A 72,089-nucleotide genomic window follows, 5' to 3' on the forward strand; every position below is an offset into this window, starting at 1 on the left:
AAGAGGTGATAAAGGTCAATTCATCTTCATCCCCAACATCTATAAAGTTCTGGGACTGTGGCCAGAGGGGAAGATGGTGGAGATTTGTCTGAGACAGTGACTAGACTGCTGCCATCCACAGGTATTCCACCTGGGCTTTGTACCAAAGAGCACCGTTGTGTTTCTGCAGGTGCATTGACAATGCGGTTGTGCCTACACTAGTGCTCATGGGGGCAATCTGACCACACTCCTTCATGTCTAACGAAGCAATGGTTTCTTGCCACTAGTCAGATAAATTACCACATTGATGTGAGTCTCATAGAGTTTGAGAATCTACTCTGAGGACACTGATTCTGAGAAGAGGACAATCCTAAGTTAATCACCTCTGCAATGCTGGGTGAGTGGAAGGGAAATCACTATAGATGAGGAGCAGAGGAATGGGCTGAAGTAGAGTTTAGCTTCTGGAGAGGACTGATAACTACCAGAGCTATAATTACAACCAGGGCAGATCCAAGGCTGGGGGTCTCCTATTATGCTTAGACCCCTTCCCACATCACCGAACACAACAAAGGAATAAGTAATACTGATGTCATGTTTTTCTCTTCTGATCACCACCTAACAAATCTACATCAGGTTTATTAAAGTCATTTTTATCGCTTACCAATAAAACATTGTCCAATGCGATTGTTGTGGTTCCAATAGCACAAAGATATTTAATTGTAAAATATAGCAGGATTTACAGCAAGCCATTATTAAGCATTCAAAATGTTACAATAAAGCAATAAAAGATATTATAATCAAACAGGAAAGTATAAACATAAACTGAATACATTACATGTTAAGTAGTGCCTCACCGAGGCCCATGATAAGATGTCATGTTGTCTGTAGTCAGGCTAAGAGAAAGAGAGAGTCTTAACGGGTAAAGCAGCTTGATATTATCCAGTTTCAGTATAGAAAAAAACTACTGATGATGTCATGGCATGTTTCCATTGGTTCAGGCTTCAGGACAGTCTAGTATAATGCAGTTCATAGGTCAGTTCAAATGATGCCCTCCAAGGGTGGGGGTCAGCTCTCTAACAGATGCATACTAATCTTCCCGCCGAAAGCTAGTTCAAACTGGTCTATTTACATTACACACACAATACCATTCTGATCATCAATTCCCTATAATCCATAACTTGCATACTCAAGGTGCGATCTCTTAGCTGATTGAAATGGATATCTGAGGATAAATAGGGGATTAGAATGATACCAAACATGATATGTTTCCTGTCCCCTCAACCCTAGATCTCAATAAAGTGCTTTTAACATTATTATATTTAATTATTAACTCTATTACATTTGGGCATAAACGACTATGTGTTGGAACTATTTTAAGGTGAACTATTTACAAGTGAATGTGTAAGTGTATGTGTGCGTTATTTATCGTGCGATTGCGTCATAACATGTGGCGTATTAATCGCAATCGCACTGTAAAATTATATTAATCAATTTGGTTTACTTCATCCAATTATTTGACTTTGACAGGTTTTTGTCTGACATCCACAATACTAGAGACAGAGGAAGTGTCTGTCTATGCAGCACTGTGAGTGTTACTGTCCACGTTACACCATACTTGCCAAATCTCGGAAACAAGTTTCCGGGAGAGGGGGCGTGACTGGAGGGCGGGAGGGGGCGCTACGAGGCCAAACGTGTCATTTTGGTCCCGCCCCCCACGAAAACGTAATTTACGTTGCAGGGGGCGGGGCCAAAATGACACGATTGGCCTCCTCCCGCCATCCAAAATGGCCTCAATCACCGAGAATTGCGTCATTTGACGCGATTTTCTGTGAAATCCAGGATGCGGGAGAAATGCCAACGAGCCCTGGAGCCCGGGAGACTGAACCGAATTTCGGGAGTCTCCCGGACATTCCGGGAGAGTTGGCAAGTATGCGTTACACCACTGTCTCGTACCTCATCTATGTCTGTTGGCAACACAACAATAAACCCTACAACTTATACTTGGTGACTATGTGCACTCCTTGACTCAGAACTGTACTTTGTTCCCCACATCAATCTGTATCTGTGTCCTGTTACGTACATGTAAGAAACATCTTCAGAATATGTCTGTATCTCACACAGACACTGCAAACACTTTACTTCATGTTCTCATTATCACCTGCATAGACTAATGCAATTCCCTCCTTACTGGTCTTCTACTGACCAGATTTATATATTATTTATATGTTTACTAGTTTTGGTAACAAGCCCACATGTATAAAGGAATGTGTAGCGCTCTGCCATCTGCTGTGTGAGATATGAGGTTACACACAGATATTTGTGGTGTATGGGACACCAGTAAGTATATTACAGAGATGACTGAAACCTGATTTCCTGCTGATAGCAGAAGACAAACCCCCGACCCATTTCCTGTGTATTAATGTTCTCACTCAGGTTGTATCATACAGTGTAAATATATATATAATGTAACCGGTGGGTGTAATCAGATACAGCTCTGTCTCGCTATGTAGAAATGACAATCTGTAATGTTACTTTCATTAGTGTAATAGTCTGCAGGAAGTTATTACTAATAACATATCAGAGTGTTTATTACATGTACAGCTCACATTATATACTCTGCAACATACATCACACACGGCTCAGACATTACCATTTACATACAATGTCTTCATATGTTCCCAGTGATATGACTGAGGATTTGTGACATCTGCTCCATAGTGTACTGTTTTGTCAGTTTCTAATTCCTGACATGTAACATGTATGTAATACACATGTGATCCTCATATATGATCACCTGCACATGAAGGAAATGAATACAAGAAACATAACGTCACCACTAGAGATGAGGAAACACTGTCACACTGTTCTGCACAATAATCTCCTCTTTCTGAATTTGGGTGGAAACTTTTGCACATTTGTTTGTTGGAATTTGTCTCCAAGTGTCCCCAGTCCTCCCCCAACCTCACCACACAGCAGAGGGAGATGACTGTTATCATCCCAGCTATATTCATAGACTAGAAATTCATAGACTAGAAACTTGCACATATAATGTTCTACATTAATAAAACAAGTTATATATCCGGATGTGGTTTATTGGTCTCTGAGCTTTTTGTTCTTGGTGAGATATCGTCTCTCCTCCCTTGTTGGGGTCATGGAATGGTGGCCCACCCAATGTACTCTATTCACTCCATGGACCCTGTAAACCAGCTTTTATGTCAGCTGAATAAAATGGAATGACAGCTTTCACTTAACTATTAAAATGTAAAAAACTATTGGTTTTGGTAAGGTTACAGTACTGGCAGCAGTGCTAGGCATGAATACAAACGTTAATGCATAATACAAACAGTATATTATCTATCTATCTAAAAAATGTAATGAGTAAAACTTAGTAGATAGCTTTTCAAACTGAAGCTCTCATTCCTCTCCAATGCTACATTAGGCAGAGGTTTGGAGGTTATCCTTTGGGACCATTATGATTAGTTCTTGACTATTTTGGATGCTTCTCCATTTGTTAGAAAAATCACAGGAATAGTGAGGTATGTTGTAGTTGCAAACAATATGGAGTTTGTTGAAGAATTGAAAAGCAGACAGGAAATAAACACAATCTCTGAAGTGATACTGGTATGATAAGGCACTAGGTTACACAGGAATCATGCAGTAGTATAACAGTTTGAGGCAATGCAAAATATGAAGCAGAACACAGAAGATATTTCTGGTGAAAGGTTACCCAGTCTTCGGCAACGCAAGTTGTAATTAATGTCTCTTGTAGCAAGGCTGGTGCAAATGTTCATAGAGTCCAATAATAATTGCAAAGCTCTACTGGAGGACAAAGAATAATTACCAGCTATCCTTGTCTTGGGATCCTTAGTTGATGCAGACCAGAAGACAGGAGATATGTCCAAATTGAGCAAAGCCAGAAACAGTAAAACTGAATGGTGCAGTCCAGAAACCAGGATACAATTAATGTAGAGATAAGAATCGATAAAGGAACAGGAACAAACAGGTCAGGATACAAGAGCCAAGAACATGCAGTCACTCACACTGAGTGCATGGCCAGTGAGGGACTAAATAGTGACATGTTCCAATAAACTCACAGGGGAAGGCACACTTACCCTGCAGCTCAGAACTAAGTGACAGCAGAAATCAGTTCTTTTAGAGACACACATGTGTAGATGTAGTGCATGGTAGATCTGAGAGCTCACAGGATGTAAGGCAGATTTAGCTCTAACACTATTGCTAACAAACTATTGAATTGGTCCTTCCCCTCCCATATTTATCTTACTGTGTAAATGAACATCCTGCATCAATCTCTTCCCATACTGGACCTTGTGTTCCATTTACTAACCACATCTTACATATAAAACACATTGTTTTCTCTCTACAACAGGAACATGCAGCGATTTTATCTGTTCAGATTAATAACCATACAACAAGGAAGATAATAACACGTTACCATGTGTGATGTGTAATACAGAGTCAGGAGACAAAGATAACTGCTGGGAACAGCGATGGGAAATAACCGGGTGACATTTTATTGAATACGGACTTTTCTGTTACATATTGTTTCCATGTTACATTGCTGAATATAAAATGAACATACTGCGATTTACATTGATAATGTCACAATACATTTATCTGAGAATCAAGCTCTAGTAAGATAACTGGGACATAATGTACAATATCCTTTCCTCTATTGCTTTATGTGTTTACATGATGCAGAAACTAATCACTGTGTGTTTATGGTCAGGACAGTGTGAGACGGATTATCTTTATAATGCAGCCAGTTATATTACAGGAAACTACTTTGTATTTATCAGATCTAATGTGTGCGCTGTCCTCAAGTAGATGCTGCTTAATTCTCCATTCATAACTCTGTCACTTTATGGATTCCAATCACACCAGTTCTGGTTCTTCCCAAATCCACTGACGTCATCATAACCATAACCAGCGGAGAGAAGATTATTGTCAGTTTCAGAACCGTTATTCTGGTCATTCAGGTCAAGGAATCCTAGAATAACACAAAGCAGTAAATATAGTGACTACTCGTACATATCACACACGTGTCTTATATGCAATCTGAGCTGTGTTTATTCTATCCCAGCAGCTGTATAACCCCTGAGGAAGCCGTGTTTATACCCATGAAGCTAGATACAGACTTTGTACTTCAATAAAAAAAGGAAACAGAGACATTAATACAAACCGTTACAAGATGGAGTCACACTAGTTCTCTCTCTCTCATCCATACTGACTCCTCCATCAGCCGTCACACCCTGAGGATCAACAGCCGCATCATCATATCCATGGTCTACACCCTCGTCTTGTCCTAATATAATACAACCATAGTGAGATATCAATAATGAGACTATGCTGATATGGACTAATGAGCCAGTAACCACAGACATCATGTACATCACATGTAGACTTATACTATAACATTCCACTACTGGTCTACAGAGACGGACTGTGGGGATAGATGGTTTTATATGGTCTAGGTAGACCTAGGTCTATGTAGACAAATCACCATTTACACATATGTTATAATATGATATCTGTACGGATTGTCCTCTTTACTGTGTATATAATTGTGACCAATTCATTTCCTTTAGTACAGTATTACTTTGTTGTGTCTTTATTGTCTCAGTAATATACAGTGATGTATAAACCACATGTCTCATCTTCACTTGTATACATCACCCAGTACAACTGAATTGTACAATGATCTTATTATCTATCAGCGTTACATGTGACATACATGACTGTACACTAAGCACTGTGACTGAGTGCACTGCTCACTATATAACCCCACGTTACTGTCACATATTACATGTGACATACATGACTGTACACTAAGCACTGTGACTGAGTGCACTGCTCACTATATAACCCCACGTTACTGTCACATATTACATGTGACATACATGACTGTACACTAAGCACTGTGACTGAGTGCACTGATCACTATATAACCCCACGTTACTGTCACATATTACAGGTGACATACATGACTGTACACTAAGCACTGTGACTGAGTGCACTGCTCACTATATAACCCCACGTTACTGTCACATATTACATGTGACATACATGACTGTACACTAAGCACTGTGACTGTGTGCACTGCTCACTATATAACCCCACGTTACTGTCACATATTACATGTGACATACATGACTGTACACTAAGCACTGTGACTGAGTGCACTGATCACTATATAACCCCACGTTACTGTCACATATTACATGTGACATACATGACTGTACACTAAGCACTATGACTGAGTACACTGCTCACTATATAACCCCACGTTACTGTCACATATTACATGGGACATACATGACTGTACACTAAGCACTGTGACTGAGTGCAGTGATCACTATATAAACCCACGTTACTGTCACATATTACATATGACATACATGACTGTACACTAAGCACTGTGACTGTGTGCACTGCTCACTATATAACCCCACGTTACTGTCACATATTACATGTGACATACATGACTGTACACTAAGCACTGTGACTGAGTGCACTGATCACTATATAAACCCACGTTACTGTCACATATTACATGTGACATACATGACTGTACACTAAGCACTGTGACTGAGTGCACTGCTTACTATATAAACCCACGTTACTGACACATATTAGATGTGACATACATGACTGTACACTAAGCACTGTGACTGTGTGCACTGCTCACTATCTAACCCCACGTTACTGTCACATATTACATGTGACATACATGACTGTACACTAAGCACTGTGACTGTGTGCACTGCTCACTATATAACCCCATGTTACTGTCACATATTACATGTGACATACATGACTGTACACTAAGCACTATGACTGTGTACACTGCTCACTATATAAACCCACGTTACTGACACATATTAGATGTGACATACATGACTGTACACTAAGCACTGTGACTGTGTGCACTGCTCACTATATAACCCCATGTTACTGTCACATATTACATGTGACATACATGACTGTACACTAAGCACTATGACTGTGTACACTGCTCACTATATAAACCCACGTTACTGTCACATATTACACGTGACATACATGACTGTACACTAAGCACTATGACTGAGTGCAGTGATCACTATATAAACCCACGTTACTGTCACATATTACATATGACATACATGACTGTACACTAAGCACTGTGACTGAGTGCGCTGCTCACTATATAAACCCAAGTTACTGTCACATATTACATGTGACATACATGACTGTACACTAAGCACTGTGACTGAGTGCGCTGCACACTATATAAACCCACGTTACTGTCACATATTACATGTGACATACATGACTGTACACTAAGCACTGTGACTGAGTGCACTGCTCACTATATAACCCCACGTTACTGTCACATATTACATGTGACATACATGACTGTACACTAAGCACTGTGACTGTGTGCACTGATCACTATATAACCCCATGTTACTGTCACATATTACATGTGAAATACATGACTGTACACTAAGCACTGTGACTGTGTGCACTGCTCACTATATAAACCCACGTTACTGTCACATATTACATGTGACATACATGACTGTACACTAAGCACTGTGACTGTGTGCACTGCTCACTATATAAACCCACGTTACTGTCACATATTACATATGACATACATGACTGTACACTAAGCACTATGACTGAGTGCACTGATCACTATATAACCCCACGTTACTGTCACATATTACATGTGACATACATGACTGTACACTAAGCACTGTGACTGAGTGCACTGCTCACTATATAAACCCACGTTACTGCCACATATTACATATGACATACATGACTGTACACTAAGCACTATGACTGAGTGCACTGATCACTATATAACCCATGTTACTGTCACATATTACATGTGACATACATGACTGTACACTAAGCACTATGACTGAGTGCACTGATCACTATATAACCCATGTTACTGTCACATATTACATGTGACATACATGACTGTACACTAAGCACTGTGACTGAGTGCACTGCTCACTATATAACCCCACGTTACTGTCACATATTACATGTGACATACATGACTGTACACTAAGCACTGTGACTGTGTGCACTGCTCACTATATAAACCCACGTTACTGTCACATATTACATGTGACATACATGACTGCACACTAAGCACTGTGACTGAGTGCACTGATCACTATATAACCCCACGTTACTGTCACATATTACATGTGACATACATGACTGTACACTAAGCACTGTGACTGAGTGCACTGATCACTATATAACCCCACGTTACTGTCACATATTACATGTGACATACATGACTGTACACTAAGCACTGTGACTGAGTGCACTGCTCACTATATAAACCCACGTTACTGTCACATATTACATGTGACATACATGACTGTACACTAAGCACTGTGACTGAGTGCACTGATCACTATATAAGCCCACGTTACTGTCACATATTACATGTGACATACATGACTGTACACTAAGCACTATGACTGAGTGCACTGATCACTATATAAACCCACGTTACTGTCACATATTACATGTGACATACATGACTGTACACTAAGCACTGTGACTGAGTGCACTGATCACTATATAACCCCACGTTACTGTCACATATTACATGTGACATACATGACTGTACACTGAGCACTGTGACTGAGTGCACTGATCACTATATAACCCATGTTACTGTCACATATTACATGTGACATACATGACTGTACACTAAGCACTGTGACTGAGTGCACTGCTCACTAACCCCACGTTACTGTCACATATTACATGTGACATACATGACTGTACACTAAGCACTGTGACTGAGTGCACTGCTCACTATATAACCCCACGTTACTGTCACATATTACATGTGACATACATGACTGTACACTAAGCACTGTGACTGAGTGCACTGCTCACTATATAACCCCACGTTACTGTCACATATTACATGTGACATACATGACTGTACACTAAGCACTATGACTGAGTACACTGCTCACTATATAACCCCACGTTACTGTCACATATTACATGGGACATACATGACTGTACACTAAGCACTGTGACTGAGTGCAGTGATCACTATATAAACCCACGTTACTGTCACATATTACATATGACATACATGACTGTACACTAAGCACTGTGACTGTGTGCACTGCTCACTATATAACCCCACGTTACTGTCACATATTACATGTGACATACATGACTGTACACTAAGCACTGTGACTGAGTGCACTGATCACTATATAAACCCACGTTACTGTCACATATTACATGTGACATACATGACTGTACACTAAGCACTGTGACTGAGTGCACTGCTCACTATATAAACCCACGTTACTGACACATATTAGATGTGACATACATGACTGTACACTAAGCACTGTGACTGTGTGCAGTGCTCACTATCTAACCCCACGTTACTGTCACATATTACATGTGACATACATGACTGTACACTAAGCACTGTGACTGTGTGCACTGCTCACTATATAACCCCATGTTACTGTCACATTTTACATGTGACATACATGACTGTACACTAAGCACTATGACTGTGTACACTGCTCACTATATAAACCCACGTTACTGTCACATATTACACGTGACATACATGACTGTACACTAAGCACTATGACTGAGTGCAGTGATCACTATATAAACCCACGTTACTGTCACATATTACATATGACATACATGACTGTACACTAAGCACTGTGAATGAGTGCGCTGCTCACTATATAAACCCAAGTTACTGTCACATATTACATGTGACATACATGACTGTACACTAAGCACTGTGACTGAGTGCGCTGCTCACTATATAAACCCACGTTACTGTCACATATTACATGTGACATACATGACTGTACACTAAGCACTGTGACTGAGTGCACTGCTCACTATATAAACCCACGTTACTGTCACATATTACATGTGACATACATGACTGTACACTAAGCACTGTGACTGTGTGCACTGCTCACTATATAAACCCACGTTACTGTCACATATTACATGTGACATACATGACTGTCCACTAAGCACTGTGACTGAGTTTACTGCTCACTATATAAACCCACGTTACTGTCACATATTACATGTGACATACATGACTGTACACTAAGCACTGTGACTGAGTGCACTGATCACTATATAACCCCACGTTACTGTCACATATTACATGTGACATACATGACTGTACACTAAGCACTGTGACTGAGTGCACTGATCACTATATAACCCCACGTTACTGTCACATATTACATGTGACATACATGACTGTACACTAAGCACTATGACTGAGTGCTGGTCACTATATAACCCCACGTTACTGTCACATATTACATGTGACATACATGACTGTACACTAAGCACTGTGACTGAGTGCACTGCTCACTATATAAACCCACGTTACTGTCACATATTACATATGACATACATGACTGTACACTAAGCACTATGACTGAGTGCACTGATCACTATATAACCCATGTTACTGTCACATATTACATGTGACATACATGACTGTACACTAAGCACTATGACTGAGTGCACTGATCACTATATAACCCATGTTACTGTCACATATTACATGTGACATACATGACTGTACACTAAGCACTGTGACTGAGTGCACTGCTCACTATATAACCCCACGTTACTGTCACATATTACATGTGACATACATGACTGTACACTAAGCACTGTGACTGTGTGCACTGCTCACTATATAAACCCACGTTACTGTCACATATTACATGTGACATACATGACTGTACACTAAGCACTGTGACTGTGTGCACTGATCACTATATAACCCCACGTTACTGTCACATATTACATGTGACATACATGACTGTACACTAAGCACTGTGACTGAGTGCACTGATCACTATATAACCCCACGTTACTGTCACATATTACATGTGACATACATGACTGTACACTAAGCACTGTGACTGAGTGCACTGCTCACTATATAAACCCACGTTACTGTCACATATTACATGTGACATACATGACTGTACACTAAGCACTGTGACTGAGTGCACTGATCACTATATAAGCCCACGTTACTGTCACATATTACATGTGACATACATGACTGTACACTAAGCACTATGACTGAGTGCACTGATCACTATATAACCCCACGTTACTGTCACATATTACATGTGACATACATGACTGTACACTGAGCACTGTGACTGAGTGCACTGATCACTATATAACCCATGTTACTGTCACATATTACATGTGACATACATGACTGTACACTAAGCACTGTGACTGAGTGCACTGCTCACTAACCCCACGTTACTGTCACATATTACATGTGACATACATGACTGTACACTAAGCACTGTGACTGAGTGCACTGCTCACTATATAACCCCACGTTACTGTCACATATTACATGTGACATACATGACTGTACACTAAGCACTATGACTGAGTACACTGCTCACTATATAACCCCACGTTACTGTCACATATTACATGGGACATACATGACTGTACACTAAGCACTGTGACTGAGTGCAGTGATCACTATATAACCCCACGTTACTGTCACATATTACATGTGACATACATGACTGTACACTAAGCACTATGACTGAGTACACTGCTCACTATATAACCCCACGTTACTGTCACATATTACATGGGACATACATGACTGTACACTAAGCACTGTGACTGAGTGCAGTGATCACTATATAAACCCACGTTACTGTCACATATTACATATGACATACATGACTGTACACTAAGCACTGTGACTGTGTGCACTGCTCACTATATAACCCCACGTTACTGTCACATATTACATGTGACATACATGACTGTACACTAAGCACTGTGACTGAGTGCACTGATCACTATATAAACCCACGTTACTGTCACATATTACATGTGACATACATGACTGTACACTAAGCACTGTGACTGAGTGCACTGCTCACTATATAAACCCACGTTACTGACACATATTAGATGTGACATACATGACTGTACACTAAGCACTGTGACTGTGTGCACTGCTCACTATCTAACCCCACGTTACTGTCACATATTACATGTGACATACATGACTGTACACTAAGCACTGTGACTGTGTGCACTGCTCACTATATAACCCCATGTTACTGTCACATATTACATGTGACATACATGACTGTACACTAAGCACTATGACTGTGTACACTGCTCACTATATAAACCCACGTTACTGACACATATTAGATGTGACATACATGACTGTACACTAAGCACTGTGACTGAGTGCACTGATCACTATATAATCCCACGTTACTGTCACACATTACATGTGACATACATGACTGTAAACTAAGCACTATGACTGTGTGCTGGTCACTATATAACCCCACGTTACTGTCACATATTACATGTGACATACATGACTGTACACTAAGCACTGTGACTGAGTGCACTGCTCACTATATAAACCCACGTTACTGTCACATATTACATATGACATACATGACTGTACACTAAGCACTGACTGTGTGCAGTGATCACTATCTAACCCCACGTTACTGTCACATATTACATATGACATACATGACTGTACACTAAGCACTATGACTGAGTGCACTGATCACTATATAACCCATGTTACTGTCACATATTACATGTGACATACATGACTGTACACTAAGCACTATGACTGAGTGCACTGATCACTATATAACCCATGTTACTGTCACATATTACATGTGACATACATGACTGTACACTAAGCACTGTGACTGAGTGCACTGCTCACTATATAACCCCACGTTACTGTCACATATTACATGTGACATACATGACTGTACACTAAGCACTGTGACTGTGTGCACTGCTCACTATATAAACCCACGTTACTGTCACATATTACATGTGACATACATGACTGCACACTAAGCACTGTGACTGAGTGCACTGATCACTATATAACCCCACGTTACTGTCACATATTACATGTGACATACATGACTGTACACGAAGCACTGTGACTGAGTGCACTGATCACTATATAACCCCACGTTACTGTCACATATTACATGTGACATACATGACTGTACACTAAGCACTGTGACTGAGTGCACTGCTCACTATATAAACCCACGTTACTGTCACATATTACATGTGACATACATGACTGTACACTAAGCACTGTGACTGAGTGCACTGATCACTATATAAGCCCACGTTACTGTCACATATTACATGTGACATACATGACTGTACACTAAGCACTATGACTGAGTGCACTGATCACTATATAACCCCACGTTACTGTCACATATTACATGTGACATACATGACTGTACACTGAGCACTGTGACTGAGTGCACTGATCACTATATAACCCATGTTACTGTCACATATTACATGTGACATACATGACTGTACACTAAGCACTGTGACTGAGTGCACTGCTCACTAACCCCACGTTACTGTCACATATTACATGTGACATACATGACTGTACACTAAGCACTGTGACTGTGTGCACTGCTCACTATATAAACCCACGTTACTGTCACATATTACATGTGACATACATGACTGCACACTAAGCACTGTGACTGAGTGCACTGATCACTATATAACCCCACGTTACTGTCACATATTACATGTGACATACATGACTGTACACTAAGCACTGTGACTGAGTGCACTGATCACTATATAACCCCACGTTACTGTCACATATTACATGTGACATACATGACTGTACACTAAGCACTGTGACTGAGTGCACTGCTCACTATATAAACCCACGTTACTGTCACATATTACATGTGACATACATGACTGTACACTAAGCACTGTGACTGAGTGCACTGATCACTATATAAGCCCACGTTACTGTCACATATTACATGTGACATACATGACTGTACACTAAGCACTGTGACTGTGTGCACTGCTCACTATATAACCCCACGTTACTGTCACATATTACATGTGACATACATGACTGTACACTAAGCACTGTGACTGAGTGCACTGATCACTATATAAACCCACGTTACTGTCACATATTACATGTGACATACATGACTGTACACTAAGCACTGTGACTGAGTGCACTGCTCACTATATAAACCCACGTTACTGACACATATTAGATGTGACATACATGACTGTACACTAAGCACTGTGACTGTGTGCACTGCTCACTATCTAACCCCACGTTACTGTCACATATTACATGTGACATACATGACTGTACACTAAGCACTGTGACTGTGTGCACTGCTCACTATATAACCCCATGTTACTGTCACATATTACATGTGACATACATGACTGTACACTAAGCACTATGACTGTGTACACTGCTCACTATATAAACCCACGTTACTGACACATATTAGATGTGACATACATGACTGTACACTAAGCACTGTGACTGAGTGCACTGATCACTATATAACCCCACGTTACTGTCACACATTACATGTGACATACATGACTGTACACTAAGCACTATGACTGAGTGCTGGTCACTATATAACCCCACGTTACTGTCACATATTACATGTGACATACATGACTGTACACTAAGCACTGTGACTGAGTGCACTGCTCACTATATAAACCCACGTTACTGTCACATATTACATATGACATACATGACTGTACACTAAGCACTGACTGTGTGCAGTGATCACTATCTAACCCCACGTTACTGTCACATATTACATATGACATACATGACTGTACACTAAGCACTATGACTGAGTGCACTGATCACTATATAACCCATGTTACTGTCACATATTACATGTGACATACATGACTGTACACTAAGCACTATGACTGAGTGCACTGATCACTATATAACCCATGTTACTGTCACATATTACATGTGACATACATGACTGTACACTAAGCACTGTGACTGAGTGCACTGCTCACTATATAACCCCACGTTACTGTCACATATTACATGTGACATACATGACTGTACACTAAGCACTGTGACTGTGTGCACTGCTCACTATATAAACCCACGTTACTGTCACATATTACATGTGACATACATGACTGCACACTAAGCACTGTGACTGAGTGCAGTGATCACTATATAAACCCACGTTACTGTCACATATTACATATGACATACATGACTGTACACTAAGCACTGTGACTGTGTGCACTGCTCACTATATAACCCCACGTTACTGTCACATATTACATGTGACATACATGACTGTACACTAAGCACTGTGACTGAGTGCACTGATCACTATATAAACCCACGTTACTGTCACATATTACATGTGACATACATGACTGTACACTAAGCACTGTGACTGAGTGCACTGCTCACTATATAAACCCACGTTACTGACACATATTAGATGTGACATACATGACTGTACACTAAGCACTGTGACTGTGTGCACTGCTCACTATCTAACCCCACGTTACTGTCACATATTACATGTGACATACATGACTGTACACTAAGCACTGTGACTGTGTGCACTGCTCACTATATAACCCCATGTTACTGTCACATATTACATGTGACATACATGACTGTACACTAAGCACTATGACTGTGTACACTGCTCACTATATAAACCCACGTTACTGACACATATTAGATGTGACATACATGACTGTACACTAAGCACTGTGACTGAGTGCACTGATCACTATATAACCCCACGTTACTGTCACACATTACATGTGACATACATGACTGTAAACTAAGCACTATGACTGTGTGCTGGTCACTATATAACCCCACGTTACTGTCACATATTACATGTGACATACATGACTGTACACTAAGCACTGTGACTGAGTGCACTGCTCACTATATAAACCCACGTTACTGTCACATATTACATATGACATACATGACTGTACACTAAGCACTGACTGTGTGCAGTGATCACTATCTAACCCCACGTTACTGTCACATATTACATATGACATACATGACTGTACACTAAGCACTATGACTGAGTGCACTGATCACTATATAACCCATGTTACTGTCACATATTACATGTGACATACATGACTGTACACTAAGCACTATGACTGAGTGCACTGATCACTATATAACCCATGTTACTGTCACATATTACATGTGACATACATGACTGTACACTAAGCACTGTGACTGAGTGCACTGCTCACTATATAACCCCACGTTACTGTCACATATTACATGTGACATACATGACTGTACACTAAGCACTGTGACTGTGTGCACTGCTCACTATATAAACCCACGTTACTGTCACATATTACATGTGACATACATGACTGCACACTAAGCACTGTGACTGAGTGCACTGATCACTATATAACCCCACGTTACTGTCACATATTACATGTGACATACATGACTGTACACTAAGCACTGTGACTGAGTGCACTGATCACTATATAACCCCACGTTACTGTCACATATTACATGTGACATACATGACTGTACACTAAGCACTGTGACTGAGTGCACTGCTCACTATATAAACCCACGTTACTGTCACATATTACATGTGACATACATGACTGTACACTAAGCACTGTGACTGAGTGCACTGATCACTATATAAGCCCACGTTACTGTCACATATTACATGTGACATACATGACTGTACACTAAGCACTATGACTGAGTGCACTGATCACTATATAACCCCACGTTACTGTCACATATTACATGTGACATACATGACTGTACACTGAGCACTGTGACTGAGTGCACTGATCACTATATAACCCATGTTACTGTCACATATTACATGTGACATACATGACTGTACACTAAGCACTGTGACTGAGTGCACTGCTCACTAACCCCACGTTACTGTCACATATTACATGTGACATACATGACTGTACACTAAGCACTGTGACTGTGTGCACTGCTCACTATATAAACCCACGTTACTGTCACATATTACATGTGACATACATGACTGCACACTAAGCACTGTGACTGAGTGCACTGATCACTATATAACCCCACGTTACTGTCACATATTACATGTGACATACATGACTGTACACTAAGCACTGTGACTGAGTGCACTGATCACTATATAACCCCACGTTACTGTCACATATTACATGTGACATACATGACTGTACACTAAGCACTGTGACTGAGTGCACTGCTCACTATATAAACCCACGTTACTGTCACATATTACATGTGACATACATGACTGTACACTAAGCACTGTGACTGAGTGCACTGATCACTATATAAGCCCACGTTACTGTCACATATTACATGTGACATACATAACTGTACACTAAGCACTATGACTGAGTGCACTGATCACTATATAACCCCACGTTACTGTCACATATTACATGTGACATACATGACTGTACACTGAGCACTGTGACTGAGTGCACTGATCACTATATAACCGATGTTACTGTCACATATTACATGTGACATACATGACTGTACACTAAGCACTGTGACTGAGTGCACTGCTCACTAACCCCACGTTACTGTCACATATTACATGTGACATACATGACTGTACACTAAGCACTGTGACTGAGTGCACTGCTCACTATATAACCCCACGTTACTGTCACATATTACATGTGACATACATGACTGTACACTAAGCACTATGACTGAGTACACTGCTCACTATATAACCCCACGTTACTGTCACATATTACATGGGACATACATGACTGTATACTAAGCACTGTGACTGAGTGCAGTGATCACTATATAACCCCACGTTACTGTCACATATTACATGTGACATACATGACTGTACACTAAGCACTATGACTGAGTACACTGCTCACTATATAACCCCACGTTACTGTCACATATTACATGGGACATACATGACTGTACACTAAGCACTGTGACTGAGTGCAGTGATCACTATATAAACCCACGTTACTGTCACATATTACATATGACATACATGACTGTACACTAAGCACTGTGACTGTGTGCACTGCTCACTATATAACCCCACGTTACTGTCACATATTACATGTGACATACATGACTGTACACTAAGCACTGTGACTGAGTGCACTGATCACTATATAAACCCACGTTACTGTCACATATTACATGTGACATACATGACTGTACACTAAGCACTGTGACTGAGTGCACTGCTCACTATATAAACCCACGTTACTGACACATATTAGATGTGACATACATGACTGTACACTAAGCACTGTGACTGTGTGCACTGCTCACTATCTAACCCCACGTTACTGTCACATATTACATGTGACATACATGACTGTACACTAAGCACTGTGACTGTGTGCACTGCTCACTATATAACCCCATGTTACTGTCACATATTACATGTGACATACATGACTGTACACTAAGCACTATGACTGTGTACACTGCTCACTATATAAACCCACGTTACTGACACATATTAGATGTGACATACATGACTGTACACTAAGCACTGTGACTGAGTGCACTGATCACTATATAACCCCACGTTACTGTCACACATTACATGTGACATACATGACTGTACACTAAGCACTATGACTGAGTGCTGGTCACTATATAACCCCACGTTACTGTCACATATTACATGTGACATACATGACTGTACACTAAGCACTGTGACTGAGTGCACTGCTCACTATATAAACCCACGTTACTGTCACATATTACATATGACATACATGACTGTACACTAAGCACTGACTGTGTGCAGTGATCACTATCTAACCCCACGTTACTGTCACATATTACATATGACATACATGACTGTACACTAAGCACTATGACTGAGTGCACTGATCACTATATAACCCATGTTACTGTCACATATTACATGTGACATACATGACTGTACACTAAGCACTATGACTGAGTGCACTGATCACTATATAACCCATGTTACTGTCACATATTACATGTGACATACATGACTGTACACTAAGCACTGTGACTGAGTGCACTGCTCACTATATAACCCCACGTTACTGTCACATATTACATGTGACATACATGACTGTACACTAAGCACTGTGACTGTGTGCACTGCTCACTATATAAACCCACGTTACTGTCACATATTACATGTGACATACATGACTGCACACTAAGCACTGTGACTGAGTGCACTGATCACTATATAACCCCACGTTACTGTCACATATTACATGTGACATACATGACTGTACACTAAGCACTGTGACTGAGTGCACTGATCACTATATAACCCCACGTTACTGTCACATATTACATGTGACATACATGACTGTACACTAAGCACTGTGACTGAGTGCACTGCTCACTATATAAACCCACGTTACTGTCACATATTACATGTGACATACATGACTGTACACTAAGCACTGTGACTGAGTGCACTGATCACTATATAAGCCCACGTTACTGTCACATATTACATGTGACATACATGACTGTACACTAAGCACTATGACTGAGTGCATTGATCACTATATAACCCCACGTTACTGTCACATATTACATGTGACATACATGACTGTACACTGAGCACTGTGACTGAGTGCACTGATCACTATATAACCCATGTTACTGTCACATATTACATGTGACATACATGACTGTACACTAAGCACTGTGACTGAGTGCACTGCTCACTAACCCCACGTTACTGTCACATATTACATGTGACATACATGACTGTACACTAAGCACTGTGACTGAGTGCACTGCTCACTATATAACCCCACGTTACTGTCACATATTACATGTGACATACATGACTGTACACTAAGCACTGTGACTGAGTGCACTGCTCACTATATAACCCCACGTTACTGTCACATATTACATGTGACATACATGACTGTACACTAAGCACTATGACTGAGTACACTGCTCACTATATAACCCCACGTTACTGTCACATATTACATGGGACATACATGACTGTACACTAAGCACTGTGACTGAGTGCAGTGATCACTATATAAACCCACGTTACTGTCACATATTACATATGACATACATGACTGTACACTAAGCACTGTGACTGTGTGCACTGCTCACTATATAACCCCACGTTACTGTCACATATTACATGTGACATACATGACTGTACACTAAGCACTGTGACTGAGTGCACTGATCACTATATAAACCCACGTTACTGTCACATATTACATGTGACATACATGACTGTACACTAAGCACTGTGACTGAGTGCACTGCTCACTATATAAACCCACGTTACTGACACATATTAGATGTGACATACATGACTGTACACTAAGCACTGTGACTGTGTGCACTGCTCACTATCTAACCCCACGTTACTGTCACATATTACATGTGACATACATGACTGTACACTAAGCACTGTGACTGTGTGCACTGCTCACTATATAACCCCATGTTACTGTCACATATTACATGTGACATACATGACTGTACACTAAGCACTATGACTGTGTACACTGCTCACTATATAAACCCACGTTACTGACACATATTAGATGTGACATACATGACTGTACATTAAGCACTGTGACTGTGTGCACTGCTCACTATATAACCCCATGTTACTGTCACATATTACATGTGACATACATGACTGTACACTAAGCACTATGACTGTGTACACTGCTCACTATATAAACCCACGTTACTGTCACATATTACACGTGACATACATGACTGTACACTAAGCACTATGACTGAGTGCAGTGATCACTATATAAACCCACGTTACTGTCACATATTACATATGACATACATGACTGTACACTAAGCACTGTGACTGAGTGCGCTGCTCACTATATAAACCCAAGTTACTGTCACATATTACATGTGACATACATGACTGTACACTAAGCACTGTGACTGAGTGCGCTGCTCACTATATAAACCCACGTTACTGTCACATATTACATGTGACATACATGACTGTACACTAAGCACTGTGACTGAGTGCACTGCTCACTATATAACCCCACGTTACTGTCACATATTACATGTGACATACATGACTGTACACTAAGCACTGTGACTGTGTGCACTGATCACTATATAACCCCATGTTACTGTCACATATTACATGTGAAATACATGACTGTACACTAAGCACTGTGACTGTGTGCACTGCTCACTATATAAACCCACGTTACTGTCACATATTACATGTGACATACATGACTGTACACTAAGCACTGTGACTGTGTGCACTGCTCACTATATAAACCCACGTTACTGTCACATATTACATATGACATACATGACTGTACACTAAGCACTGTGACTGAGTGCACTGCTCACTATATAAACCCACGTTACTGTCACATATTACATGTGACATACATGACTGTACACTAAGCACTGTGACTGAGTGCACTGATCACTATATAACCCCACGTTACTGTCACATATTACATGTGACATACATGACTGTACACTAAGCACTGTGACTGAGTGCACTGATCACTATATAACCCCACGTTACTGTCACATATTACATGTGACATACATGACTGTACACTAAGCACTATGACTGAGTGCTGGTCACTATATAACCCCACGTTACTGTCACATATTACATGTGACATACATGACTGTACACTAAGCACTGTGACTGAGTGCACTGCTCACTATATAAACCCACGTTACTGTCACATATTACATATGACATACATGACTGTACACTAAGCACTATGACTGAGTGCACTGATCACTATATAACCCATGTTACTGTCACATATTACATGTGACATACATGACTGTACACTAAGCACTATGACTGAGTGCACTGATCACTATATAACCCATGTTACTGTCACATATTACATGTGACATACATGACTGTACACTAAGCACTGTGACTGAGTGCACTGCTCACTATATAACCCCACGTTACTGTCACATATTACATGTGACATACATGACTGTACACTAAGCACTGTGACTGTGTGCACTGCTCACTATATAAACCCACGTTACTGTCACATATTACATGTGACATACATGACTGCACACTAAGCACTGTGACTGAGTGCACTGATCACTATATAACCCCACGTTACTGTCACATATTACATGTGACATACATGACTGTACACTAAGCACTGTGACTGAGTGCACTGATCACTATATAACCCCACGTTACTGTCACATATTACATGTGACATACATGACTGTACACTAAGCACTGTGACTGAGTGCACTGCTCACTATATAAACCCACGTTACTGTCACATATTACATGTGACATACATGACTGTACACTAAGCACTGTGACTGAGTGCACTGATCACTATATAAGCCCACGTTACTGTCACATATTACATGTGACATACATGACTGTACACTAAGCACTATGACTGAGTGCACTGATCACTATATAACCCCACGTTACTGTCACATATTACATGTGACATACATGACTGTACACTGAGCACTGTGACTGAGTGCACTGATCACTATATAACCCATGTTACTGTCACATATTACATGTGACATACATGACTGTACACTAAGCACTGTGACTGAGTGCACTGCTCACTAACCCCACGTTACTGTCACATATTACATGTGACATACATGACTGTACACTAAGCACTGTGACTGAGTGCACTGCTCACTATATAACCCCACGTTACTGTCACATATTACATGTGACATACATGACTGTACACTAAGCACTGTGACTGTGTGCACTGCTCACTATATAACCCCACGTTACTGTCACATATTACATGTGACATACATGACTGTACACTAAGCACTGTGACTGTGTGCACTGCTCACTATATAACCCCACGTTACTGTCACATATTACATGTGACATACATGACTGTACACTAAGCACTATGACTGAGTGCAGTGATCACTATATAACCCCACGTTACTGTCACATATTACATGTGACATACATGACTGTACACTAAGCACTGTGTGCACTGCTCACTATATAACCCCACGTTACTGTCACATATTACATGTGACATACATGACTGTACACTAAGCACTGTGACTGAGTGCACTGATCACTATATAACCCCACGTTACTGTCACATATTACATGTGACATACATGACTGTACACTAAGCACTGTGACTGTGTGCACTGATCACTATATAACCCCATGTTACTGTCACATATTACATGTGACATACATGACTGTACACTAAGCACTATGACTGAGTGCAGTGATCACTATATAACCCCACGTTACTGTCACATATTACATGTGACATACATGACTGTACACTAAGCACTGTGACTGTGTGCACTGCTCACTATATAACCCCACGTTACTGTCACATATTACATGTGACATACATGACTGTACACTAAGCACTGTGACTGAGTGCACTGATCACTATATAACCCCACGTTACTGTCACATATTACATGGGACATACATGACTGTACACTATGCACTGTGACTGTATGCACTGATCACTATATAACCCCACGTTACTGTCACATATTACATGTGACATACATGACTGTACACTAAGCACTGTGACTGAGTGCACTGATCACTATATAAGCCCACGTTACTGTCACATATTACATGTGACATACATGACTGTACACTAAGCACTGTGACTGAGTGCACTGATCACTATATAAGCCCACGTTACTGTCACATATTACATGTGACATACATGACTGTACACTAAGCACTGTGACTGTGTGCACTGATCACTATATAACCCCACGTACTGTCACATATTACATGTGACATACATGACTGTACACTAAGCACTGTGACTGAGTGCAGTGATCACTATATAACCCCACGTTACTGTCACATATTACATGTGACATACATGACTGTACACTAAGCACTGTGACTGAGTGCACTGATCACTATATAAGCCCACGTTACTGTCACATATTACAGGTGAACATACAATATTTCTCACATCACAATAATGACTTATAACCAGTGACTCAGTGATATGAATGAACAGTGACCTTTGCTCCCGTCGGTTGTTGTTTCATCATTGTTGAGGTTCTCATAGGATAATCCAGTGTCATCATATTCTGTCATCTTGTTCTCCAGAGAGGAACCTAGGATAACGTCACAGTGACATGTCTGCAGTGATGACAACGTATCTTACTGGAGCGTATATTACATTATATGGAGATAAATACAAAGATCTGTTATTCTCCCCTTTATAAATCAAATGGAAATCTACTGCAGCTTATACATTATGGGCTAATTGTATTGTGTTAGTAAGTAAGTCGTTATATAATATAACTGTACAAACACATCTGTTAGTTATAATACATTTCTAGACACAATGTAACCACTTATGTTTATCTTACAATGTGGTCTTGTCATGTATGTTACCTATCTCTGGTCATGTATGTTACCTGGCTCTGATCATGTATGTTACCTATCTCTGGTCATGCATGTTACCTGGCTCTGGTCATGCATGTTACCTATCTCTGGTCATGCATGTTACCTGGCTCTGGTCATGCATGTTACCTGGCTCTGGTCATGTATGTTACCTATCTCTGGTCATGTATGTTACCTGGCTCTGGTCATGCATGTTACCTGGCTCTGGTCATGTATGTTACCTGGCTCTGGTCATGTATGTTACCTGGCTCTGGTCATGCATGTTACCTGGCTCTGGTCATGTATGTTACCTGGCTCTGGTCATGTATGTTACCTATCTCTGGTCATGTATGTTACCTGGCTCTGGTCATGCATGTTACCTGGCTCTGGTCATGCATGTTACCTGGCTCTTGTCATGTATGTTACCTGGCTCTGGTCATGTATGTTACCTATCTCTGGTCATGCATGTTACCTGGCTCTGGTCATGTATGTTACCTGGCTCTAGTCATGTATGTTACCTGGCTGTGATCAAGTATATTACCTGGCTCTGGTCATGTATGTTACCTGGCTCTGGTCATGTATGTTACCTGGCTCTGGTAATGTATGTTACCTGGCTCTGGTCATGCATGTTATGTGGCTCTGGTCATGCATGTTACCTGGCTCTGGAGTCATATGAAGTCTCTCCTCACTTGTGTAGTATTCCAGTTTCTCATCAAGGCCATCAGGGTAAAACACTGCATAAAACAATATTAAATTATACATGGAGGGATCCAATCACTGCTTCATTTCCTCATTTGTTGTATTTCTTTTGGTTAATTTGATAGGTATGTACCGTACACACAATCTAAGCTCACACTCAGTAACTAACGTGTGTCATACAGGTCATGTCAGAACACTGTGTTACTGTCACATGATGGTATGTACCGTACACACACAATCTAAGCTCACACTCAGTAACTAACGTGTGTCATACAGGTCATGTCAGAACACTGTGTTACTGTCACATGAAGGTATGTACCGTACACACACAATCTAAGCTCACACTCAGTAACTAACGTGTGTCATACAGGTCATGTCAGAACACTGTGTTACTGTCACATGAAGGTATGTATCGTACACACACAATCTAAGCTCACACTCAGTAACTAACGTGTGTCATACAGGTCATGTCAGAACACTGTGTTACTGTCACATGAAGGTATGTACCGTACACACACAATCTAAGCTCACACCCAGTAACTAACGTGTGTCATACAGGTCATGTCAGAACACTATGTTACTGTCACATGAAGGTATGTATCGTACACACACAATCTAAGCTCACACCCAGTAACTAACGTGTGTCATACAGGTCATGTCAGAACACTGTGTTACTGTCACATGAAGGTATGTACCGTACACACACAATCTAAACTCACACCCAGTAACTAACGTGTGTCATACAGGTCAATCACAGCAGAACATACCTGATTCTTGGGACACGCTCTGATACTTCTTCATCATTCTTAGATCAATCTCTTCATACACAGGTTCCTGGGATGACACTGAATACATGTTCCTGAGGGCTGAAACATACATGTAATTTAACGGCAAATAAACCTTTAATCAAACGTCACCATATAAGGAAAATGTGGCAGAATGTTTCATTTTATTACAGGTTAATGACATGTCTACAGACATGTGTCCTAAATGTCCCAAAATGTCTGTTGTAGAAATCCCAATCTCAGTTATCTTTTACCATCTAAGCTCAGACAGTTCATTCTTTACACCTAGAAAGAAAACTGTCACCAATAAATCAGGTGCTAAACTCACCTGTAACGTTACGTTATTGTAGGTAGAAAACACCCCCATGGGCTTTATAGAGCACCTACATATTACACAGAGTATTACAGGTAATATGTGACCCCAGCAGAGCTTACAATCTATTTTCCCTACCACATATACACACAGGATGATTCTGTCAGAAGCCAATTAACCAACCAGTATGTGTCTGGGGAATGGGGGGAACTGGAGCACCTGGAAAAACCTCACGTGTACACGGGGAGAACATACAATCTACACAGATAGGACCTGGTTGGAGGTGACCCCATGGCTGCAGTGACACAGAAGAGACTTCCCTTTGGTATATAGTGGGAGAATTATATACTTTTATCTCATGGACATTATACTGGAAAACAGCCACAATTAGGGAAATATTCTCTGTTCTATGATTCTTCTCCAAATTACGTTTAAGTAAATAGTATTACCCTAAATACCGATCCAATGTGTAATGAGCTACTTTATATAAATATAGGGTACCACGTATATGTACATTATATAAATATAGGGGTACCACGTATCTGTACTTTATATAAATATAGGGGTACAACGTATATGTACTTTATATAAATATAGGGGTACCACATATATGTACTTTATATAAATATAGGGGTACCACGTATATATGTACTTTATATAAATATAGGGGTACCACGTATATGTACTTTATATAAATATAGGGATACCACTTATGTATGTACTTTATATAAATATAGGGGTACCACGTATATATGTACTTTATATAAATATAGGGGTACCAAGTATATGTACTTTATATAAATATAGGGATACCACGTGTATAAGATTTTCTCTTTTCTTTCTTTAAATAATAAATGAGATGAGCAGGCTTCCAAAATATAATATTTCTATAGTTTATTAAAAAGATATTATACATAGATACAGCCATGCTGGACGAAGCAGACATACTCCCAGGGTCTCAAATGCATATTGACAATCTATATTTGATTAAGTCATATATTTATAGAGATGATACTCCTTATGTCTTTAAAACACACCTTCCCAGCTTACATCACTGCTGGCAATCTAATGTCTCTATAATTAAAGTGACATGTTCTTTGGAAGGGTCATCTTGACCTTATATGGAGCCAATATTTCTTTGGTCATATCCGGCTATTGTGAAATACTGGAAACTTACTAAAAACATGTCTCTTGTTATGTAATTTCTGTTTTGTGCAATATGTGTTTTTCTGTTCTCTTAAAGCACAGAAACAAAATTCAAGTTCATTGGTTCATTCTATAGGGTTTTTGTTTTAAATAATTACTTCGACACACGTATGTGTACTTTATAAAAATATAGGGCTACCACGTATATGTACTATATATAAATATAGGGGTACCACGGACATGTACTTTATACAAGGTGTGACATTTAGGTCCAGAGACAAATGTGCACTTTTTATACTTACTTTTACCCTCACATTACGCTGCCACATTGTACCCATGTGCACAGGTCCTTAGGGGGCAAGAAGTGTGGGGGGGCTAGTAGGACAAATGTTGGCGGGAGTACAATACAGTTCTATGATTCTTCCGTTAGTTCCCTTTACACTCAGTGGTGGACGTGGGCTGGTATACGTGGTACGCCATACCTCCACTTGTCCAACTTATTCTAATACATGAGCAGAATGTGCAGTATCAGGGGTGTAAGGTTTGGTTATATAATAGCACCAATACCATACTCACCTCTCTTATATCTCTTCATACGTTTTATCAGAACCCCGACAACAATGATTCCCATCCCAACCAAGGTCACCGAGACGATGAAGACCACAAGGAAAACCGTTGGGATATATGACGGGGGTTGAACTGTTCGGAGCCGCCCTAAATCATATTACACAGAATATAGTGTCAGAGGGACATTCCAATAATAAGTAACTGACAGCACGACTATTACTAAGATACCAGTTACTAATACCACTCACAGATATATACGTACACGTGGCTCACAGATATATACATAAACGTGGCTCACGGATATATACGTAAATGTGGCTCACGGATATATAGAAGCAGATAAAGAAATAGATAGTATGACATTCAGAATATCTCATGTAAATGATCAGCCACGAGACCTGAGATGGTTATTTGTAAAACATCCAACATACAATCACTCAGGTTAGATGTGACATCTGATTGGTCGGCAGCTCTTACTAACGGGAAGGGAACAGGGCACCGTCATTGTGTTGGGGGATATAAGTCACTGCGAAATCGGAAGCATTTATAGAGCATTACCTGAAGTGGTGACTGTTGTTGGAGGTGGATAATTTTCTGTAGGACCAATAAAAATAAATAAAACCAATCAGTAAATACAAATAACATTTCTTACCCATCACATGCTCTGTAATAGGACACAGAAGCCGTGAGGACTATACAGCATTTACTCATTATATCTCTTTATAACACTAAAGTGTTCATATCCCTGTATAATACCCAGTTATACTGACACGTGTACATAACTCCTAATCATGTGTCACATCACTGTATTACATGTTGTAGCGTGTACAGTCCACATGGTGCCAGGGATACATATGGAGATGGCTGTATGACCATGGTGTAATGATACGTAATGATGGTGCCTATCCAGCCTCTTCTGATTGGCTGATTGTGTACTGACCCCTCCAGCTGATAAATGATCTCAGGTTGCGTCCAGCTGTTTATATCACTTATTAGTCATTTCTAATTGGACGACTGCGGGAAAGAAGACTCACAATTCATGTTTCATCCCTTAAACAAGGGATGTGTTTATTGGATCACAGTCTATATAATATGACTTTAGCATTTACCACTAACACTGTCAGACCACAACTGTGCTCTATCGTTAGGTGTAAATGTACACACTTGTACACCGGATGTCACCTGGCACAAATACTACAGTTTTATAGTTATACATAAGATCTATCTAACACAATATACACATGTAAGTACCATTCTGTGTATGTCTCTCTCTATGTAGATTCAGTGCACAAATGCGTCATCTCTAATAAGTAAATATGATTAGTGGACTCTCTAAGTTAGCATTATATAATGACATACCACATACAGTAAGTTACCCATGCACACGACTCCGGCATCCTCCTTGTGGAGACAATCGCTCATGTTCCAGCGCAGAGCCCAGCAGTCTTGCAGCACTCGCTCATGACCTCGGCAATTCACCTCGCTCAGCCAGATGGGACCGGTCCCGCTTTCATTCAGGGCCCCTCCAGTGGCATTCATAGCGGGGCCACACCCCACCTGTTTACATACCACTTCTGCATCCTTCATGTCCCAATCATCATCACAGACTGTCCCCCAACCTCCCTGATAATAAAGCTCCACTCTGCCCGAGCAGTTATTGGCTCCCTCTTTGAGACGGACTCGGTCTCTGTCTGGTGAGGAAAAAAAGGGGAGAGAATATATACGTCACTTGTCTGTAATGTTCTGTACAACTAATGGTCAGACTGCAGATTATCCAGTATCAGACCTCACTATGTGACATGTTTGTACTTACTGACATTACCTGTCAGACTACTTATTAATCCCTATATATGATTGACTAACACATAGCTGTCATATAGTAGTTTTATGTGCGGATTGTGAGTCTGACATATCTTATTATAAGTAAATAGATGCGGCCACAACAATGATACGTCCTGAGGACGGAATAAAGTCCATTTAATGGACTTCGGTCTTCGGTCTCAAGTACCACCTTTATGCTGATGACACTCAACTCTACCTTTCCTCTCCTGATCTCTCTCCCTCCCTTCTCTCCAGGGTATCCGCATGCCTCTCTGCCATCTCCTCCTGGATGTCCTCTAGATTTCTTAAACTCAATCTTGCTAAAACTGAACTCATTGTCTTTCCTCCCTCTCGTACCTCCTTCACCTCTGACCTCTCTATCAATGTTGACAACTCATCTATCTCCCCTGTTCCCCAACTCCGCTGCCTAGGTGTCATCCTCGACTCCTCTCTCTCCTTTGCCCCTCACATTCACTCTCTCGCTAAATCCTGCCGTTTCCAGCTTCGCAACATTGCCCGCATTCGGCCCTTCCTCTCCCAGGATGCCACCAAATCTGTCGTCCACTCTCTGATCATCTCCCGCTTGGACTACTGCAACCTTCTCCTTATCGGCCTCCCCCTCTTTCATCTCGCTCCTATTAGATCTGTACTTAACGCCGCTGCTAGGCTTATTTTCCTCTCTCGCCATTCCACCTCTGTCTCCCCACTCTACCAAGCCCTTCACTGGCTCCCCTTCCCATACAGAATCCTTTTCAAGCTCCTCACTCTGACTTACAAGGCCCTCGCCAACTCCACTGCTCCCTACATCTCTAACCTCATCTCTATTCACACTCCCTCCCGCCCACTGCAATCGTCCAATGATCATCGCCTCTCTTCCCCTCTGATTACCTCCTCTCACGCACGTATCCAAGACTTCTCCCGCGCCGCTCTCCTCCATTGGAACAAGCTCCCCCGCTCCATCAGAACTTCCCCTAATCTGTCCTCTTTCAAACGAACATTAAAAACCCACCTTTTCCTTAAAGCCTTCCAGTCTCATGCCTAAACTCCCACCGGTCGGCTACCTCTCTTTCTCATCCCTTCTTCCCTTCTCCCCCTTCCTCGACTCCGTCTCCGTTTCTCCCGTCTCTCCGTCTCATCCATGTGTCTGTCTGTCTTCCCCTCCCTTTAGATTGTTCGCTCCTTTGAGCGGGGCTCTCCTACCTTCTGTTTCCATCACTTTTAACTGCGCTCTCCAGCTACTCAGCTCACCTCCTCTCTGTCCCTCTGCCCTCTGTCTCCTCTCGCTTCTCTCCGCTCCCCTCAGTGACTCTCAACCTGTCATCCGTGCCCACCCTCTTGGGCCATAGTTACCTGCCTATACTCACTTTTCCCCTCCCTCCCTCTCTTTCATGCTGTGCCTGAGCCCCCAGAGTTATAGTGCTTACTGTTACTTGTACTGTGCCATTGTTTGTCCCTGTACGGCGCTACGGATACTTTGTGGCACCCTATAAATAAAAATTAATAATAATAATAATAATAATAATAATTTCATGATGATGCCGGTAATTTACTGTTTTATAATAAGATATAAATAAATCATAAAAAAACAGTGCCCCCATCACAATATGAAATGTCACTAGTTCCTAGTAATGTGATAGGACGGCATTGTTATTATTACAGTGATATCACAATCTCCTAGTTATGTGATAGGTTGGCATTGTTATGATTACAGTGATGTCACTAGATCCTAGTGATGTGATAGGTCGGCATTGTTATGATCACAGTGATGTCACTAGATCCTAGTGATGTGATAGGTCGGCATCGATATTGGTTCAGGTCACCACGTTGCTGCCTCCACAGATATAAAGTAAAATACCTGTATGACCTAATGATAATGATGATGTATAATTCCTAGACACATAATATGTGTTGTTGCAGCTTCTACTCACTGAATTATATGAATATGTTATTTCCATGTCAGTAGATAGTAACCATGAAGCACCGTCTCTGTAGGACATGATTATCCAGCGACGGTGGGATAATAGTATTATAGATGGAGTATAATAAAATCCTCACCTGAACAGGGCTCTGACGTTGGGCAGTTACCAGGAAGTTGTGTCTTCGGTTTCCTTTCCTCACCTATTTATGAGATGATAAAGTACAGTTATCAATTGTCAGCTGCAGGAACCACGTTCTTCAGATCTCTGCATCTCAGTGAGAAGTATGTGGGGAAACCAGCAGTAAATCATTGTTCTTCTGTCTCCTGGTGACAGTTGTGAGGAGAGGAAATCACATCCAATCACTGTCATCTGATAATTAGTATCAGAATGTGAGATGTTAGGACACAGAGAGAAGGGCCATAAATCTGTGTTTTATTATAATCATCACCTATAATATAATACTGGTACATCTGTGTCAGCGCTTATTGCATTAAATTTGGGCTCCCTGATTCATCTTCGAACGCAATGTGAACGCAACTTGCACACACGTAACTTACACACATATAACTTACACACGTGTAACTTACACACATATAACTTACACACGTGTAACTTACACACATATAACTTACACACATGTCACTTACACATGTCACTTGCACACACGTCACTTACACACACGTCACTTACACACATGTCACTTACACACACGTCACTTACACACATGTCACTTACACACATGTAACTTACACACATGTCACTTGCAGACATGTAACTTACACACGTCACTTGCAGACATGTAACTTACACACATGTCACTTGCACACATGTAACTTACACACGTACCCCCGTATTCAAAGCCAAGTGGATCTCAAGAAATGTTTCCATGTGTACCTGGGTATAAGTACGATCTGACTGTACGTTACTAGCCGTATGTAGACAGATAGAGCACAGCGCATTACATTTGTTTTTTCATGACACATATGTTAGGATGCTCTTATTACGTACTGTACCTAAAATGAGTTTTCTAGAGCTGCTCTTACTTGCAAACACATGTTCTGGCATACATACGTGTAGTCATCACTATCATATAATACTTACACCTGGAGCAAGTGATACGGCTAAGTAACACGTATGTAAGAGATTCCTGGTCACACACGATACGTCACGCACATGGACTTGTGTATGAAGATGAATCAAGATGTATATGTCTAGCTTCCATCTCTAGATGAACATTGTATGTTGTTATGTGTTCAGCAGAACTCCGTCCAATTGAATTGCTTTGAGAATCCAAGACCATGGCATGTGCTGTGTATTTACTGGGGCACCAACCTCAGTTTTACTCTCTTCATACGTGTTGTGTGCAGGTCAGTAAAAGTGATAATATTTGTTTATATGTCTTGTCTTTGGGTAAAGACATTTACACACATCAGGCAGCCGTGATATCTTGGAGATCCCTTCTGCTCCCCACTTTCCTCTATATATCACCTGCCATCTGCTTTATTCCTCACATCCAGACTCTCTCCCAGTCCTGTCGACTCCACCTTATAAACATTGCCAGAATACGCCCGTTTCTCACTCAACTTTCTTCCAAAACTTTTATCCATTCTCTCATCATCTCCCGTCTTGACTATTGCCACCTCCTGCTATCTGGCATTCCTGACACCCATATATCCACACTTCAATCCATCCTAAATGCTGCTGCAAGACTGATCTTCCTCTCTCACCGCTCCACATCTGCTGCGCAACTCTACAATTCCCTACACTGGCTCCCTGTGTCCTACAGAATCAAAATCAAATTACTCTCCTTTACCTACAAAGCCCTCAACAGAAAAGGACTCATTCCCCTGTTATGTGTAGGGATGTGCACCGGCGACTTTTGAGGTCTCGTGTTTTGTGTTTTGGATCCGGATTTTCTCGATCTTTTGGGTTCGGATTTGTTTCGCAAAACACCTGCCGAAAGGTTTTGGTTCGGATTTAAGGTTTTGGATTCGGATTTTTTTTGAAAAAAACCTAAAAAGTGTAAAAATCAAGTTTTTGGGCTTATTTTCACTCCTATGCTATTATTAACCTCAATAACATTCAATAACAATAATTTCCACTAATTTAAAGGCTATTCTGAAAACCTAACACCTCACAATATTTTTTTTTTTTAGTACAAAACGTTGCAACGAGGTATCTTTCTGGACTGCGTAGAGGAGTGTTCCCCACAATATAAATAAAAACCCATCAACTGGTCTGAATTACACCCAAAAATAGTATCTGGACTGCGTAGAGGACTGGCCACTGGCCACCACAATATAATATATAGAAAACCTTCAACAGGTCTGCATTACACCCAAAAATAGTATCTGGACTGCGTAGAGTAGTGGGCACTGGGCACCACAATAAAAAATATATAGAAAACCTTCAACAGGTCTGAATTACACCCAAAAATAGTATCTGGACTGCGTAGAGTAGTGGGCACTGGGCACCACAATAAAAAATATATAGAAAACCTTCAACAGGTCTGAATTACACCCAAAAATAGTATCTGGACTGCGTAGAGGACTGGCCACTGGCCACCACAATATAATATATAGAAAACCTTCAACAGGTCTGCATTACACCCAAAAATAGTATCTGGACTGCGTAGAGGACTGGCCACTGGCCACCACAATAAAATATATAAAAAACCTTCAACAGGTCTGCATTACACTGCACATACGGCTGCTCCTCCATCCTCTCCATCATATACATGTTGGAGTTTCAGCGTGTGAAAACCTCTTGTTTTTGATAATGTCAGTGCATTTTGAATATTTTTCAATTTGCCCCACAACACTGAATGTACTTTATCTATGATACGCATCTATCTTTCTTGACTGCGTAGTGTGGTGGCCCCGGTACACAATTTGGTACCGAGGCCTTACGGCGGCGCAAAAAAATTTGGGTGTATGGTCATACATTCAGGGGCGTAGCTAGCCAAACGGCGGTGCAAAAATTTTGGGAGGTGTGGTCATGCATTTGGGGGCGTGGCAAACGTGCCATTGGGCGTGGCTAACATAAAAACCACTAGGCTCTCAATTCGCCGGAGTGTCACATATGTTCAAGCACTCCTGACTTTCAGGACATCTACCACCACAGTGTAGATTACAAACAATGCAGTGTGTAAACAAACAGTTCAGTCTTGGCCTACACCTTACATTGGGCACAACATTCACCAAAAATTGCCATTGTCCCTACTAGAATCACAACATTTCACACACTGTGCTGCTCTCTCCTACCTGTTCTTCTCACTTTCTCCACCTGTGGCTGCTGGTTTCTTTAGTTGTGGCTTGTCCGGATCCAGAAATGTTGGAGGACCTATTTTGAAAAAAAAAATGGCTACATTTAGAAAATTACAGCCAGCCCCGGCGTTAAATCAATAGCACCCACGATTAATAATTAGGCCTTCCTCCAGCCCCAACATTAAAATAATACTATTCACATTTAATAAATAAACCTATTTCACTTCCTGCAAACAGCCCCAGCAATACCTATTTCCCGCAACCATCACTGCCATTAAATAATTCATAGTCACATTTAATAAATAGACCTCATTCTCCCTAAACTCACCCCAAGATTCAATAGCCCCCAAACCACCCCATCTTAAATTAATAGTCCCTACTATTAAATTGCCTCACCATCACCCTACAAACAAAATAGCGCCTATTAATTAGCCGCCACCTACCTCACACACACTACATTGCAACAAGCCCCCTGTGCCATCACACACACAATACTGTGCCCCTTCATCACAACTACACTGTACCCCCTTATGCTCACACTGCGACCTCCATGCTGCTTTTCCCCCTTCTTTTTTACTTTGTGCCTCTCTCCCACTTTTTTTATTCCTCTGTTCCTCTCTCCCACTTTTTTTCCTCCTCTGTTCCTCTCTCCCACTTTTTTTTCCTCCTCTGTTCCTCTCTCCCACTTTTTTTTCCTCCTCTGTTCCTCTCTCCCACTTTTTTTTCCTCCTCTGTTCCTCTCTCCCCAATTTTTTTTTATTCCTCTGTGGCTCTCTCCTTTTTTTCCTCCTCTGTTCCTCTCTCCCACTTTTTTTCCCTCCTCTGTTCCTCTCTCCCACTTTTTTTCCCTCCTCTGTTCCTCTCTCCCCAATTTTTTTTTATTCCCCTGTGGCTCTCTCCTTTTTTTCCTCCTCTGTTCCTCTCTCCCACTTTTTTTCCCTCCTCTGTTCCTCTCTCCCACTTTTTTTCCCTCCTCTGTTCCTCTCTCCCCAATTTTTTTTTATTCCCCTGTGGCTCTCTCCTTTTTTTCCTCCTCTGTTCCTCTCTCCCACTTTTTTTTTTATTACTCTGTGGCTCTCTCCTTTTTTTCCTCCTCTGTTTCTCTGTCCCCTTTCTTTATAGTACTGTCCCTCCCTGTTTTCCTCCCCTTGCCTCTCCGTTTCTTTACTTACCTTTTGTCAACTTCTTTCTTTTCTTTTCTGCTCTTCTGTCTCCTCTTCTGTCTTCTTTCTTCATGCTGGCTGCGGCGCTCCTCACTGACTGACAGGCGTGACTTGATGACGTCACGCCCGGCAGTCAGTGTGAATGGAGGAGAGGAGGGACACGGCGCCGCGCGATCACGTGAGTATTTATTTATTTATTTATTTTTTTTTATTTATTCTTTCTGCAAATATTCGTGCAATGGACAGTTACTTTTTCATTGAAAGACTCAAGCTTTCAAGTGTAGTGTTTATAAAATATAAACAACAATACAGTAGTTCTAGAGCACGTCAATCCCTCTTGTTTTAAATTATGACAGGGCATTTTACTTTTGGTTTAATTTCCTGAATTTGTTTAAATTTGGTTTTACTTTTTGAACATGGCAAACGACTGTTGATTGGTCATATAATGCAAACAAAAAGTTCCAAGATGGAATTGTCCTTGAGCCCTCCCACCCACCCTTATGTTGTTGAAATAGGACATTCACACTTTAACAAACCAATCATTTCAGCGACAGGGCCTACCAAACAACTTTGGCTGAAATGATTGGTTTGTTTGGGCCCCCACACCAATAAAACAATTCATCTCTCCCTGTACAAACTAAACAGGCTCTACTGAGGAAAGATGTCGTCCTCATCCTCAACCTCTGATTCCTCTCCCCCTACAGTGTGTACTTCCTCCTCCTCATACATTATCAATTCATCCCCGCTGGACTCCACAACCACAGGTCCCTCTGTACTGTCTGGAGGGCAGTGCTGTACTTCATTGAGGAATTCATTATTCATTTTTATAAACATCATTTTTTCAACATTGTGAGGAAGCAACCTCCTTCGCCGCTCACTGACCAGGTTCCCAGCTGCACTAAAAACTCTTTCCGAGTACACACTGGAGGGGGGACAACGCAGTTAAAAAATAGAGCCAGTTTGTACAGGGGCTTCCAAACTGCCTTTTGGAGTTCTACCACGTCACTACCTCCAGTTAATTTAGATTGTAAATATAAATACTTTGAAGATAAAAAAAGCAGGCTGCACAGACTGTGGAGCTAGAAAGTGTAATTAAATGGACCACGTTACTTTGGTGGCTATCTATGCCCCCCCCCCCCGCCCCACACTTGTAGTTGAATATAAATAAAGCAGCCTGCATAGACTGTAGAACTAGAAATTCAAATATACAAAGAAATGGACAAAGACAGTTTGGTATCTGTCTGCATCAGATCCCCTCTCCACTAGGAGTAAAACAGAAAACTATTCAGCCGTTATATAATCTAGAATATAAATAGAAATTGAGAAAGGCAATTTGGTATCTGTCTGCATCATAATCATCAACATCCTCCTCAGCGCCAGCTACATCAATATCCTCCTCCCGGTGTACAACATTCACACCTTCATTAGCCAAATCTGTAACTGGACTGTGGGTGATCCTTCCAGCATATGCAGAGGGTGTGCTGCAAATGCTGGATGGAGTCACCTCTTCCCGTACAGTGATGGGAAGGTCAGGGTTCACAACCAACAACACCCTTGGACTCGCCTTGGGGATTTGTGATGTCATCTGTTTAGAAGGCAGAGTTCTTTGCTGTTTTGTTGTTGTTGCTGACAGCATAACTCTCTTAAATTTTTTGTAGGGGGGGGGAGGAGGGCTTAGATCCTTGGGTGAAGCTGGACCACTAGTCATGAACACGGGCCAGGGCCTAAGCCGTTCCTTGCCACTACGTGTCGTAAATGGCATATTGCCAACTTTACGTTTCTCCTCAGCTGATTTTAAGTTTCTCTTTTTGCTATTTTTTGAGAACTTGGGCTTTTTGGATTTTACATGCCCTGTACTAGGAGATTGGGCATCGGGCTTGCCAGACGACGTTGATGGCATTTCATCGTCTATGTCATGACTAGTGGCAGCAGCTTCAGCATTAGAAGGAAGTAGGTCTTGATCTTTCCCTACTTTATCCTCCAAATTTTGGTTTTCCATTATATGTAGCACAAGAGAGCGTACCCCTAAGCCACACACACTCGGCAAAGCCTTTAAAAATTATACAGGAGAGTACCACTGGACTTATACTGCTGAATCAGTGAACTTTGTAATAGCAGTACCACTGGACTTATACTGCTGAATCAGTGAACTTTGTAATAGCAGTACCACTGGACTTATACTGCTGAATCAGTGAACTTTGTAATAGCAGTACCACTGGACTTATACTGCTGAATCAGTGAACTTGGTAATATTGCAGTACCAATGGGCTTATACTGCAGGTTTGGTTTTGCAAATTTTGTTGTAATTAATTTTTTTTTTAATTATTTTTTTGTATTTTTTTTTATAACTTTTTTTTAATTTTGTAAACACTTGGGAATAATGGGGAAATAACTATGCCCTTAGAAGCACAGAGCAGAGGACACAGCACCACTGGACTGAACAGGACACAGCACAGGGCCCAGCAGCACCACTGAACTCAAAATTGACAGAGCACAGCACACAGCACCACTGGACTGATACTGCAGAATGTGTGAACTTTGTAATATTGCAGTACCACTGGACTTTTACTGCTGAATGTGTGAACTTGGTAATATTGCAGTACCAATGGACTTATACTGCTGGATTGTTTTTGCAAATTTGGTTATAATTATATATTTTTTTTTTTAATTTTTAATTTTTATTTTTTTTATTACTTTTTTTTCATTTTTTAAAAACTTGGGAATAATGGGGAAATAACTATGCCCTTAGAAGCACAGAGCACAGGACACAGCACAGGACCCAGCAGCACTACTGAATTCAGCAGGACAGAGCACAGGACACAGCACCACTGGACTGATACTGCAGAATGTGTGAACTTTGTAATATTGCAGTACCACTGGACTTTTACTGCTGAATGTGTGAACTTGGTAATATTGCAGTACCAATGGGCTTATACTGCAGGATTGGTTGTGCAAATTTTGTTGTAGTTAAAAAATGAATAAATTCGTTTTTTGTATTTTTTTAAACACTTAGGAATATTGGGGAAATAACTATGCCCTTAGAAGCACAGAGCACAGGACACAGCACCACTGGACTGAACAGGACACAGCACAGGACCCAGCAGCACCACTGAACTCAGAAGGACAGAGCACAGGACACAGCACCACTGGACTGAGCACAGCACAGCACAGCACAGAACTGAACTGAACTGAACTGAACAGAACTGAACAGAACAGCATGAGATATAGCAGGACAGAGGACCACCTAACACACCCTCCCTCTACCCTGATCAATGCCCGAGTGAAGATGGCGGCGACTAGCAGGGAATTTATAGGATCCGAGTATCGCGAGATCCGACAACGGGATTATGAGTCAGAGCCTCAGTTTCAGATTTGAATTTGGTGCCAATACCCGGATCTGTCTCGGATCCAACTCGGATCGGCAACGTTCGGGTGGGCTCGGATTTCATAAATCCGAGTGCGCTCATCTCTAGTTATGTGTCACTGTGAGTACTGCAATGAGCACTGGAGAAAAGAAAGAAAGCCAGAGAATAGTCTTAGGAGGTCAGACAGAAGATTGTGGCCAGACATGGACAATCTGAGGGCTACAAATCAATCTTCAGACACATTGATGTACCCGTTTCCACTATACATAATGTTATCAGGAAGTTTAAGGTCCGTCGCCCTGTAGCCAACCTCCCTGGGTGGGACCACAAGAGATAACTTGATGAAAGGATTGTTGGACTGGTGGAGAACACCTCGATCAGCAGCCCAGCAGATTCACGCCATCCTTCAGACACGGGTACAACAGTTTCTACTTGCACCACCTGTCAGCAATTCAATGAAAGGGGGATATATGGTAAGAGGCCTAGTAGGGCCCCACCGCTGGGTGAGAGACATAGGGAAGCCTGACTGGAGTTTACCAAAACACAGCTTATCCAACTCCTACTGGGAGAATGTCCGGTGGAGATTAGAGGTTTGGTGAAGCGCATCATCCCTATGGTTACAGAAAGCAAAATATCACATTCCCTACAGTCATCCAAGGAGAAGGTTCAGTGATGTCGCCTTAAAAGAATATACAGTGCAAAGGTGCCAATATTACATTCATGACTGCACTTATAGCTTTTATCTACAAATGTTTAACGTATATACAGACACATATTATATATATATATATATATATATATATATATATATATATACACACAAGTTACCCCTGCATGATACTCATGCATTCTAGTCAAATCAAGCTACTTATGGTGTTAAAAAGGTTCTTGTCATGCATTTGGGCCATAGCCCAGGCCTCCTCAGGGGAAGAGCGTTACTTCACGACGTAAGCGCCCTTTTTTAACGTGGTTTTGTCCACATGTCACCACCTCATCATTTTTCTCCATCACCTCATCCTTCATTTTCATCGCCACATCTATCCAGATGTCTATCCAGACACAGGGATCTCTCTCAGCGGTCCTGAGTATCACACTCCTCTCACTCTGTCACCCCCGGCAACCACCAACCACTCCCCACTGTCACCCCCGGCAACCACCAACCACTCCCAACTGTCACTTCTCCTTCAAGAAATATATCTATATTTTTTTAAAATCTTTATAAACACTTTTAACAATTAACAAATTAAATTAACAAATTAAAAACATCTTAGTATACCAAATTTCAGCCCTTTCTGAATTTTTTTTCCACACACACTAAGAATTTAGTAGGTCAGTGTATAACTCCGCCCAGCAGGTGGCGCTGCAGCTTGGTTTTATTTTTTTCACACACACACACACACACACACACACACAGACAGACTAACACACGCCACTAAGCATTTATATTATAGATATTCATTCTATTCTATAATCATGTAAATCAGACTTGGTAGCTTTTATAAATTGGGTAAGTGTGTAATCAAAGCACTTAAACAGAATAAGTAAAATTACAGCTCAGTACTGTCACTTTTCCATTGTATCAAATAATTTACTAGAAAACATACTTAGATCATATTTCCTGGTGGTGTTACCTACAGGCTGTTATCTGAGGATCTAACACAGGGATTGATGATCTGAGGATCAAGGAGGTGATCCCAGTAAAGCTTGTGATCCACTGGTTACTTCAGTATCCAATACAGATATATATATTCTTTATCAGAAACAGTTCTATTAATTTTAGTACATCCATATTCATTAACATTATATTATATAAACCAAGTAATTAATCAGCATGATGAGATGCAGATCAGGAAACATGGTGTAAATAAACATTCAGTTACTCACACACAATCCTGGCTAGGTCTCTATCATCGCAGGAGTTGATATTCCATGGAGATGAAGGACACTGCCATAAGAAGTTGGCACCTTTGTGACAATTAATATGGTCCACCCAAAAAGGTTTATTTCCTTTGCCAAATGTCTCCTGTGCAGTAAGTAAGTGACCCTTAGATCCACAGCTCAGATGTCTGCAGATAACAGAGATTGAGTCTTCTGGCATAACGTTATTACATACAGATCCCCAACTTCCATTATAATAGACTTCCAGGCGTCCTTCACAGTCATGTGACCCACTAACCAGACGAAGGTCCAGGAACTCTGCAAGAACAAATGTATTAATCAGCTCTGTCAGAGTTGTTCACTTACCTGTAATTACTGATTTATATTGCAACTATTTTTAAGCTAGTAACATAACAGGAATCATCTGGCCAAAATAATTAGAACAATTTATAGGTAGGAAACGTTTTACTACAATTTAGTCTTAGATTGAGATAGCAAAAAGCATCCAGATGCAGTCAGTCCAAAGATAAGCAAACACGTTAGCAATGCTCAAATGTAAAATGTATTCCTCGTCTCAGCCTGATCTAACCACCTACCCGATGCCTTACTCAGGGCAGGTAATCCCTAACACTTGTACTATTGTGTGGTCAGAAGTAAGTTATTGATGGTTTTGTTGTACACACAGAGATGATCACCAGGTGTTTCTTCCTATATTTTGTGATGCCAATTGTCAGAAACTTGGATAACTCCTCTATAACCAACTATATGTAGCTTTCACTTATAGCTTCCCTATCCACATAGAGAGCGATATGCTCACCGGTACTCGGTTTTCCCCAGGACTTAACACGTGATAGTAGGAGCTTAAACCAATCATGATATTGGTGCAGGATAACATTGGAGACTGAAATGGCAGACAGGAGGGCACTGAGTTTAGGACTTACCAAGGTGATCAGCAGGTCTTGCAGAGCTACTAAACATGTAGTTCCTCCAGAGGTAGAATAGTGTAAACCAGGAAGGGACAGCAGGCAGCTAGACGAATGTCCAAGCAGTGTCAAGACAGGCAGCTAACAGACAGTGTCAGAACCCAGGCCGAGGTCAGCGCAGGCAGCTAGATGAATGTTGAAGCAGTGTCAGGACAGACAGCATGCAGACAGTGTCAGAACCCAGGCCGAGGTCAGCACAGACAGCAAACAGTGTCATAACCCAGGCCGAGGTCAGCACAGACAGCTAGACAAAATGTCCAAGCAGTGTCAGGACAGACCGCATGCAGACAGTGTCAGAACCCAGACCGAGGTCAGCGCAGACAGCTAACAGTGTCATAATCAAGGCCGAGGTCAGCGCAGGCAGCTAGACGAATGTCCAAGTAGTGTCAGGACATACAGCAGGCAGACAATGTCAGAACCCAGGCTGATGTCAGTCCAGGCAGCTAACAGACTAGGTCAGTATCCAGGCACTCGTTAGGGCAGGCAACAAACAGACAGGGTTAATATCCAAGGAAAGGTCACACCAAGAGCAGTCATAACAAGAAAGCAGGCTTAGCAACTGCACAGCATGGCTGAAGCTATTAATGGCATGAGATATAGGACTCCCTGTACTATAAGGACCAGGGAGAAAATTGTAAGGCTCCTGCTGAACCTATCACCTGGCTGCTTGATGGTTGCCATAGCAACTCAGTTGTAAAAAGGAAAGTTGGGATTCATAGCGGACACCGATCCTGACACATTTACTATGTACCTGAACATATTACACCACTGTCCTCTTTGTGTCCACAATTGTGCTGACCCCACTGTCTGAATGTGCAGTTCCAAAGAACAGTTTCATTCCCTGTACATTGTACATTGTCCATCCAGATCTTCCCAGTTCCTCTCCCATAATGGGCCTGGGTTGTGGCAGTAACAGCATAGCCACAATTTAGCTGTTTACAAACCACATTGGCATCTGCTTGGTCCCATAAGTCATCACAGATAGTCCCCCACTGTCCCTGGTGATAGACCTCCACTCTACCAGCACAGCGACCAGGACCATTCACCAACCGTAGACGTTTGCTCTCTGTATTAGGAGACACAACATGGATATATTAGTATATCTGATACCTTATGTCAAATAACATTACACATTCACAGTAAATAAAGTATTTTACCCAATCACTGAAATTCAAAGGAAATTCTATCTAGTTATTTTATAGAATTAACTATTGTGGGATGTATAGTAGAAATAAACATTAATACAGAAAAGAGTATATCACAGGGACGTCAGATAGACCAGCAGGTGAAGGTAAAAGTAGAGTTGGATTTAAATCTACTATTCGGAGCTATCGCGTTATTTGGGACCTTACAACTAAACAATGATAATGGTGAAGGAGAGAGAGGGAATTAATTCCCTAATATCATCCAAGGTGAATCTTAATCAGATGATGACTCCTGAGATTCAAGAATATGAGTAACACACATAACCATTTCAGGTGCCTGTAGAGGCCTTCAGGTGACCACCTGCATCTCCAACTGGAGAAATGTGGCAGCGTGGTCCAAGTACTGGCAGAACACTGAATGGCACTTATCTAGATCTTACTCACCTTTGGACCACACGTTGTCACAGATGTAACAATTCATACAATAAATGGCGATGTGGACACTTCATCACACATAAGTCCATCCCGCACATGTTAAATGGCCTCTCTGACTCCTATTCCTCTCTGGCCCATTGGATATGAGCAGAGAGAAGCTACCAGGAGCAGTGTCAGCTCACCATGCCTGGTCTTACACAGTATTATCTGCTTGTATGGCACAATGTAAGAATGTTCTATGTGTCATGTATGTGCAGTCCAGTATATCTGAATGTGATCCTACCTACTGATGTGTTACATACTAACACTCAGACACACCAGGCACCAAGCATGGCTATCAGCAGATATGTAGTTCCACATGCACCAAAGTGGACATGATTATAATCACAATACCAATACATGTCAGATTATAAATGATCTCTTTATAATACATGAATCTTCTATACCTGAGCAGATTACTCCGACATCCTTTCCCTCTATAGAATATGTCACTGTAGAGGGTGGAACAGTAGATGAGAAGTTCTCCAGTTGGGTCTTGTGTCTCCAGTTGGGTAGTTGGAACAAATATCTCTTGGATGTCACATGTCCACCGATCACCGGTGGTGTTCCAATAGGAAATGCCTCAACTGCGTCCCCACAATGCAATTCTCTGCAGACAGCTTCAGCCTCCTTTATGTCCCATTGATCGGCTACCACTCTGCTCCATGTGTCATTTGTGAGGACCTCTAGTCTCCCTGCACAATGACTTTCTCCATCCATCAGACGCACAAACTCCTTCTGTCCTGTAGGTGTGTAACAGACAGTAGGATTAAGTTGTACAGCAGGACAAAATGTTATCTTTATGTGCACCTGATACATGTTTACATGGAACCTGCTGCTGCAGTGAGAGAGAACAGAGGGATCTGTTTACTTCCTATAGAGGAGCTGGTTTGGATAGTGACACAATGAGGATAAACACCAATCACCTTCTGAGGACATTTGGCTCCCTCATTACCACCATGGGGTTGGCTATCAGTAGGATGATGTATGGAACTGTTGTACTAATGCCCCAATGTGTAGGAGAACTGTACAGTCAGACTTACCTGTACAAATCACACCTGCAGTGTCCCAATGTGGACACTTATTGTTTCCAAGTGTAGTGACATCACATTCCCACAGGTGATACTCAGATCCTTTACAGTGATACCTATCTGTCCAAGGTTCATTTGTTGCCCCATAATATCCTCCAGCTGGAAGTGAGGCAGCTGTACCACAGTGTAATTGTCTACACAGGACATTAGCTGCTTGTAGATTCCAGTGGGAATTACACAGTGACTTCCATTGTCCTCGGTGTAAGAGCTCCACTCTGCCTGAGCAGTGATCACTATCGTTCACTAGTCTGTAGCCATTGAATGTACCTGTCAGACAGGAGAAGAATAAAACATGGTAATAACATGTTACAGTGGTGCAGACAATGTGTGAGACATTTAGAATTTTCTGAATTTCGCCATAAATGTTACTTTAACTGTGTCATACAACGTGAGAAATAGAACACAATGAATCAAATAACACACAAAATGATCCAACATTAAATTTCTGCTCCAACTCATGGATGTTGTTGGTTTTCTTACATGACATCCACTCCAGGAGCTGCCACAACATTTCGATTGGATTAAGGTCTGGGCTTCCAAAAAACAAAAATATCTTCATTATTTGCAGGCTGACTTGTGTGCTCAGGGTCGTTGATTTGGTGCAAGATCCCGTTTCTGTTGATCTTCAGTTCATGGATGAATACAAGACAGTCTCATGAAGAATTCTCTGGTACAATCTAGAACTCATAGTTCCATCGATGATGGCCAGCTGTCCTGGAGCTGTGGCAGCAAAACAACCACAAACCATGACACTACCACCACCGTGGCTCACGGTTGGGATGGGATAACTATGTTGGAATGCAGTGATTGGTTTTATTCAAAGTGTTTCTCATTTAAGCCAAAAAGTTGTATTTTAGACTCAACCATCCATAGAACATTCTTTCAGTAGTTACATTTCTCTCTAACAAACGTTACTAGGGCAGCCATTTTATCTTGGAGAGCAATGTCTTTTAGCCTTTCTATCATCCCATGCACACTATTCCTGCTCAGTGATTGGCTGATGGTGGACTCATGAACACTGACATCAGCCAGTGTAAGAGAGGCCTGGAGATCCTTTCACGTTACACTGGGGTACTTTGTGATATCCTGGAATATTATTTGCCTTACTCTTAGAGTTTCTATGTTGGACGACCACTTCCAGGGAGAGGAGGAATGGTATTGAATTGTCTCCATTTGTGCATCACCCTGACAGTAGATTGGTAAAGCCAAAAGTCTTTAGAAATCATTTTGTGACCTTTCCTTCCCTGATGAACATCAATAAGACTTTTTCTGAAGTCCTCAGTAATCCCCTTGGATGGAGGCATGGCATGCATTCACAAGCCTGTCTGGTGAAGACCAGTCTGTGGTAGTGAAGTCCTCAGTAATCCCCTTGGATGGAGGCATGGCATGCATTCACAAGCCTGTCTGGTGTAGACCAGTCTGGGGTAGTGATGTCCTCAGTAATCCCCTTGGATGGAGGCATGGCATGCATTCACAAGCCTGTCTGGTGAAGACCAGTCTGGGGTAATGAAGTCCTCCGTAATCCCCTTGGATGGAGGCATGGCATGCATTCACAAGCCTGTCTGGTGACGACCAGTCTGTGGTAATGAAGTCCTCAGTAATCCCCTTGGATGGAGGCATGGCATGCATTCACAAGCCTGTCTGGTGAAGACCAGTCTGGGGTAATGATGTCCTCAGTAATCCCCTTGGATGGAGGCATGGCAGGCATTCACAAGCCTGTCTGGTGACGACCAGTCTGTGGTAGTGATGTCCTCAGTAATCCCCTTGGATGGAGGCATGGCATGCATTCACAAGCCTGTCTGGTGACGACCAGTCTGTGGTAATGAAGTCCTCAGTAATCCCCTTGGATGGAGGCATGGCATGCATTCACAAGCCTGTCTGGTGACGACCAGTCTGTGGTAATGAAGTCCTCAGTAATCCCCTTGGATGGAGGCATGGCATGCATTCACAAGCCTGTCTGGTGAAGACCAGTCTGTGGTAGTGAAGTCCTCAGTAATCCCCTTGGATGGAGGCATGGCATGCATTCACAAGTCTGTCTGGTGAAGACCAGTCTGTGGTAGTGAAGATTCAGTTTTATGATTTGTAAATAGGGCAGGACAACCTGGACTCACACCTAATTGTCATCCCATTGATTGACACTCTTGATTCAAGTTATCCCTGATAATCCTAGCGGTTCACAAAATGTTTCCAACAAATATATTTACTTTTGAATTATTTTGATCAATAAATGAATGGAAAAATATATAATTTTGTATGTTATTTGATTTATTAGATTGTTTATATTTCTATGACTCAGTTGAGGATCTGAACACATTTAAGGTTTTATGAAATATCTCATTAAGTAAATGTAAATACAGCATCATGACATTTGTTCTATTCATATCCGTAAGGCAGTATTTAAAAAAAGGAATTAAAATAATACATTTACAAATTATATATATTATCTATAGTAGTAAATGAAGCAGCATGACATATTATATAGACCCAGATGAATATAATGGGTTTAATAATAGATACCATACCTCATCATCAACATCATCAACATTTATTTATATAGCGCCAGCAAATTCTGTAGCGCTTTACCTAGACATTGAATGGTAAGGATATTTTGGTTGGTGCAGGTTCCCTCAGGCTTAGGATCTCTCACACAGTCCAGTAACTTGGACTCATTACCAACACACTTGATGTCTTCTGTCCGGATTATTTGACTCTTTCTTGTGTAGGTCATTAATGATGTCACCGCTAGTCCACATCCAATCTCCTTGCACATGACATTGGCTCCTCTTAGATCCATATTAGTCTCACAGACGTAGTCCCAAGTGATACCATGTCTTACTTCTAAGTGACCCGAACAATCACTAGGTCCATCAGTCAGTCTATATTCTCTGTGATCTGAAGAACAATCACTGACAGGTTATCACACAATCTGTAAAGAAATTGATTTATGTATTGTGTAATATAAGACAAAGTTGTAAAATTAAAACATTGATTTAGCCAAGTCACATCCTTCCCTTTCATCATTTTATACACAAAGAAAAAACAAAGACTTGTTAGTGATAAGATAGATGAAACATGATAAGAGGTAGAGATGAGCGGGCTCGGATTCCGCTAATCCGAGCCCACCCGAACAGCGCGGATCCGAACGGGATCCGAGCACTGTTCGGATATTTCCGGCGGGCAAAAAAATAAAAACGAGGCTCAGTCGTCCAAGTCTCGCGTTGAATCTCGCGAGGGGTGGGAGGGAGGGCCCAGAACAATTCCATCTTGTACCTCTTTTTTTGGCATTATGTGCTCAAGCTACCTCGGTGTAACCTTTTGGCCTAAAAACAATATTGTGAGGTGTTCAGATTAGACTGGAAATTAGTGGAAATGATTGTTATGTAATGTTATTGAGGTTAATAATAGCGTAGGAGTGAAAAAAAACCCACAAAACTGGTTTTTAGCACTTTTTATGTTTTTTACAAAATAAATCCGAACCAAAACCTTTTGTCAGGTGTTTTGCGAAACAAATCCGAACCCAAAACCTCAAGCAAATCCGAATCCAAAACACAAAACACGAGACACCAAAAGTGGCCGGTGCACATCCCTAATAAGAGGGAGAAGAAAGATGGAGACCTCAGGTGAGGAATAGATTGATGTAGAGAAGAAAGTCAGATGATGGAGAATGGGAATAAAGACAATATGGTGGAGCAGACAGTAGATGTACAGTTGATGTACAGAGCATCAGATGATGGAAATAGGGAATAAAGACAATATGGTGGAGCAGACAGTAGATGTACAGCAGTTGTACAGAGCAGCCGCTTTGTGTTCAGGTTATTATGCTTAGTAATATAAGTGATTCTAGCTTTGGCTGCTGTCAGATAGATATACGTATGACAGTGTGGTATTAATAGAAATACTGCTCTAATACTGGGGGCTCATATTCTGCACCCCCTCTGTGGGATATTGGAACCTAGAGGACTGTGTCTAGGGTTGTACTAAAAATTGATTTAATTTATATGCACGCTAAGGAGAAGATAACGGTGGCTGGGGCACAGCTGGTATTATGCCCTCTGACCATCAGATGTGTCGAAGTCAGCAAATTGGATAAAGTCATTTCAATTAAAGTCGAGCAAACTTGGTTGTCTTTGTCTGAAAAGATGCGTACGGTACGCTATGACATACAAGGGCACGCTACGGCGTGAAAGGGCGTACGCATCCACTACACGCGGCAGCAGCAGTAATTGGTCTTTTACCATATATTCGCACAAACACGCATACTTATAAAATAGTACACATTAATGGTAGTTGCAACACATAGTCAGTTATGTCGAAATATAGTAGTATTTATATGTTATATCAGAGTTACATGCATATTAGTGAAATACACGGAATGGGTTGAAGGAATAACATCATGAGTGGTATCATACTGAACCTTGTTACATATCCTACTGTTTGGTTCACTCTGCGAGAGAATCGCAGAGTGCATGCGCAAGTTATGAATGATAGGGAATTATGAACTACTTAAGACTAAGGAATCTTGGCGGGAAGAGCAGAGCATACCCCCTGCAGAGATGACCCCCTCCTTTGGATTCCTTAGGATGAACCAGCCAATGATTGACAACCCCTTGGACCTTCCTGAGACCTGGACCAAAAGATGCAAGCTATACCATCTTCATTGTATTACTGTATTTGATTGTGTATATAAGCAGCAGCTTGTGATCCAGAGTGCAGACATCTTGTCCCCAGACTTCAGGATTGAATGACTGCACTGGATCCAGAGCGCCTGCGATAAGTAACGGCTGTATTTACTATTACTTCGCTTGAGCATATTTATTCTACTTATTGCGAATAAATCTTTGTGCTTTGGAAACACAAATCGAGGTTCGACAATCGTTATTGGTTAGCGACAATACGCACATAACAGATGGATGACATAGTAACATGTAGGGGTACAAATAACAGCACCCCAAGAATACAATCAGGAACCAATACTAAATGTTATGAAATGTAAATGTATTCTAAAATATAATTCAGTTGAATTATAATATTTGTAGTAAATAAAAGGAAACAAAGAAATCAGTGGTTAATCCAAAGATGTCAGAAATGTCAAACAGTTGGGAGAAAACAGAGATAAAATCAGAGCTTTGCAGACGTCAGTTATAGGTGAGACATGTAACAATTATAACATACAAGTGATTACATGGTGGGCTATATGCAGTCACTTGGAATGGAACACAGGGGGGTAATGTATCAAAGTGGAGTTTATAAAATGTCTGCGATTTTTTTGCGCAGTTTGCAAACTGTACCATGTACAAAAGGCAAACTACGCGTCAACCCGCATGATAGCTTCAAAGGTCAGATATATATATATATATATATATATATATATATATATATGTATGTGCTGGAAGTGTGGCGGTATGATACCGGGACTTCTTCTCCCCACTCCCTTTGAAGAGTCTGTAGCATAAGATCGAGGGGGAGGTGGGGACAGTGCAGCAATGTGACCGGGTGACTGGATCTGACACCTGCCACTCAGGGAGCATTTGTTCTGCCGTCTGATCCATCACTATTATCTCTTCATTACATTGATGTTGTCTACACACAACATCAGCATCAGACGTAGACGGCTACTGATAACCAGACATAAGGCACCGGTACAAAGAGAAGATAACACTGCGGCACTGGAGATAATAGAGGACATTTCATTTTGTATATTTCATGTTTTCATCACAACTTCAGACACAAAGTGACCTGACAGCGTTTTATATTGTAACTTATTCACTATAACAGAAGGTTTCTTCAAGGCCACAAATAGATGAACAAACCCCCCACAGCACAAACCTAGATTTACTTATTATATTTGGGTAATAGTTTGATTTTCATTGAATTGATTTGCAGTTTTATTTTATAAAAATAAAGTAAAACATTAGCGCAAATTACAAAGTTTAAACAGTTCCATTTAATAAATATGTATTTCCCAAATTTGATGTATTATAAACTATAAAATAATTTTGCTCAACTGCAGATGTTGGGAATATTATTTTTTATATATCCTGTATTTATATTGTATTATTATTATTACTATTAGTCACACATATATCTATATATTCATACAATATAATCTCACTCTCTCTCTTATAAGAATTAAAGTGATGGTTCTGTGTCTGATAATCTAGACTGTCACTTACACCCGGATGGCTGTGATCGGATGGTACCTACTGTCTGCTGTGTTCTAGTAGTTGGTGTTTTGTCCTCACACTTATCTAGAAGAGGGACATAGATCGGATGGTACCTACTGTCTGCTGTGTTCTAGTAGTTGGTGTTTTGTCCTCACACTTATCTAGAAGAGGGACATAGATCAGGAAGTATTTGTATATAACTCTATGTGTTATATATGTGTTATACATGTGTTATATATGTTATATATATATGTTATATATGTGTTATACATGTGTTATATATGTTATATATATATGTTATATATGTGTTATACATGTGTTATATGGGCTATATATGTGTTATATATATATATGTGTTATATATATATATGTGTTACATATGTGCTATATATATGTTATATATATATGTTGTATATCTATTATTTATGTGTTATATATGTGTTATATACGTGTTATATACGTGTTATATATGTATGTGTTATATATGTGTTATATATGTATGTGTTATATATGTGTTATATATGTATGTGTTATATATGTATGTGTTATATATGTGTTATATATGTATTATATATGTAGGTGTTATATATGTGTTATATATGTGTTATATATGTGTTAAATATGTATGTGTTATATATGTGTTATATATGTATGTGTTATATATGTGTTATATATGTGTTATATATGTATGTGTTATATATGTGTTATATATGTGTTATATATGTATGTGTTATATATGTGTTCTATATGTATGTGTTATATATGTATGTGTTATATATGTATGTGTTATATATGTGTTATATATGTGTTATATATGTGTTATATATGTGTTATATATGTATGTGTTATATATGTATGTGTTATATATGTGTTATATATGTGTTATATATGTATGTGTTATATATGTGTTATATATGTGTTATATATGTATGTGTTATATATGTGTTATATATGTGTTATATATGTATTATATATGTATGTGTTATATATGTGTTATATATGTGTTATATATATATATGTGTTATATATGTGTTATATATGTATGTGTTATATATGTGTTATATATGTGTTATATATGTATTATATATGTATGTGTTATATATGTGTTATATATGTGTTATATATGTATTATATATGTATGTGTTATATATGTGGTATATATGTGTTATATATGTATTATATATGTATGTGTTATATATGTGGTATATATGTGTTATATATGTGTTATATATGTGTTATATATGTGTTATATATGTATTATATATGTGTTATATATGTGTTATATATGTGTTATATATGTGTTATATATGTATTATATATGTGTTATATATGTGTTATATATGTATTATATATGTATGTGGTATATATGTGTTATATATGTGTTATATATGTATTATATATGTGTTATATATGTGTTATATATGTGTTATATATGTATTATATATGTATGTGTCTATCAGCCCTCCCCTGACAGACACACAGAACAGACTGCAGTATACACACAGGTGTAAGTACAATCAGAATAGATAAATTATAAATAAAACCTGTAACAGTATAATCATTTATATAAATGTCTGTTTTAAAATATTATATTTTTACTTATTTACATTAATGACAAAGATGAGCTCAGTGAGTATTGCAGATACAATGTGTATTATAGTATATCTTAGTGACATACAATGGACTACGCTGTGTCAGTCAGTACTTATACCGGCCCTGTAGTGTCTGCAAACATAAGGTGGAAGACGAGTACTTACCACACAGCCAGGACTAGTATCATCCACAGTTACATTGGTCCTTACTGTACAAGGTCCACGTTACCCCCCTCCCCGGCTCCTCCTCTCACGTCGTAGGCAGTTGGGTTATTGGACATGAATTACATGTAATTGATCTCATTGTGTGATGTCTGGACATGTACAGTGGGGATCACACAAGATACACTACACACATGGAGATACGTCTGAACATGACTCAGACCCTCAGACATAGGAGGTTATAAAGTCCTGATACTGGGAATTTGTGTATCAGTAATACTAACACAAAATGCAGAATACTTTATATATTACTGATACATCTTTATTGCTGTCTTTTGTGTCTCTATTATTATATTCTGCATATTTATCTGGATCATCTGGACTGATTCATTCACCCATGAAATGATGGAAGATGTATTAGTAACACAAATATACTGGTAGTAATTATATATCATACATCACCTGAGCATATCACACCGGCGTCCCTAGTATGAGGACACAGGACACTTCTCCATCCTCTGAAACGACAATCCCATAGAGCCCGCTCATTGCCAGAACATCTTATATCAGACATCCAGCTTCTCCCCGTTCCTGGACCATGAGTAGAACCTGTTGTTGCTTCTGTGGCTTTACCACAATGTAATTGTCTACACACAACATCAGCATCTGTTCTGTCCCAGCCGATATCACAGACTGTGCCCCATTCTCCGCGGTGATAGACTTCTACTGTACCGGCACATCTACTGCGTCCATTAACCAGACGTAAGTCATTGCCTTCTGTATTAGGAGACAGAACATATTTATATTGTGTGGAAGTCAAATAATTGGATGAAGTAAACTAAATTTATTAATATTGTTTTACCGTTTGATTGTGATTAGTGCGCTACGTCATAACATGGTTAATAAGGCAATAACATGGCTGAACATCACAAACTTACATTCACACTTACAGCTTGTAAACAGTACACATTTATTAAGGTTTCAATCCACATCCTTTGATTAGTAAATGTATTAGAGACTATTTACAAATAGATAATACTACAGTAAAGAAAACTATGGTTCAGGTCCACAGAAATGTGTGGAGTTCGGTCTCATATTAATCTATATTGTACTAGCTGAAATCTGGTGTCAATAGGGAAACAATCAAATATTGCGATTGCAAGTTATGAATGGTATGAGATTAATACTCAAAAGCACTTTGTGTTTATGGGTCAGTTTAAACTGGTTATTTGGTGGGAAGACACGTAGGCAACAGCTGGAGTAAGTTGCCTCCTCCTTTAGGAGAAGATCAAATGAACTGACCTATGACCAGCAGTCTACTGGAACATCATTAACCCTGGACCAATTAAGCCCTATCTTACTGTTATCTGTGTATATTCGTGACATCATCACTGTTTAAGTTAACTCAAACTGTATATAAGCAAGCCCCTGGGCCAGTATTACATTCTCTTTGACTGCAGACTACAAGACTGAATCTGGACCTGGGCCCATGGAGCACTTGTGTAATGTATTCGGTTGTACTTTCCTGTATATTGTTATACCTTTTATTCATCATCATGGTTTACTGTTATCCTGCTATCTTTCGGTATTAAATCTCTTTGTGCTTTGGAACCACATTAGTCGCAATTAATATTTATTGGTACAGATAGCAAGAACATTACAAATGGTGGCTCGAAAAGGTGCCACATTGCTCAAGGATTCGCAAAACCTACGGATTTTGGTTTACAAACAAAGGGTGGGAGACGCACCATATACAGGTAAGAGCGCACATAGTTCAATGCCTTTATATCATCCAGTGTTGCTAAAGCAAATATCTGCTTTGTGTAATCTAAGAGCTGCTGGTGAGGACTTAGGGACAAGAACGAAAAAACTGTTTCTTTCTTTTTCAAGTCTTTTTGTGATTTAAATACGGTTTGTTTGCATATCATATGCATATGTTTCCCTGTCTTATCACATGTTTAAACTGTTGTATTGATAGATATTGCTGTTGTATTTTATAGTGAAAAGAATTGTTAAAACCTCTGAGAAGTTATTACCAACATTTGGGAAAATATTTTTCTGTACAGAAAATAAAGGTATATGTGGATTGTGAATTTTGTGATTGTGAAAGTTCCGTTTAAGGACAAAGGTTCTGTTGAGGAAATAGGGTATAAAAGACTTTGTGCTATTACAGGTATACAGTGGTTTTCGTGACAATCCCAATTGTAATCGTAGAGTCGGCAGATAACTAGTATCTGCAAGCTGTGCGATCGGACCGCACGTGTTTGCATACGCAGCCGTGATTCTGTAATTGTGGATGGTTGGAGGAAATTCGCTGGAAAGGCTGGTATTATTCAATATTTAGTGCTCGCAGTTGTAAAGTGCTCAACAGGAGCTTCACTGGAGAGGCGGAAGTGTGACTGGATCACTTATAAATAACTTATTTGTGGCTGGATCATGTAGAAATAATTTATTGTAGAAATGTATTGCAATCAGAGGTGCAGGCACCAATGTATTATTTGAAATGCACTTATTGTGTTACATTGGGATGTGTTTTGTATGCAAGTGTCATTGTTTGGGTTTGTAACATTGCTAGAGGAAGTCTGTTTGCTGATAGCAGGAAATGTTAAGTAAGTCTTTATGTGAAGTGACAAACACTTGTTTAGCCTGTATACCCAGCAGGGGGCCCCTGCCTGGCTGTCTGGCGTGACTGTATCTCAAAGAATGCAAGCATCAAGTTTTAGCACATAACAGAGAAGTATAAATATTGTTAGCTTTGCATTGTATGTAAATCCATGTTTGGGTAAAAAAATTGCATACTGATTTTAAAAAACAGCCTGTGAGGCTGTATCCAAATCAGTATAAAAAGCACTGTCTTGAATTGAAAATTGTTCTTCTGTTTCCATCTGACCTGAGCACTGGTACCTTCAATCAGTGTGACTGCAAATAAACATCACTTGATTCAAAGACCTACTTGAAAACATCTTCCATGCTGAAAATCCTGTGACCTACAGATTAGACCCAAAATCGAATCCGTTCCCGGCTGTTTCTGAGGTTTGCACCCAGCATCCAGTACCACCGATCTCTACCTGCAACCAAGCAGCTCTGGCCAGTGTGATAGGCCAGGGGGGATCCATCCACAGCAACCCTGATCTATAGGAAGAGGTCGGGAGTACCAGGCCAGGTACACCAGTGACAGGGTACATAAGCAGCGTCAGTTATCCAGAACAAACCCGGTTGTGGGGCAATCGATGGGCATCACCTCCTGCAGCGACCCGTGAACAGTCATCTGCTGCACCCAGATTGGGCTCTCTTCACTTCACTAAATTTGATGACACTGTTGGAGATATTGATGGACATCTGCAGGTGTTTGCAATTTCTTGTAGCCTCCATGACTTCCCCAAACAGGAGTGGGTAAAGTATCTGGTTCCCATGCTACAAGGTGGTGCATTGGAAGCATATTGGACCGTAGCCCAGCAACCCAGGAAAAAGCATGTGGCAGAGAGGCCACACTGGCAGAAGCACCAGTTTAACAGCCAACCACAAAGGACTGTACAATCGGGAGGACACCCCTCTTCTACTCATCCCCAAAAGCAAGTACCTAACCCTTCGGGTACCATTCGCAAGCCACCGCCCCGTCCTGTCCCTGAGAGTTATCAGAGACCACCGGAACCCAGGCTGGAGAAGTGCTACAACTGTGGAAAAACCAGTCATTTAAGGATGAACTGTTGCACAGCCCCAGCACCCCAAACTCGTGCCCCTAAACCGAGTCCTGGGGCCCAGCTGACATGCTTAACCAGCAAAGGTGAGCCAACCGTGCCAGCCCAACGGAGTGTGGTGTGTCTGAAGTTGACTCAGCAGAGAGAGTTACTTGTTTTTCCAAAAGACCCCCAAAAGACATTTGGAGGAACCTGCAGCCGGTCCAAGTGCAACCCCTGCAGGGAGAAGGATTGAGAGACTTAGGGGCATCCAGAACTGTAGCGAGCCCTCATTTTATTGATCCTGCTGCAGTTTTACTGGGTCGTACTGCCAAAGTTACCATGGCAGATGGACTAGAGAAGGAAGTAACTGTCGCAAGGGTGTTTCTGGACTAAGGAGATGGCCAGGAGTTGCGAGATGTTGCCGTTATGGATGGCCTCCCAACAGATGTGATCTTCGGCAACGAGGTTGGGGGTGGAATTGTGACCGCATTTCTCAACTCTATTACCTGGAGCCAAGCTGCCCGACTGCATTCTTCAGGATCTACACCTGCACAACCCAGGCCAGAGGAAAAGAGCACAGCTGCTAGACAACAGCCATCACCAGGAACCACAGCTTCAGCCAGCACTTTGCCTCTGGAAAGACTGCGTCCCCTAGCAACGCAGAGGATGTTGTCTCTTGCCAACCTTAACTTGTGGGGGTGGCAGGGGATGCTCCTGTCCCTAGCAGCATGCCAGCTCCACAGTGACACCCCTTTGACTGACTCCACTTTGACTGACCCTAGTCACCGCAGCATAGACCCCTCTGCAGCGTATCCTAACTTAGACGATAGTGAGGGCCGCAGGGAAGAGTTCAGGGCAGCGCAGCTCTCTGATCCCTCACTGAAAGGCATGAGGCACCAGGCTGGCAGCAGCCTTCCAGCGAGGGAGGTAGGGAGTGTGACCTGGCATAAAGGATTGTTGTACCGTTTAACTAGGAATGTAGATGTGGATTGATCAGTCCGGGAACAAATTCAACTGGTGGTACCACAGGGCTTTCGTGTGCAACTAATGTCAGTTGTACATGAAATCCCTTTGGCTGGACACCAGGGAAGAGACTGAACACTAAAGCACCTGACACAGAACTTTTTCGTGCCTGGAATGTCGGATGACGTCTGGGCCTACTATAAGTCCTTTGATGTGTGTCAGCGTCTCAGGCACCCCAGTGCTCATGCTCCCCTCAGGTCCTTGCCAATAATTGGGGAACCTTTTCAGCAAGTGGCTGTGGACATAGTAGGTGCCCTGCCTGTGCCCAGTAGATCAGGGAAGAGGTACAACCTCACCGCGGTCGACTATGCTAACCGGTATCCAGAGGCTGTAGCTCTGCCCTCATTAACTGCGGAAAAGGAAGCGCTGCTAGGAGAATTTAGCAGAGGAGGGTTCCCTAGTGAGATCCTAAACGATCAAGGGACACAGTTCAGGAGTGAACTGGTCCAGCATTCATCACCCCATGTGGCCTGTTCGAGTTTAAGTCCATGCCATTTGGGATGAAGAATGTGCCAGCCACCTTCCAGCGTGTGGTTGATTACCTGCTGGAAGGGTGTAAAGGCTTTGCTCAGGCATACTGGGGTGACATTGCCATTTTCAGTAAATCCTGGGAGGATCATCTGAACCATGTAGGGCAAGTGTTGGAGAAAATTCAGTGGGCAGGTCTGACCATCAGAGCAGACAAGTGTCAAATGGGGATGTCAGAGGTGCAGTACCTGGGTCATTGTGTGGGGGGAGGTAGTGTTAAGCCAATAGCAGCTAAGGTAGAGGTAATCCGAGACTCGCCCCGGCCCACAACCCAAAGACAAGTACTGGCCTCCTTAGGGACCTCAGGCTACTACAGACGTTGCGACCCAAACTTTAGTAATGTAGCGAAGCCCCTGACAGATCTCACTAAGAAGAAACTCCCCAAAGTAGTTGACTAGACACCCGCATGTGAGCTGGCATTTCATTCGTTAAGGAAGCCCTGGAACGTGCTCCAGTACTGTTGCGCCTAATTATGACAAGGACATTATTGTGCAAACTGACGCATCACTGTATGTACTGGGAGCAGAACTTAGCCAGGTGGGGCCAGATGGGCAGGAGCACCCTGTGGCCTATTTGAGCAGATAACTGCTAAATCGGGAGGTTGGGTATGCCACAATTGAAACGGAATGTTTGGCCATTGTGTGGGCAGTGAAAAAACTTCAACCTTATTTGTATGGATGACATTTTACTGTGGTGACTGATCATAATCCTTTAATGTGGCTACAACACACCTCAGGGAAAAATGGCCGTTTGTTGCGCTGGAGCCTTGCCCTGCAAATTTATGACTTTCACATAATTCACAAGCAAGTAAAGGCTCACAGCAATGCGGATGGACTGTCTCGGCAGAAAGAACCGCATTCCCTGGGTCACCCCCGTTAACCCTAAGAACTGCGGGCCAGGAGCCAAATCGTTGGGAAATGGCACGCTGGTTGCCCGCATGGACATGGGATGGAGGAGTGTGACTGGATCACTTTTAAATATCTTATTTTTGGCTGGATCCTGTACAAATAATTTATTGTAGAAATGTATTTCAATCAGAGGTACAGGCACCAATGTATAATTTGAAACGCAATAATTTGAAATTTATCGTGTTACATTGGGATGTGTTTTATATGAAAGTGTCATTGTTTTGGTTTGTGGCTTTTGTCGAAGTCAGCAAATTGGATAAAGTCATTTCAATTAAAGTCTAGCAAACTTGGTTGTCTTTGTCTGAAAAGATGCATACGGTACGCTACGGCGTACAAGGGCACGCTACGGCGTGAAAGGGCGTACGCAGCTACTACACGTGGCAGCAACAGTAATTGGTCTTTTACCATACATTCGCACAAACACGCATACTTATAAAATAGTACACATTAATGGTAGTTGCAACACATAGTCAGTTATGTCGAAATATAGTAGTATTTATATGTTATATTAGAGTTACATGCATATTAGTGAAATACACGGAACAGGTTGAAGGAATAACATCATGAGTGGTATCATAATGAACCTCGTTACATATCCTACTGTTTGGTTCACTCTGCGAGGGAATCGCAGAGTGCATACACAAGTTATGAATGATAGGGAATTATGAACTACTTAAGACTAAGGAATCTTGGCGGGAAGAGCCGAGCATACCCCCTGGAGAGGTGACCCCCTCCTTTGGATTCCTTAGGATGAACTAGGCAATGATTGACAACCCCTTGGACCTTCCTGAGACCTGGACCAATAGATGCAAGCTATACCATCTTCATTGTATTACTGTATTTGATTGTGTATATAAGCAGCAGCTTGTGATCCAGTGTGCAGACATCTTGTCCCCAGACTTTAGGACTGAATGACTGCACTGGATCCAGAGCGCCTGCGATAAGTAACGGCTGTATTTATTATTACTTCGCTTGAGCATATTTATTCTACTATTTGCGAATAAATCTTTGTGCTTTGGAAACACAACTCGAGGTTCGACAATCGTTATTGGTTAGCGACAATACGCACATAACAATTTGGGGGCTCGTGAGCTTTGGAGGTTTCGTTGCCGATGATACGCAAGACCAACGGATTTCAGTTCCGCAACAAAGGGTGGAGACGCGTCATATACGGGTAAGAACATATTGTGTTCAAAACCTGAATTTTACTCTGTGTTGTGAAACCGAATGTCCGTTTTGCATTATCTAGGGCACGCTAACTAGAACCTAGGGACAAAAGAGAAAACTGTTTCTTTTTTCTGTCATTGTGCGTTTTAACTGTATTGCATTGCTTAGCGTATGTGTATTTCCTGCTGTGCGTACGCGAACTTCCGATAGATTTGCCACGTGGTTAAACAATCGTCTTGATAGTTATTATATGTGCATAATATAATTACTTGTGAAAACCTCTTGGACATTATTACTATTGTTGGGAATTCTTTTATTTTCTGCGCAGAAAAGGTGTATGTCGTGTGTTTTGTTGACTTTAAATACACTAAGGTTTTATCTATTGCAAAATAGAGTGTCAGTTGCTGTTTGATGAGGCAGGTGCCCAACTGGTGTACGGTATACAAAGCAGGTATACCGGGGGGCGGAAACTGAATAAGTTTTCGCGACGTGCACCCAAGGGTAATCGCATCGCTTACGGATTAGCTTTAAGCGTTGCGATTGCACCGCACGGCAAGGAAAGCCGTGATTGTGACTTGGGAGTAACGGGGAGGAATTACGTTGGTAAGGCTGGTAATTGACTTTACCGGATGCTACCAGTTGTAATAAACTCAACAGATTTTGTTGGAGAGTCAGGGGTGATCAGGAAGCTGATAACCCTTTAGTCCGCATTGATATTTCTGTATTAGGGGTCCTTGTTTAATACAAGAGGAAGCGAGTGGACGCGGCTTGTAGCAAATACGTCCACAGGCCGGTAAAATATCTCTAGCGGTAGTGTTGTAAATTAGTTGCTGAATATTGTGTTATTTCTGGAACCCTATTTTGTGGCAGGATATTGTGATATTTCTGGGACCCTATTGTTCAATATGGGTGCTAAGCAAACGCTAGAGAAGGCCAAGGTACTGCCTAAGGAAGGTCCTATTGGTTCAGCGAGATTTCTCATGTGTAAGAAATATGGTGCATACGCAACTGCGTATTGCGACACATGGGTCAAGATGACCAAAGGTTGTGATAGGCCTTTCCCAACAATAGGGAGTTTTAATGCAGAGGTACTAAATACTGTAAAAGATAAAGTATGGTTGATTACCTCTACGAAAGTGAGGAATAAATATAATGATTGTTTAAAATTGTGGCAAATGGAAGGTAACACGTGGCAGAGCAGCGAATGCAAAGCGGAAGTAGGCGTGGCTAAAAGTGCGCGCACAACGGAAGTAACCGTCGAGAAGCGTGGCGAACTCAGCGCAAGCACGCCCCCGTCACCTTATGTGGCGGGAGCGGTAAGTACAGCCGGTATTAAAACTGAAAAAAGAAAAATTGCTAAGTTGTATCCTGTTTTAAGCCAGTTTAAATCAAGTGTATCTGAAGATGAAGATGAACCCACTGTGATCTCGGCCATTGCCCATGCTGTTAGTGTACTAGAGGCTCAGCGCAAGTATGAGAAAATGGCTGAGATAGGTGAGAGTAGCGTGATCACTAGGAGTGAAAGCGTTCTAAATCTAGAACCAGCAAATCCTGTAGTGTCCCCTGAAGTCAGTGAGCCAGAGGGTGCGTACCCAGTCCGCACAATATCAGGAAACCGGATAAGGATGGTGTAGTTCCTTTAAGAAATGTTACAATGCATTGTCCCTGGACTAGATCAGAATTACGTTCCATTATGACTGAATTCCCAGATCCTAGAAAGGAGTTAGCTAAATGTCAAAAATTTGTTAAAGACTTAGGAAATGCCCACGAACCAACCAATAAGGATTGGCGTGTAGTGTTGAGGGCGTGTCTTCCTCCCAATACTAACATACAAAAATGTATTGAAGATTGTCTGTTGGAGGAAGATGACACCTTGACTGATGAGATTAACCAAAAGAATATAGAAAGAATTGTCAAACATTTAGCCATATATTTTCCAGTAGTGGTAAATTGGAGTAAGATTTTCACCATAAAACAAAAAGACAGTGAAACTGCAGCGGATTATTTTGGTAGAGCTCTTGCATAAATGACACAGTTTACGGGGGTATCAGATATAAGGGAGAACCCACATCATAGGGAAGTAGCGGTAACAGTACTGATGAATGGTTTAAAGGAAAATCTAAAAACAAGAGTACAAACCTCAATCCCTGGTTGGAGAGGCAGCACGGTAGATTCTCTTAGAGAAGTTGCTGTGGAACATGACAAAAATATCTTTAGGAAAAGGGAAGAAAAGAGTGACAAGTTGATGACGGTGAGTATACAGGCATTAGGGGAAATGCATACACGACCACCAGCATATAACCCACATAACGGGAAACGCAGAATGTTCAGATGTTACAATTGCAAAGAAGAAGGACATATGAGAAAAGATTGTACAAAGGGAAGGTATAATCCTAATGAAGGGTCACATAGATATCCTCCAAGGAGGGATTCACATAGACTAGAAGACTCACATTTACCAGCGCTTATTACAGCAGCAAATGCTGCGCGTGAAATCAATAGTCAGCGCTAGGGGTCAGGTCATACCTGTAGTCTACAGCCAGTGAGGTTAACTGAGAGTCAGAGTGAAGAACCAACAATGATAGTTGACATAGCTGGTAGGAAACAAACTTTTCTCGTAGATACAGGGGCGGCCCGATCTGTGATAACCTCTCCTTTCAATCTACAGGTGACCAGTAAAACTATTCCAGCTATGGGGGTAACGGGAAAAGTGTTACATTATCCTCTAACTAAACCCGCGGAAGTTACTATCGGGCCTCTGCATACTAAGCATTCGTTTCTCTTGGCTGCAGCGGCTCCTACTAACTTGCTAGGGAGAGACTTGTTATGTAAAATGGGATGTGTCATATACTGTACTTCTGACGGTGTGTTCTTAGATATACCCGAGAAGGTCGCACATGAGGTACAGGATATATTGGACACCCCTCAAAGGTTAATGTTACACTCTACTGTTATAGAACAAAGTCCATCTCAAGTAAAGGGGATGTTGCTGGAAATACCAGGTTCCCTATGGACCAGAGATGGACAGGACACTGGACTGATGGCAAACGTAGCCCCTGTCATGGTCAATCTAAAAAGTGGTAGGATAGCTCCAAAAATCCCACAGTATCCATTAAAACCGGAGGTGGAACTAGGGGTATATCCTGTTATTGAGAGGCTGTTACAACAAGGGATTTTAATTCGTACAGCCAGTACAGCAAATAGTCCCATTTTCCCTGTGAAGAAGAATGGGGGGAGGGGCTATAGATTAGTCCAGGACTTAAGGGGAATTAATAAAGTTGTTGAGAGCCAATTCCCCGTAGTGCAGAATCCAGCTGTCATCCTCATGCAGATTCCACCGTCTACCAGTCATTTTACTGTGATTGATCTATGTTCTGCTTTCTTCTCAGTCCCTCTTCACCCTGACTGCCAATACCTTTTTGCATTCTCCTACCGGGGAGTGCAATACACATGGACCAGACTACCCCAGGGGTTCATTGACAGCCCCAGTATTTTCTCCCAAGCCTTACATGACTGTTTGCAATCCTTTCAACCCCACAATGGGTCTGTTCTAATTCAATATGTGGACGATTTGTTGTTGTGCTCTGATTCTTTTATGTCATGTTTACATGATACTAAATTGTTGTTGCTTCATCTTTCACAAACAGGGCACAAGGTGGCAAAGGATAAATTACAGCCATGCCAGACTAAGGTCAAATACTTAGGACACTGCCTCACTAAGGGGCTAAGACACCTGACAACCGACAGAATTGAGGCCATACAACACATGACTCTGCCGCAGAGCCAGAAGCAGATTCGTACTTTCTTGGGGATGTGTGGATACTGTACATCGTGGATCCCAGGTTTTTCTATTCTGGCATTACCATTGCAGGAGCTAGTCTCTTCCTCAAAACCAGAACGTGTTGTACACACGGAAGAGTCAGAGCAAGCGTTCTTTAATCTTAATGATAGTCTGACTAGAGCACCTGCATTGGGAATACCTGATTATGAAAAGCCTTTTGAGCTATTCTGTACAGAAGCTGATGGTTGTGCAGCAGGTGTCCTCGCACAGAAACATGGTGACGCTAGCAGACCGGTAGCATACTACAGTGCACAATTAGACAATGTGGCAAGATCACTCCCAACATGTCTCAGAAGTGTAGCAGCGACGGCTCTTCTGGTAAGTAAGAACGAGGACGTAGTATTAGGACATAATTCAACTATCTATACACCCCATGCTGTATCAGCTCTGTTAAATTCAGCCCAAACCAGACATGTTTCTTCAGCTAAATTCACAAAGTGGGAACTAGCCCTGATGGCACCCTCAAACATCACCATCAAGCGATGTAGCAACTTAAATCCAGCTACATACCTTCCGTATGTGTCTCTAGAGACACAAAGGGTGGAAGGTGAGGAGACCCTGGTAGATGATGAGTTAGGCAAGAATACTGACACGCATGACTGTATGGAACACCTGAATCAGACCTTTACTGCAAGGCGTGACATACGTGACACCCCCTTAGAAAATGTAGATTTTACGTTTTATACAGACGGAAGTTGCCATAGACAGACAGAGACAGGAGAGCTATGTACTGGTTACGCTGTTGTAGACGATCAGGATGTGATAGAAGCTGAACCCCTGGGTCCACCTCACTCAGCCCAGGTGGCGGAACTAGTAGCACTAAGGAGAGCGTGTGAATTGGCAGAGGGTAAATCAGCTAATATATATACTGACTCTAGGTACGCCTTCGGGGTAGTGCACGATTTGGGGGCCCTTTGGCGTCTTAGAAACTTTACGACAGCAGCAGTTACACCAGTGGCACACTCACAACACATAAAAGGACTTCTGACAGCGATACAGTTACCCAGAACAGTAGCCGTCATAAAGTGCAAAGCCCATACCTTTGAAGAAGACCCAGTGTCATTGGGCAACAACAGGGCAGACAAAGCTGCTAAATGGGCAGCAGGGCAACCTATGACTGTATCGACCGAGACTATGATGGTTTTTCAGACATTAGACATGCAGAAATTAATTGAAATGCAAGATTTGTGTTCCCTGCAGGAAAAGGCGGTCTGGAAGGCGAAGGGATGTGGTCAAGAGTCCTCAGGACTCTGGAGGGATGGACAAAGTAAGCCTGTAGCTCCCCGAACATACTATCCAAGCCTGGCTGAAGCAGCACACGGTCTGACTCACCTGGGTAAAGAAGGTATGTGCAAACTGGTGAGAGCATACTGGTGTGCTCCCGGATTTTCCTCTCAAGCTGGTAAGAAAGCAATGTCATGTCTTACTTGTTTGAGAAAAAATGTTGGGAAAACTATTCCAACTGAGCCATCCCACATCCCTCCTACAGACGGACCTTTTCAGGTAATACAAATTGACTATATCCAATTACTACCGTGCAGAAATTTAAAGTATGTGTTAGTGTGTATTGATGTGTTTTCCGGTTGGGTAGAAGCATATCCGGCAGCCACTAATACTGCTGTGTTCACTGCAAAGAAAATTGTACAAGACTTTGTGTGTAGGTTCGGTATCCCTAGAATCATTGAAAGTGATAGGGGTACCCATTTTACTGGTGATATCTTCCAAAATATGTGTAAACTCATGGGAATCGGTAGCAGACTTCACACCCCTTACCGACCACAAGCCCACAAGCCAGTGGTAAGGTGGAGAGAGTAAACGGTACTATAAAGAACAAGCTTGGTAAGATAATGGCTGAAACTGGGTTGGCATGGCCTGAGGCTTTGCCATTGGTCCTCCATAGCATTCGAACCACTCCTAGACCTCCTCTTAATCTGTCCCCCTTTGAGATACTGTTCAGGCGACAACCTCATTTGATCGTGAGTCCACAAGACGACTTGAAGTGTAATAATGAAGTGACTGTACAATATCTTATAAAAATGAGTAGACAGCTAAAACAACAACAAAAACGAAAAATGCTGTCACCTGGTATGCCAGAAACGATCTGTCATGATGTTGAACCTGGAGACTATGTTATGATCTGCAATTTCTTACGTTCAGGTTGTTTAACAGACCGTTGGGAAGGCCCGTACCAAGTGCTGCTGACCAGTACTACATCACTGAAGGTTGCAGAGAGAGACACTTGGGTCCATTCCACCCACTGCAGGAGAGTCCATAATCCGGAGAAAGTGCAAGATAAAACTAAGACCGACTACATAGAGCTGTCACTTGTGACTCTGTTCCGGGAGACCTAAAGCCTGCAGTCGAGACACCTGAACCAGAGACGTTGCCTCAGAACTATCCTTCCAGCGATGGAGTGGCGGGTTTTGTTTTTCTTTTGTTCCAGGATTTTCCTTGTTTTTACTCTTTCTAGGACATTCTATTTTTGTGAAGGAGGATGGAGGACGGAGGAGAGTTCTGGGAGTGATACGGATGAAATGGAGGCAGAAGAAAAGTTAATAGAATACTCAGAGCAGCCCATTATCAAACTTGGTCCGGGGTTATGAAAAGGTCTGCTAGCTCCGGAACTCGGAGGCAGTGTGAGGGGCTATTGTCTGATGAGTATTGTATCTGCAAGTTCTGCGACTCCCTAGTTGAAGAGAGATGCATCCAACGATGCCAGTCCCCCAGTACTCTGAATATAGGCGGGCATCCTTTGGAGGATTATCACTCCCTGGTGGGTAAGGTGCTAAACCAAACCGAGTGTTGGGTGTGCTCTCATGTGCCGCAAGGGCAGCATAATATAGGACTAATGCCATTCCCTCTAAACATATGTGAAGTACTCGAATTGAGGGGTGGGAGGCCCATAGACGGGAGGTACAATAACACTAGGTTCCCTAGTCTGACGCTTCGACAATACTCCATAGGCAGGTCTTTGCTGTGCCTAAACATATCTCATGCAAAGCGCCTGGAGAATTGGGAGGCTGACCTATTAGATCAGACAATGGCTCGCCACACTCATTTTAGAGGGAGACTCACAATGTCACTACTAGGCAGGAATGTTGATGGAAGTCACAGATTAGGGCGTATAACCAAACATAAGAAGGTATCCATTGGAAAAGTCTCTACAGATAAATGTAAAAATGTCATTAATGCCGACACGTGTCTAGAACAAATGGAGACACTGGGCATGGGTAGTTTTATCAAAACTCTGTGTGATATAATTCATGGGCATACTGTTCCTTATGTTCTCCCTGATGATGTGTATTTTGTTTGTGGGAGGAAAGCGTATTCCTGGGTGACCCCGAGTTCCAAGGGCTTGTGTTTCTTAGCTAAACTGGTTCCTGAAATCATGACTATTACTCATGAAGAAATGGTTGGTATTCACAAGACTACATCACCACCATACATACACACACAGTATGAACACCGTGGCAAGAGAAATATGATTCCTGGTGAGGAACCCATAGCTACAAAATTGATTAGTGAAACTGCTGGTTTCCAAGTTATGGTTGCTCTAGAACTCACCAGGACCGCTCGGGGAACATTAAACTTTAAATATATCCAAGACCTAGCTAAATTAATAGATAATATCACCGAGATGTATGATGACAGTTTCAGGTATACTGGAAGGGAGCTACAAGCGTACAAGAAGGAGTTGGTGCAACATAGACTGGTACTAAATTATCTCACCTCTATTACTGGTGGGTACTGTGTGACACTGGCCACCCAGTTCGGTGTCAAATGTTGCACGTACATTACTAATAATACGGATGATCCTAAAGACGTTATAGACTGGAAGATGGATGAAATTTTGCAGCTGAAATGGGAATTTCGAAAGAGCCATAATTCTTCGTTATATGAGGTTGGGGAAAAGGTGGTGGCTTGGTTCTCGTGGTTGAACCCTGTGAAATGGTTCTCCGGTCTGGGGGAGTGGGTACAGGAAATGGTTGCTAGTGTAGGTAAGCTCCTTCTCCTTATACTGGGTGTCATCTTAGCAATTGGTTTAGTTGTCAAATGTGTTCCTACTGTGTTGAAGTGTGGAAAATGGTCTCATAGGAGTTACACTGAGAAAGAGACTGAAAGGGTGGTACCAGATACCGAGATCATGGTCTGTGAAGAAGTATTGTATAATCCTGAACTTGAAACAGTGATTGGGTGATAGTTTAGTACACTATCAAAGGGTGGAGCTGTCGAAGTCAGCAAATTGGATAAAGTCATTTCAATTAAAGTCTAGCAAACTTGGTTGTCTTTGTCTGAAAAGATGCGCATGGTATGCTACGGCGTACAAGGGCACGCTACGGCGTGAAAGGGCGTATGCATCCACTACACGTGGCAGCAACAGTAATTGGTCTTTTACCATACATTCGCACAAACACGCATACTTATAAAATAGTACACATTAATGGTAGTTGCAACACATAGTCAGTTATGTCGAAATATAGTAGTATTTATATGTTATATCAGAGTTACATGCATATTAGTGAAATACACGGAACAGGTTGAAGGAATCACATCATGAGTGGTATCATAATGAACCTCGTTACATATCCTACTGTTTGTTTCACTCTGCGAGGGAATCGCAGAGTGCATACACAAGTTATGAATGATAGGGAATTATGAACTACTTAAGACTAAGGAATCTTGGCGGGAAGAGCCGAGCATACCCCCTGGAGAGGTGACCCCCTCCTTTGGATTCCTTAGAATGAACTAGCCAATGATTGACAACCCCTTGGACCTTCCTGAGACCTGGACCAATAGATGCAAGGTATACCATCTTCATTGTATTACTGTATTTGATTGTGTATATAAGCAGCAGCTTGTGATCCAGTGTGCAGACATCTTGTCCCCAGACTTCAGGATTGAATGACTGCACTGGATCCAGAGCGCCTGCGATAAGTAACGGCTGTATTTATTATTACTTCGCTTGAGCATATTTATTCTACTATTTGCGAATAAATCTTTGTGCTTTGGAAACACAATTCGAGGTTCGACAATCGTTATTGGTTAGCGACAATACGCACATAACACTTTCCTAGAGGAAATGCATTATTTCTTATGGTATATATCTGATACAATAAGTCTCTGTTGAGGAAGACTTTTGTGTGTTTTGGTGGGGAAGTGACTTGTTTGGGGTTTTGTGGCTTTCTTTGGGAATTCTCCAGTGGAGGAAATGTGTATTCTACAACTATGTGAAGAAGAAAATCCCATGCTAATTAGACTGCTGTTAGATTTCCTGTGTCCAAAATAAGATGCAGGAAATCACAGCAAGTTTTAGCACAAAGCAGAGAAGTGAAAATATTGTTAGCTTTGCATTGCATGTAAATCCATGTTTGGGTAAACAAATTGCATCCTGATTCTAAAAATAGTTAAAAATAGCCTGTGAGGCTGTGTCCAAATCTTTATGAAAATCACTGTCTTTTATTGAAAATTGTTCTTCAGGTTCCATCTGACCTGATCACTGATACCTTCAAGCAGTTTGACTGCAAATATAGATCACTTGCTTCAAAGACCTGCTTGAAAACATCTTCCACGCTAAAAATCCTGTGACCTACAGATTAAACCCAAAATCTAATCTGTTCCCGGCTGTTTCTGAGGTTTGGACTCAGCCTCCAGTACCACCGCTCTGCCCACAACCCAGCAGCTCTGGCCAGTGTGATAGGCCAGGGGGCATCCATCCACCGCAACCCTGATCTATAGGAAGAGGTCAGGGGTATCAGCCCAGGTGCCCAGTGAGGGGGTACACTAGCTGTGAGAGTAACTTACAAGGATGCGGTTCTTGATGCCGCTAAGGTGTCCAGTGGTGGCAGCAGCTTAAGCCCCTCCTACTGCGGTTAGAGGGCGCATTTCGGAGAAAGAAAGGGGACAGTGACAAGGCGAGCCCAACCAGTCCCCAGCAACACAACAGACAGGGTGGCATAGGCGGTCCATCCTGTCACATTAGTGTATAGGGTATATCTGTTCAGTAGTGTACTAATGTATAGTGTATATCGATTCAGTAATGTAGTAGTGTGTACTGAATATCTATTTAGTGTATATTTTGTGAAAGTCAAATAATTGGATGAAGCAAACCAAATTAATTAATATTGTTTTACCATGCGATTGCGATTGGTATGCCATGTGTTATGACGCAATTGCACGGATTAATAACACACACATTTATATTTGCACTTACACTCGTAAATAATACACATTTATTTAGGTTTCAATCCACATTTATTTATTAGTAAAATGTATTAGAGTTTGTTTATACATAAATTATAATATATTAAAGATATCTAAGGCTCAGGATATAGAAAATGCATCATATTTAGTGTCATTTTGATCTGCACATTACCATCTGGAATCTGCAATTATCCACGAAGCGATCTCTTCCCGTGAACACTAGTTATGGAAGATAAAATATTAAGTGTTCAAAATGACATTGTGTGAAATCTGGTTTAGCTCAGTTCCTTAGGCACAGCATGTGTTCAGCTGTTGTGGGTGAGGTGGTCACACCTTATCAGAGGAATCCTTTGAATTAACCTATAACCAGCAGACAACTGCAACGTCATTAACCCTTAGCCAATGAAGACCCCTAGACGTGATGCTTGTGTACATAGTGACATCATCAGTAGTTTTTTTATACTGAAACTATAGATAAGAAAGCTTCTCCCCCAGCTCTCTCTTAGCCTGACTATAGACAACATGGCTCTATCTTATCCTGGGCCCAGGTGAAGCACTAGAGGAAATATAATGTATTCAGTGTTTTCATACTTTCCTGCTTTATTGTAATATCTTTCATGTGTAATAATGGTCTGCTGCAAATCCTGCTATATTTTGCAATTAAATATCTTTGTGCTTTGGAACCACAATAATTGCATTGGACAATCTTTATTGGTAAGCAATAAAATGAACTTAACAATCTATTCAGTAGTGTAGTAGTGTATAACTACCCAGTAATGTATAGTCTATATCTATTCAATAGTGTATTAGTGTATAGTGTATATCTATCAGTAGTATAGTACCGTATATCTTTTCAGTAGAGTTGCTCATGATAGCTTAGCCTGGGGGATTATCATACTACATGACTTGGCTATATATTATTTTAAATCCCAAAAATTATATTGTGTCAGAAAAATTAAGTTATATAAACCAATACTGCAATAGTAGTGTTAGGAAACATATTTTGAAGACCTGGACGATGTTCTTAAATATATATATATATATATATAAAAAAATGTCTGATATTTTTTTAGGGGGAGAAATGCCACCTCCAAATTAAATACATGGAGCTGCTCCCATCGTTTGATCCTCAATCAGCCAAGGAGCTCATATGATATGGAAATAAAGAACAACAATAGAGCACTAGTAATGTACTAATTTATAGTCCATTGTTATGACATTATAATCAATTTGGGCATAATTATAACATAAAGAATTTATCAGAAATTTGCTTTCAGCCAATGATTCCTCCTATTTTAGTTGTTCCCTCTAATGATGCACCGTTATGTTCCACGCAGGGTTTCTACATGTCCTATAAGCAGAATAGGAACAAGAGAGCCCCCCAGGGGTAACAGTATAGTATTTTAGAGAACTTAAATCACTCAAAAATAATTGAATCACATACATGACAATCTTATTTGTAATAATTCATGCTTGTACGTGACGGCATCCAGGGGTTTAAAAGCAGATTCCTTGAATGTAAGTTTCACCCCAAATGTTCTCATTATTCCTATAAATATCATAAACCAAAACAAAAAATGTGTAGTAAAATGATTTAATTAACAAATATTAAATTAAAAACGGCTCTATCATCACCTTTGTCCACCGCTGTACTCCACCGTCACAGAACCGGGTCCCCCTGAACCGAAGGGACTCTGCAGGATCTTGATGTCACACTTCTACACGTCCTTTGTGCTAGTCTAAGTGTATGTATAACCAAGCACTTGTTCCTCCAGTCTCCTCAACCAGAAAAATAGCAATCAGAGAAATAACAGAATAATCAGAGCTGGAGAAGGCTCCTGGTGAAGTATTTCAAATCACC

The 72,089-nt window shown here is 41.2% G+C and overlaps 2 protein-coding genes across 2 annotated transcripts; both read right to left on the reverse strand.

Annotated features, from left to right (window-relative positions):
- Window positions 1-4,503: 4,503 nt before the first annotated feature.
- LOC142112129 (uncharacterized) lies at window positions 4,504-28,362 on the reverse strand. The gene is made up of 7 exons (XM_075193966.1): window positions 28,335-28,362; window positions 27,867-28,004; window positions 25,814-25,912; window positions 25,004-25,081; window positions 23,981-24,076; window positions 5,180-5,302; window positions 4,504-4,987 (listed from the first exon to the last, which is right to left on the reverse strand). The coding sequence occupies exons 1-7, from the start codon at window positions 28,360-28,362 to the stop codon at window positions 4,860-4,862; spliced, it is 690 nt and encodes a 229-aa protein (XP_075050067.1). The 3' UTR covers window positions 4,504-4,859.
- Window positions 28,337-47,736, reverse strand: LOC142112122 (scavenger receptor cysteine-rich type 1 protein M130-like). Its single transcript, XM_075193959.1, has 8 exons — window positions 47,546-47,736; window positions 44,915-45,229; window positions 44,279-44,614; window positions 43,004-43,318; window positions 41,276-41,587; window positions 31,734-31,796; window positions 29,234-29,548; window positions 28,337-28,451 (listed from the first exon to the last, which is right to left on the reverse strand). Exons 1-8 carry the CDS (start codon window positions 47,730-47,732, stop codon window positions 28,402-28,404), a joined length of 1,893 nt encoding a protein of 630 aa, XP_075050060.1. The 5' UTR covers window positions 47,733-47,736; the 3' UTR covers window positions 28,337-28,401.
- Between the last annotated feature and the right edge of the window lie 24,353 nt (window positions 47,737-72,089).

This window comes from Mixophyes fleayi, assembly GCF_038048845.1.
Source record: "Mixophyes fleayi isolate aMixFle1 chromosome 12 unlocalized genomic scaffold, aMixFle1.hap1 SUPER_12_unloc_3, whole genome shotgun sequence".
Taxonomy (NCBI): domain Eukaryota; kingdom Metazoa; phylum Chordata; class Amphibia; order Anura; family Limnodynastidae; genus Mixophyes; species Mixophyes fleayi.

Bases quoted from the DNA above. Each gene is read 5' to 3' on its own strand.
- LOC142112122 (XM_075193959.1), bottom strand. From the start codon at position 47,732: ATGTGCAAGGAGATTGGATGTGGACTAGCGGTGACATCATTAATGACC. The intron at 44,615-44,914 runs GTAAGTCTGACT...ACACACCTACAG, and splicing joins TGCAGGTGTGATTTGTACAG to GACAGAAGGAGTTTGTGCGT. The intron at 43,319-44,278 runs GTATAGAAGATT...CTCCTAATACAG, and splicing joins TGTCGGAGTAATCTGCTCAG to AGAGCAAACGTCTACGGTTG.
- LOC142112129 (XM_075193966.1), bottom strand. From the start codon at position 28,362: ATGACGGTGCCCTGTTCCCTTCCCGTTA. The intron at 25,913-27,866 runs GTGAGTATGGTA...TGTATGTTTCAG, and splicing joins TATGAAGAGATATAAGAGAG to CCCTCAGGAACATGTATTCA. The intron at 24,077-25,003 runs GTAACATGCATG...ACGTTATCCTAG, and splicing joins TCATATGACTCCAGAGCCAG to GTTCCTCTCTGGAGAACAAG.